Source organism: Borostomias antarcticus (assembly GCF_949987555.1).
Source record: "Borostomias antarcticus genome assembly, chromosome: 9".
Taxonomy (NCBI): domain Eukaryota; kingdom Metazoa; phylum Chordata; class Actinopteri; order Stomiiformes; family Stomiidae; genus Borostomias; species Borostomias antarcticus.
Genome location: NC_140242.1, coordinates 5,378,903 through 5,450,574, shown reverse-complemented (window position 1 = coordinate 5,450,574; position 71,672 = coordinate 5,378,903). Strand labels below are relative to the sequence as shown.

Below are 71,672 nucleotides of genomic sequence, written 5' to 3'. Positions count from 1 at the left end.
TGGGTGACGAGGAGCGGCCTGGTTTCTACACACAGGGACTAGACAGGAGAACAGTGTTCGCGTGTGTGTGCGTGTGTGTGTGTTGTGTGTGTGTGTGTGTGCACGCGTGTGTCCAGCCTGTCCGTTTATTAGTGGTTTGATGAGCTACAGTGTTCTCTAGTTGCCCAGCACACCTGTGAGTACTGAGCCTGGATTAGACTGGGCTCCTCCAGATTAGCCAGTCATAATAACATGCATAATTAATCACACGCGTAATTAAAAGAGTTGAAGGACTTGATTTCCCTCTGGGATGGAAAGGAAGGATCAAAATGTGTGTGTGTGTTTGATCCTGTGTGTGTGTGTGTGTGTGTGTGTGTGTGTGTGTGTGTGTGTGTGTGTGTGTGTGTGCTCGTGCTCGATCAGTAAGGGGAAATCAAGAGTTACTATGTTGTCAGAGAAAGTCTTAAGAAATGCATAGAAATAATAATCTAGTGTAAAGAAGCTCTCAATAAAATCTAGGCTGTTCTAGGCTGTTCTAGTCGGCCAGCTGCTGGAGACATGGAGTCACTGTGGGACTGTTTGAGTCCCTCTTTAGAGAAGCCTGTCCACAATAATGAAGAATGGCCCATGCGTGCACACACACACACACACACACTCACTCACTCACTCACTCACTCACTCACTCACTCACTCACTCACTCACTCACTCACTCACTCACTCACTCACTCACACTCTCACACACACATACACATACACATACACACACAAACACTCACTCTCACACACACACACTCACTCTCTCACACACACACACACACACACTCTCACACACCCCTCACCCTCTCTCTCTGGTGTGTGAGCAGAGCTGGTTCCCAGGTCCTGTAGCCCGGCCCACGCTAACGGGAGTCAGACGTAAACAGACCCAGTTCAGAACCTGCTAACGGGAGTCAGACGTAAACAGACCCAGTTCAGAACCTGCTAACGGGAGTCAGACGTAAACAGACCCAGTTCAGAACCTGCTAACGGGAGTCAAACGTAAACAGACCCAGTTCAGAACCTGCTAACGGGAGTCAGACGTAAACAGACCCAGTTCAGAACCTGCTAACGGGAGTCAGACGTAAACAGACCCAGTTCAGAACCTGCTAACGGGAGTCAGACGTAAACAGACCCAGTTCAGAACCTGCTAACGGGAGTCAGGATGTAAACAGACCCAGTTCAGAACCTGCTAACGGGAGTCAGACGTAAACAGACCCAGTTCAGAACCTGCTAACGGGAGTCAGACGTAAACAGACCCAGTTCAGAACCTGCTAACGGGAGTCAGACGTAAACAGACCCAGTTCAGAACCTGCTAACGGGAGTCAGACGTAAACAGACCCAGTTCAGAACCTGCTAACGGGAGTCAGGATGTAAACAGACCCAGTTCAGAACCTGCTAACGGGAGTCAGACGTAAACAGACCCAGTTCAGAACCTGCTAACGGGAGTCAGACGTAAACAGACCCAGTTCAGAACCTGCTAACGGGAGTCAGACGTAAACAGACCCAGTTCAGAACCTGCTAACGGGAGTCAGACGTAAACAGACCCAGTTCAGAACCTGCTAACGGGAGTCAGGATGTAAACAGACACAGTTCAGAACCTGCTAACGGGAGTCAGACGTAAACAGACCCAGTTCAGAACCTGCTAACGGGAGTCAGGATGTAAACAGACCCAGTTCAGAACCTGCTAACGGGAGTCAGGATGTAAACAGACCCAGTTCAGAACCTGCTAACGGGAGTCAGACGTAAACAGACCCAGTTCAGAACCTGCTAACGGGAGTCAGACGTAAAAAGACCCAGTTCAGAACCTGCTAACGGGAGTCAGACGTAAACAGACCCAGTTCAGAACCTGCTAACGGGAGTCAGGATGTAAACAGACCCAGTTCAGAACCTGCTAACGGGAGTCAGGATGTAAACAGACACAGTTCAGAACCTGCTAACGGGAGTCAGACGTAAACAGACCCAGTTCAGAACCTGCTAAAGGGAGTCAGGATATAAACAGACCCAGTTCAGAACCTGCTAACGGGAGTCAGGATGTAAACAGACCCAGTTCAGAACCTGCTAACGGGAGTCAGGATGTAAACAGACCCAGTTCAGAACCTGCTAACGGGAGTCAGACGTAAACAGACCCAGTTCAGAACCTGCTAACGGGAGTCAGGATGTAAACAGACCCAGTTCAGAACCTGCTAACGGGAGTCAGGATGTAAACAGACCCAGTTCAGAACCTGCTAATGGGAGTCAGGATGTAAAAAGACCCAGCTGAGAACCTTTAAAACGGCTCCTTCAAAAGCTCGGCCTCGTCCAGCCAGTTAGCTGAGAGAACTTGAGCCGCCCACACAGAGCTACAGATCACAGCTGGAGGTTCCCCTCGGTGTCAGATCTGTGTGTGATAAATACACACACACACACACACACACACACAGAGGAAGAGAGGAAGAGGAGTAATCCTGTAATGAGAGCGCAGATACAGGCAGAGAAACGAGAATGAGGAACTCAGCGGGGATTCTGTGGATGTTCGCACACATGCACACACAGACACACGCACACACACACATACACACACACACACACACAGACACACACACACTTCTCCCAGTAATGGCCTGTAAACAGACAAGCAGTTCCCGTGAAGCAGCTCCCTATTTCTAGATGGAATTTCATCTGTTGCTGGAGGAGGATTACTGATTGTGACGCATGTGCGCACACACACACACACACACACACACAATCCAATGACATGTTTGCATATCTATAAGTCATCCCTGTCCCTTCAGAGTGCTGTTTTAATCAAGCCTTGCTGAGGGTGAGACCCAGAGAGAAAGATGGATGAGGAAGAGGGATGAGGAAGAGGGAGGGAGGGAGCAATATTAAGGTGAGGAAAAGAGAGGGATGGAGAGAGAGGGATGGAGAAAGAGCAAAATTAAGGACTATATTAATGTGAGGAAGAGAGAGGGATGGAGTGGGAGGCAGGAAAGAGGGATGATGTGGGAGATAACAGGGTTTTGAAAGATGCAGAAGGGGAGGGAAAGGGGAGGGACGAGAGACAGTGTAGTAGAATCATTTGATCTAAAGTCAAAAAGGATTTGCCAAGGTTCGCTCAAATAGGTCAGGTCTGATTTATTGAGAAAATATACGAGCGCAAGGACTTCCCTTCAGGATAACGCACTTGAGTGGTATCCAGCAGAAGTGCCCCCGAACGGTGTTGCAGGGTCTTATATTCAAGCAATACACAGGTATGATGCTTCCAGGGATTTGATTGGCTAACCCATCTGTACACGTCATATTAAGTGGCAGGCATCATCAACAGTGGTCGAGAATACAGACATGTGACATGAGAAAGGGCGGTAAATCTTGCAGGGACAATGGAACAAAGGATGGTTATTCTAGGGCAGACGTGTCTAGGTGTGTCAACCTCCTGAAGAGAGGTCATCCTGTCATAAATGAGATTAGCACAGCTATGTGAAAGGTTGAGGGAGGGAGGTGGTGAAATGACAATTTCTATGACAACAGCAAGAGAGCAGAGAGAGAGAAGGGGTAAAGGGTAAAAGAGAGAAAGCTGGCAAATGGTTTCATATAAGCCGATATATCTTCAATTATCTACCCACGCGCACACACACAGGAGTGTAATTGAGCTGTATTGAGTCTAGCTGTGTCCGCTCATCCTCCAAAGATGATGGTTGCAGAAAGGTTCTCTATCACTTGTTACAGCTCATCTATAAACCAAACACCCCTCTCTCATCTATAAACCAAGCACCCCTCTCTCATCTATAAACCAAACACCCCTCTCTCATCTATAAACCAAACACCCCTCTCTCATCTATAAACCAAACACCCCTCTCTCATCTATAAACCAAACACCCCTCTCTCATCTATAAACCAAACACCCTTGCTCATCTATAAACCAAATACCCCTCTCTCATCTATAAACCAAGCACCCCTCTCTCATCTATAAACCAAATACCCCTCTCTCATCTATAAACCAAATACCCTTGCTCATCTATAAACCAAATACCCCTCTCTCATCTATAAACCAAACACCCCTCGCTCATCTATAAACCAAGCACCCCTCTCTCATCTATAAACTAAACACCCCTCTCTCATCTATAAACCAAGCACCCCCTCACATCTATAAACCAAACACCCCTCTCTCATCTATAAACCAAACACCCCTCTCTCATCTATAAACCAAGCACCCCCTCACATCTATAAACCAAACACCCCTCTCTCATCTATAAACCAAACACCCCTCGCTCATCTATAAACCAAATACCCCTCTCTCATCTATAAACCAAACACCCCTCTCTCATCTATAAACCAAACACCCCTCTCACATCTATAAACCAAACACCCCTCTCTCATCTATAAACCAAACACCCCTCTCTCATCTATAAACCAAGCACCCCTCTCACATCTATAAACCAAACACCCCTCTCTCATCTATAAACCAAACACCCCTCTCTCATCTATAAACCAATGTATTCCTCCCCACATGACCTCCCATTGATTAGTCACTGGGTAGGGGGGGGCAGGATGTCCCAGGACTGACAGATCTTTATCAGGCATCACCACATTCCAGTCAGTGAGATGGTCTCACAATATGGTCTGTCGAGTATGTATGTTATGTCCATAATCTGCTACACCAGGGTCTGTCACGGTCACGATGTGGCTGGAGGCTGCGGTCAGGTTACATGGTTTGGAGTTCTGTTTGGAGTTACGTCAGACCCTCCGGGATGCGTACCGGCGAGGTCAGAGCTCTGCCAAGGAGCCGTGGTAATACAGGGGTATACGCCAGAACAGAGATTGGTAAAGGTTGTCATCCAGGGTATACGATAGTGCTAACGTTTTATCTGAAGATCTTAATACCACTTTTTTTCCCGGGGGTGTTTTTGCTGAGGCGAGGGGAAATATCTCTGCTGTTCTGAAACTTGGGTCCCTTTTAACTCTAAAGATGAGCGAGGAAGTGATTGTGAGAGAGAGATGGTGGGGAAGGAGGGGGGGGGCAGACAGACAAGCAGGCCTTGGGACAGCCTTCAGACCGGCTCTGCTCCCTGAACAACACACACTTCTTTGCCTTCAAGGTGAGGTTGTTTAACGGTGCAGAGGTGCACACTGGGAAATGTTGACAGTGTAAACAGTCTTGGAGCATTAGGCTCTGTCCCAGACAACACACTCTTTTGGTCGGTCAGCAGTCAAAGGTTTTGCAACCAGCATGAACGCAAACAAAATCACTCTGACTTTGAATGCACATACTTGTGTGTGTGTGTTTGTTTGTGTGTGTATCTGTGCCTGTGGCTGTGCCTCTCTGGCTGTGTGTTTACTTCTCAGGAGTCTATCCCCTCCTGAAAGCAATGGGGGTTCCTGAAAGGAAATGCTGAATGATGTAGTCCTGTGGTTTGACCAGGTGCTACTATAGTACGGTCTCACATTCACTCTACCCACCACTCAAAATGTGTCTTTATTATGTTAATGTGTATGTGTGTGTGCATGTGTGTGTCTGTCTGTATACAGATGGCAGCCCTTGGGGGTAGTAACCTTACCCGCGGGATCTCAACGTACCGTCTGCGGTATTCTGCACCACCGCTCGCATGCCCATAGAGGGAGAAGTAATACTACTCACTGACCCATTGCTGTAGCCTTGTCTGGCACATCAGCTTACCTTGTTCTCAAACTCCTTGTTCTCCGTCTGGTTGTAATTTAATTATTGCGAACAAAGCCTATCTATCTATAGTATCTATCTCTGTAACTGATGTCGGATCGATGTCTGTTAACTCATGGAACAAGGTATCGGGACAAGTAGAGGTTTAACACAGTAGGCTAATGAGCTAGCTAGCATGCCATATGGAACATGGCATCAGGACGAGTAAGCTAGCTAACGGAGCTGACTAGAGATGTGTTCCAAATGGTTCACTCACTCCCTATTCTCTATGTAGTGTTACCCATATAGTGAACTACATAGGGAATGATTAAAAAGTTTTCAGACACTACATGGAACGTCATTGCATCGGATATTCATGGACGTGAGCAAGCAGACGCGCTCAATATCATGTAAACAACCCGATCACTGATGTCAGCAGGTTGAAATATCAGGTAGTAGTCAGTTTCCATGTTCAGTTGAATGATAAATCTCAAATAAATGGTTGGAATTGTAATGATGTGCAAGTGTGATTTTGTCAACGTTAGTGCTGTCTGCTAATAGCAAGCTGTGAAGCTGCGCAATAAGACCGTGATGATGGCCAGTTAGCTCATGACAGCAGCTTCCATAATATTAACGGTAGCTGTCGGTGGCTAAAAAGCAGTTAGCTAACGTTACAACAATGATTCCTGTAGCTATTTTAGATGCTTCAACTTCTGTTTCTCAGGCAGGTCAGGTGGCCTCATTGCCATGTCTTCAAAGCTACTTCCAGGGTTTACGAATAAGGTCTGATGCTGCGTTCCATTTGTATCGGAGTTTGGGATTTGGTGCCCAGGATGGCGTCACATCCCAGTTGAATGCGTTCCAGAAACAATGCAAAAATCTCCACTTCCGCCCAATCTTTGTAGTTCTAGGCAAGTTAGCTATTATTAGCCATTGTTAGCAAAACTGTTATTTTGCGCATATGATTTAACAGACATCACGTCTTGACCCGATGTCAGTTACTGAGATATATAGGCTGCTGTAGATAGATATGTTTGTAATAATTAAATTACATCCACATGGAGAAAAAAGTGTTTGAGAACAAGGTAATAATGACAAAAAAATGTTATTTGTATAGCACCTTTCATACAGATAAATTCAAAGTGCTTTACAACAGAGCATTTAAATTAAAGAATGTGAAAGTTAATGAGGCAATGATCAGGCTTCTCATTATTTGTAGACTATAGGAGAAATACACTGTCAGCCCAGCCTGCTAAATCTACTCAAAGACGCCACCTGGCGGTGATGCATCACTAAAACGAAATAACACCCGTCTGAAACCCCACGAGATTTCCAACGGGATTTCCCTGTGAAATACCGCTTTGGTGAAATATTGCGGGATGGATACTTTCTTACTACTCCTAACTGTACATGTGTGACAAATTTAATTGTCCTCATTCTCTGACTAAACATGCTAGTGTTAGTGCCCATGTTATTCTCTCCACAGTTGCATGTTGTTACCTCTAGTTACATTCGCTAGCTAGACACCACCAGGCTATATGACACCATTCGACTATAAAAAATAAAAGCTAGATTCTGTAGGCCAAGGGGAATCCAATGATCTTAACATTTGATCATTTTAAATGGCCGCTCGATGAACTAGAAGTCTACCAGTTGTATTACGCTGACGTTACTCTAACATATGATGAGACGAGCATCCGGGTTGAGGCAAAAGGGGAGTGTGTTTGCGTTAGCTAGCTAGCGTTAGTACTATATGCAAAAAAACATGCAGCATAACTACTTTCTGTTTCTGCATAATTTTCCACGGACAGTTGGTATTGCTTGATCATTCAGAAAGAGTTTATCTGAAAATCCTGCATTGTACTGACCCAGTTTGGAAAAGCAACAGGGCAAAAAATGGCTAGCACACACTGCCAGTGTTATGCCAATTTCAGCGGGAACGTAGCCATCAAAAATAAAATGTATCCACTTGGCTCTGCTGTCCTTTGAGCTTGAGACTAGCTGTGCTGCTTAGTACATCCAAGAACAGAGCATTTTCCATGCTAAGACATTATGCTAGCTAGCGGGGTCCCCGAACGTGACATAGAGTGACACGGGAGATGCAGGGACTGACTTTTTTTCTAAAGTGTGTTTGTGTTAGTAGGCCCATTGGAGACTCAAATGTACATGCAAAAACAATCAAAGTTAGTTTTGCAAACGTGGACCCCTTTAAGCCAGCTCAATTGTGATTATTTTAAAGGACACTGTTGAATATGCATGTTGAAATGAACCCTCCAGGCCACTGTAATACTCAGGTGTGCTTCTCTTCAGATGGCGAGCTTCTGCAGTTCGGGAAGCTGGTCAGCACCTCTAACACCTACGAGCCCATCGGCCCCAGAGACGCCAGGAAGACCGTCACCGTGACGACGGACCAGCCGCTACTCTGGAGTATGGGCATTCACAGGGACAGGAAATGACAACCAAGTGAAGTCCCACTTGGCCATGAACGGACGAATCAGGGCATCCGAAAAGTCTTCCGTGGCTTCCTGTCCCCTAGACGCCCGTACATTGTTGTTTCCTTGTTGTACTCAGTGTAGGGGGAGTCTAACAGGGAGAGTAGGGCTGCACAATTTATCATGCATTATTTGTAATCGCAATTATGACCTCTCCAATTGACTAATCGCAACAGGCCTCAATTAATAATTCCGTTTTGCATTGAGTGTGCTGGGGGCAGGAATGGACCAATCATGGGCGTTTATGCTGATGAATCAAATGCATTCCTGCTGAGTGAGCTGAGACAGACGGCAGATAGACAGCAGACGGCAGATAATGTAGACAGATGGCAGATAGACAGCAGATACTGTAGACAGACAGGTGGCAGATACTGTAGACAGACAGGTCGCAGATAGACAGCACACAGTGCATTTCTCAGATTTGTGTCGTTTTATATACAGTATATGAAGGTGGCACCACAAAATGTATTTAAAATGTGAAATATTAATCAGACTTAATTGCAATATCAGGAAAATAAGTGATTATTCATTTTTGTCATAATAATGCAGCCCTAATGGATAGGCCTTTTGAGATGCACCCCAGATAGTATTGATAAAAAGGCCTAATTCCAAACCAGAGACTTAATCCCCCTTTCTCCCCTCATGGATCAGATAATACATTTTTTGTAACATTAGCTACACTGTAATTGCGACTGTGTATTCGGTACTGATTGGTAACTAGCACATGTGGGGAAGTATCTGGTTTGGACCATAGTTCCTTATGTGCTTATTAATAATCACAGGTTGACTTTTGTTTTCTTTGATTTATTAACACAGCCAAATACAAACATTGTACACTGAATGTAAAAATCACATCCCTTTCACTCCCACACCCGCCATCCCACACTGCACCGCTGCCTCTAGTCCTCTGGTCCTGTAGTCGGGGGTCCTGTGTAGTCTCTGGTCCTGTAGTCGGGGGTCCTGTGTAGTCTCTGGTCCTGTAGTCGGGGGTCCTGTGTAGTCTCTGGTCCTGTAGTCGGGGGTCCTGTGTAGTCTCTGGTCCTGTAGTCGGGGGTCCTGTAGTCGGGGGTCCTGTGTAGTCTCTGGTCCTGTAGTCGGGGGTCCTGTGTAGTCTCTGGTCCTGTAGTCGGTGGTCCTGTAGTCGGTGGTCCTGTGTAGTCTCTGGTCCTGTAGTCGGGGGTCCTGTAGTCGGGGGTCCTGTGTAGTCTCTGGTCCTGTAGTCGGGGGTCCCATCACCCCTCTGCAGGCTCAGCCACCCCTGGGAGAGAGGAAAGGAATCGTTAGTGTTGTCAGCAGAAACAAAATGAACACGGTTGCCTTATGAGCCCACATGAAATTAAACTTTTTGTTGATGCCTAGCAGTAGCAGTACTGAAACCCCACCAAGCTCCACGCACGCACAACATCTGCTTTCATCTAAAGACCCCCCACCCCCACCTCAACATCCCTGTGTGCATCATGATATCCTGATTACTGTATTGATCATTTTAGCCATAAACTCCAGATTGCATTTTAGAAAAGTGAATCACACACTAATGGCATCTTAACAACCAAAATGTAAAGTACTCCTATAATGTTAGTGTTTTATACAGATTATATAGTCGGTATATTCAATTCTGATTTTAAATAATAAATTGCTGCATTCTGTGTACAGCTGCTTACTGTTGTCTAGTAGAGAGCAGGTATAATACAAGGTATTTGGGTTCCTGGGGCCTGATATAACTCATTAGATTAGGTGTGGTGGGTAAATGGACCACTTATATAGCACTTTTATCCAAAGCGCTTTACAGTGGCCTCTCATTCACACACCAATGGTGGCAGCTGCCATGCAAGGCGCTAGCCTGCTCATTGGGAGCAATATGGGTTCACTCTGCCCTGCCTCTGTCCACCAGGTTATATCACTCTGCCCTGCCTCTATCCACCAGGTTATATCACTCTGCCCTGCCTCTATCCACCAGGTTATATCACTCTGCCCTGCCTCTGTCCACCAGGTTATATCACTCTGCCCTGCCTCTATCCACCAGGTTATATCACTGCCCTGCCTCTTTCCACCAGGTTATATCACTCTGCCCTGCCTCTATCCACCAGGTTATATCACTCTGCCCTGCCTCTGTCCACCAGGTTATATCACTCTACCCTGCCTCTGTCCACCCAGTCTCAAGGCTGGCAGCTCCAGCTCTTGGGTTGCAGTGGCTTGGATTTGCCACCCATAAATAAAACCCTTCATATTTGTTGTGTGTTATATGATACGGGTACAATACAATGAAATGCTTAACTGTGCCCATCAACATGGTGGGGCTGAAAACTACGACCCTGAGATTAAGAGATGCTCTAACGACTGAGCTATTGATACCTGTTCCCCCATTCCAGATCTGCAGATCATGCAGTACTAGTACTCACACAATGATATTGTTGATGGGGATGTGGATGAGTTTCACAAAGAACCCAATGAAGCCCATGATGGCAAACCCAATGGCCGTTGCCATTGCAATCTTCTGGAATTCTATAAAAGGAGAACACTGGATTTCAGAAAAGCATCTTCCAATCGCACACCTAACAAGCACCTGAAGTCTCCAGTAATATGAATAATAAACAATCCAACATACGGGACGGGAGGGCAACATTACCTTTTCGGTCAGGTTTAGTACATCTTTTGACGAGTCGTATCGAGTCCTTTACGAACTGCCGACTGGGCTCAACAAACTGCATGATCTGGTCCATGGTGATGTGGCTGCAGAGGAGATAGCGGTCAGTCAGCTGGTCAGTCAGCTGGTCGCTTCTACGCCGTTCAGAGACGGCAACGTTGCAGTGGTGACGATGCCAAAGAAGCAGTACCTAATAACTAACGTTAGCTGGTGCTGGCTAGGCAGCATGATCTCAATCTTAAAACTCCTCATATTTATCATAGTTCTAGCATAGAACAATTCAGTTAGTTAAAATCAAACAAAATCAAAATGCCACTCAATGTTACACAAGCTGACGTTAATAGCTAGGTATGCTAACGTTTGTTCAGGCTAGCTAGCCAGCGCTAACGTTAACCCTCCAATAGCTGGCTAGTAGCTAGGCTAGGCAGCTAGAATATTGTTGTCTATAAGTAGCTAGCAATATGTGTGACATTTCAGGTGCCTTATGACAGAATTACATGTAACTAAAGGAGATAGTGGTTTCTTACCTGGGTCAATCTAGATCCTAGAAAGTGGGAGCTTGTAGAAAGCCACGTAGCTTCCAACACCTTTTTGATTGTGAAGGGCTGACGTAGCTCTTGAGTGCGCATGCGCAAGTGTCCTTTTTCTTCTCATTCCCTCTGAATGCAAACAGATGTGCTGTCGCCTCCAAACGTTTCGGCGTAGATGTAACATCGAAAAATGCTGGTCAAGTCCCTCTTCCTGGAAATCGATTTAAAGGAGAATTCCACCCTAGAACAACATTAGGCTCAACAACAAGACACCCACAAAACAATAAAGAAAAATGTGGTTTCCTTGACTAGGCTATAGTTCATGCGCTGTAGGCTATAATACATAACTAACTTTCCAGCTGGCTTCGAAATTACATCAATGTCAAATTTTATAAAACAGTTTGTTTCACTCAGCTTCCAATAAAACATGGAGCTTCGCGATGATAATCATTCCAGTGGAATATAAAACGGTCAATGCATGGTCAACGGCAAAACGCTTCTTCTACCAGTGTATAGGACTTTATTTTTATTTTTTTTATCAGTAGATGCATTAAAGACCGTGGTTAAAACAAAGTAGCCTGTCACAGTCCTACCTCTTCTGTTTGGGTTTATTTTTTGATGGTGTAGCCTAGCTAGGCCTATTTAAAGGACAATGCTCGTTTTTGACAACCTGGACCTTATTTACGACATATTATAAGACGTTTGACTCACCGAGATCACTTTGGTGTAGTTCGGAGGCCTGTAGAAGAAATTTTAAATCCAGAGCGAGCCAGTATATCCATGTAATGGCGGTGGTGGGGGCACTGAGAATGCCGTTTCTAAAAATCTATTTTCTGCCGCGAAACGGTTGTTTTCATCAATCTGTCTTGATGAATCGCTAGTTGTGCTTACATAGAGCATAACTGTTGTGGTTTTCACATGCCATGATCTTTAGAAACGTCTTTCGAAACGAAACAGCTTCCTCACTTGCTCCAGCACTAATGCGCACAGCGCACAATCGTTGCTCCAGCACGCTGTGCGCATGCGTGCTGGAGCAAGTGAGGAAGCTATTTCGTGTCTAAAGACGTTTCTAAAGATCATATTACAGAGGCATGTGAAATACCACAACAGGCCTATGCTCTCTATGTAAGCACAACTAGCGATTCATCAAGACAGATTGATGAAAACAACTGTTTCGAAGCAGAAAATAGATTTTTAGAAACTGCATTCTCAGTGCCCCCACCACCGCCATTACATGGATATACTGGCTCGCGCTGGATTTTAAATTTCTTCTACAGGCCTCCGAACTACACCAAAGTGATCTCGGTGAGTCAAACATCTTATAATATGTCGTAAATAAGGTCCAGGTTGTCAAAAACGAGCATTGTCCTTTAATGTCTTTGTTTGCTCAGCATTATTGACAATGAAGGCCCCCCTCAATGGATTTCCGGTTTTAAATAAAGGTTTGAATGAATGAATGAAAGGTGCCTAAAATCGTAAAATATCCCATCCGTCCACTCATATGACAGTCACCGTGGCAGATGTCTGATTCATATCTGATTTATTTCCACATATGATTGAGGCCTGAAATGGATCTGAGAATCCGATTCCATGTGCTTTTTTCCTGCTTACACGTGCATAATACATATCAGATATGAGCCACATCAAATCTGAATTGGGTCACTTTAACCAGGCGGTGTAAATGCGGCCTGCCTAATTTATACTTTGTGAATCGTGAGCCGTGTGCCACATTTTTGGCTCATTGACAGCATTTGGAACGTCTTGCAGGCTGTGAGCCGCTTGGCTGGTACCACCTCAAATTTATACTCACACCTCAGCGTCTGACATCCTCTTTATTTAAGGACCATAAAATACAGTAAAATAATCTCTCTTTTGAATAATTATTAATCAGTAATATGTGTAAGCTAAGTTTCCATCATGGAATCTGGTAGTTTTTGCGTAATCCTGCTAACAAAGAAACAAACATGCCACCGAAAACATTACCTCTCGCCCCGGCGCTGTCGCTGGGGTGGAGGTAATCACATGCCAGGAGTTTATCTTTTTTTGGACCACCCAGAAGGATTCAGATCAGAAACACCTAACGAGATGAAATGGTCCCAGGGAGACTTATTGTAGGGAGGTCAGATTCTTATGGACTATAAGCTTAGTTAAACCACTCTGACCTGCGGTTCAAAGGCAAATTCCAACACACTTAATCCTGATAACCATGACTCAGTCAGGCCCTATGGGACATGTGCAAACTTGCTGACCCCCAGAAAACACCGTCGTCAGTCAGTCATTTCCATGTAGAGTAGAAATAACAGCTTCATGACAAGCCTGAATTCAACCAGCTACAGTATTATAACATGGCAAAGTTGAAAGACCAAAGCATGTCTTTGAACAAAAATGTATGAATTTTAATTAAACTACAGTATAGATAAGGTGTAGCAGTTTACATCCTGAATGCCAACTTTAATGCTGTGTAACAATACTGCAAAATCAAATGTAACAAGTAGTAGACAATATTTAAAGCAATACATCGCGATATTTGGACCTTTACAAACATGTCTGGTGCTAATTCTCCAATTAGATTTACTAAAAGTAAGCTGAATCGTCCAGTCTACTCAGAAAGATAAAAGATATTACCTTTTAAAACTCGCGCCCCCGGGACGAAGCATTCAATTGAAGTGCGCATGTGCAACGCTGTGCTTAAACAACACAGTAGTAGCTAACTATTCCGGCATCTATGGATATCATGCATTTCTTTTAGCTCAATGATATCATTGCGGAGGTGAGAAAACCGAAGCGAAACATCACGGAGGAAGTCAGAAAAAGAAAAAGACAATCTAATAACGTTACGACAGTACAACAGTACAGTTCCGAGAAAACCGGAGAAAACGCTATGTATTGCTTGACCAAATACATGGAATACACACATTTCACACATAATGGGTTTTATCATAATGTCAACTGTACTGGCACAATTCCAAACCAGGAAAACTACACTACAACTTGAGCGATATAAATGGACTCGAATAGGAATTAAGGAATAGACCTAACCATAAAACTACTGAATGATTCACAACGATTAATATGCACCACTTTCAGATGTATAAACAAAGATTTTAAATAATCAAGTCGTTTTTAATTCCCAATAGAATCCCAACATATCACTCAATTTGTATGTATAGCACAGTAGTTATACTGGACATAGTTACACTGTACATTGTTTCACACAAAATATCAGATCAGTTTCCCCGTTCCTTGTTCTACACCTGTGTGAAGTGTTGTGCATGGAGAATGTTCCGGGCTTCTCTACTCCCAGGTGATGTCCAGCATCGTACAGCTGAGCTCCCACAGTTTCTGGGCCAGGTCATCGTCGGACGCAGCTCTGGAGGGCCGAGCAGGAGCACAGTCACTGTTCACACAGGATCAAAAGGAGAAAGGAATGTGAGCTTAGAAGAGTTCTGAGAAGAGTTCTTTCCTGTCATGCGTCACGACTATTCTCAGCACAAGACCATCTACAGTACCTGGCTCAGTTGCTCATGGTCAGTGTCCGGAGAAGACCAGGTGTACAGGTCAGGTACAAGAAGCCTGCTGACCACTGATGGACACGTGATGTACAGGACTGTATACGGTCATAGTTGGAGAACTCAAGTGAGGTACAGGACTGTATACGGCAGCCACCACCAACAGGCGGACCGCGGTCCGGATCCGGACCCAGAAGCCATCCAATCCGGACCGTGTCTATAACCCGATAAATCAATGAGAATTTCTCAGTTTTGAGGAGCGTAGGCAACTAGTTTGAGCCTGCGCAGCCTTTGTAGTATATTACGGCATTTGCTTACTATCTCACGTGTCGCTAGCCAATCGAATCTGCGTGTTCGTTGCCTGACGTCAACCAGTCTACACGCCCAGCTATCGTTAACGTTACTGTAATCAGAGCGATTCCTTGCTAACATTAGTTGGAGTTGGACACTGCATGACCAGAGAAACGTAACGACAAACGAAGAGGGAAGTGAGATACTACAAGACAGATGTAACGTCAGCCTATACATGCCGTGCTCTAAAATAAGAAAAATAGATGTTGAAAATAGGGCGCTCCATCAAGAATGGACCAAGTTGTATATATTCATTCTCACCGCGGGTAGCTCTAAACCTGTTTGTCTCATATATTTCAAAAGCTACCTTGTTTTTAAATGTAGAGCTCATTTTACTCAAGTTTATAGTAGCATACTTTTTTATTTATAATCCCTCCTAAATGTGAAATCCCTCCTAAATGTGAAGTGTCAATAAACAGGTTGAAATATTGTTGAAATGTAGCCTACTTCATTTGATTTTAAAGTAAGTTGGGGACCATACAACTGAAGTGAACAATAATTTAACTTCCATGCATATTTCACAGTAACATACTTGCTGCTATACAACAATTTGATAGGAATATGCAAGGAAACAAATCTGTGTTGAGGGCATAAAAAACGCACGCATCACCACCGGACCCTGGCTTGAGGCCATTTTGTCAAAATGGACCTCTTAGAACTTTACTTGATTACCCCTGGTATACGGTCATAGTTGGAGAACTTAAGTGATGACAGGACTGTATACGGTCATAGTTGGAGAACTCAAGGGATGTACAGGACTATAAGGTCATACAGTAGTTGGAGAACTCAAACCATTGGACTGAAAGTATGTATAGATCCAGGATACCAGTGTAAAGCTGGGCCAAACTGAATAACATGTCTGTTCAGAGAACACTGATGCCAAAGCGTTTCTCTGTCTGACCCAGATCTGTCTGCTAATGGACTAAATACGTGTTGAATCTGATCTACAATTCAGCTTCGGCAAACTACTTTCCTCTCCGGTCATTGATACTGCAATACCACTAAAATCATCGTATATCACACTCTGTGTGTGTGTGTGTGTGTGTGTGTGTGTGTGTGTGTGTGTGTGTGTCTGCGTGCGTGCGTGTGTGTGCGTGCGTGCGTGTGCAGGCATACCTATAGTACCCCCCGCTCTCCTTCTCCAGGCCCGGCTCCACAGCGCAGTAGATGGTGGTCTGCGCTCCCTGGACGGAGGTCTTGGTGAAGACGCTGAACACCCTCACGGCTGCCTGAACGGGGGAGCTGAGATGCCTCCACAGCTCCGACTGCACCACGCCCGGGTGCAGCGAGTACACACTCACCCCGGAGCCTGCAGGAACACAACCACTCACAGTACAAGCATTTGCACACAGCCATGTTAAACTGCACGTTCTTCTTCTCCCAGTTCTACCCATAACCTTTTCCTGAGCAAATCAGGAAACTGTGTGTGGCACATTATCCTGTTAACAGCATCGTACCACACACACACACACACACACACACACACACACACACACACACACACACACACACACACACACACACACACACACACACACACACACACACACACACACACACACACACACACACACACACACACACACACACACACACACACACACACAGCATCCTGACTACAACCAAATATTTGAGAACCTTCCCATAATGCTGTTTGTTATCTCTGTCTAACAGCCAGCCCTTATAGAGGTCATCGGCTGGCCATTCTTGTCCTTCTTAAACATCCTGTTGAGGTTGCGTGGAAGAGGAAATCTCTCGGGTGTACTTTGAGAACACCATACTGCTATAGACCTCTCCAGCTCCCCCCTCATCATCTGACCCTGGGTCTCACCCTGGAGGCGCTTGGCTAGTGAGCGTGTGCTCAGGATGTTGGCCAGCTTGCTCTGTCCGTAGGCCTTCACATCGTCGTAGCTCTTCTCGCTGTTGATGTCGTCCAGTCGCAGGCCACTCCAGGTGTGGGCCATAGATGACACGGTGACGATACGAGCTGGCGCCGAACGCTTGATTAAGTCCAGCAACAGATGGATCAACAGGAAGTGACCTAGAGGAAGTGAATAGATCACGGTGAGGCCAGCAAGGGGACGGTGTCGGACGACACCCAGCTCAATGCATCTCGACCGCTTCCTCTCCTTATTCTATTCACAATGGCCATGGACTAAACATTGGGACAGTTCAGGGAGAGGTCACGAGGGGGAAGATACATATTTGGAATTTGAGAAACACTCAGTACTCTGCCATTGAATTACTGTATATGTTGTTTGTAAGCAGGGCACATCCATCTATCCATCTATCTATTCTCTACAGCACACAACTTTAGACTCTTATTGACTGAAGAGCCCCAGAAGTGCAGAGCAGCCCTGTGATATCCACCGTGGTCCTGCTTCCTTCTCCTGCTGCTGTCAGGGTTGATTGTAAAGGTCTGTTTATCACGAGGCTTAAATGCATAGAATAAGGATGTGTGTGTGGAAGGTAAGTAACAGAGTTATCATAGATGGGTGTCCACGAATGTGTGTTAGCTTTCAGATAAAATAGTTGGTCCTGCTGGGTTTTTTGTGTATGTTAAGCCTAACGTGCATTTGAGGATAAAGAAGGAAACGCAGGCTAATATGTTCATTGACTTAGTCAGCCTTGTTAAGAGCATACCTCCACTGATTCAATACAGCTAATCTGATAATACCTTAGAGTACTACTACTACCCCGCTATGCCATAAAGACATGTTTGTGTTTGAGGGTCTAGACTTCTTAACTCATGTTTTAGTATGCACCATGTTTAGGAATGGCAACGTGTCTGATCAGAGAGGAATGGCCAACGTGTCTGATCAGAGAACGCTGTCTGCTGATGTACTAAATAACACTGGAGCGTGTGCGTGGTCAATGTGGTGGTTTGCAGACTATGTTTATACTATAGACAGGTCCGAAGTCTATCTTTGCAGATGGTCTTCCCAGCAGCTCCTACCCAGGTGATTGACTCCAAACTGCATCTCAAAGCCGTCGGCGGTCTTGGAGTAGGGGCACATCATGACACCAGCATTGTTTATGAGGATATTCAGCAGTTTCTCCTCTGGAAACACAAACACACACATGAGAAAGCTGTAGAACCTTTATGAAATCTTTGAAATACATTTCACATTCTAAACACCTTGGTAGAATATTCATCTTACTGAGAAAGTGTGTTAGACTTTGCTGTTATTTCAGATTTTCCAACTGTACAGTTAGGTCCATAACTATTGACATAATTTGCCCTATACACCGCCACAATGGATTTGAAATGAAACAATCAAGATGTCAAAATCAGGTGAATGGTGTACTGTAGGAAGTACAAACGATTGTATTAGGGATGCCATGGTGTGGATGATTTCCCACTAACCCATGACAACACTGGTATTACCGGTAACACCGTCTACAATAAGAGAGTGCTTGCTTTGATCTTTAACATTAGACCTTTGCCTTACATTGTATTTAAATTTGGTGTTGTATGCCTCCACTGCTTGCCTGCAAATGCGCGATCACAGTGAGATGTCCATTTCCGTGGTGTACAGAGCCAAAATGATGAAAATTGTGTCAATGTCAAAATATTTATGGACCTAGCTTATAAGTAGCTGTAGCTCATAAGTTCATTTAGCTTTTCCTCCAGTCCCCGGTTGTTATATGATGGAAAGCATCACAGTGATGACGGCGGAAGACTCTGTTGCTCCTTGATTGAATCTTCCGTCCCTCTTGTCCACATTGCTCTGCCTAATGCGTCATGAAGCACACCAAACATCCACACAGGGTGAACTTACCCTTATTAATCAGCTCAGCAAACTCTCTGATGGACTTGGTGCTGGAGAGGTCCAGCTTCCGGACCACGACGTTCTGGTTCCCAGTGTCTTCCGTGATCTCCGTCCTGGCGGACTCCGCCTTCTCCAGGTCTCTGCACGCCATGATGATACGAGCGCCTGGGAGAGAGGGGTCAGCAGGGGAGAGGACCAGGGTCAGAGGTCACAGGCTTGGTGAGATCACCGCCGTAGCGGTTTTGTTTAGCCATCGTTCTGCATGGGGTCCGGTTCTACTTGTGAACCTCATTTGCCTATGATGTGAACGACTGTGCATTCCACATAATGAGCCAAGGGAGGGGTCACACACTCACACACACACACACTAGCTGTGGTGCCCCGTAATTACGGGCATTGTGCCCCGTAATTACGGGCATTATTCCATTGAAGCGTTCTGTCTGGAAACTATGAGTGTCTCTGTCCCCCCCTGCTGTTCCAATGTGGGAATGGCAATTGTTTCCCGGATTCTCTGGTAGCAGCACCGATTTAATTAAAAGACAAACAATAAACAAACAATTGGGGGTTGAGGGGATTGGATTTGAGTTAAATCAACAGCAAAGTGATGATCCTTAATGAGTTTTATGCCAGAGAGGTGCGTTTCTTTTATGGAAAGATGCACTTTGGTACATTACACACTGCTGATGTTGTTTACACATGAGAACTACAAGGTAACTTCTTTCAGCATTTAAGATAATGGTTCTGTTTTTCATTATGCTGGCAGCATCAAAGCAACACTCACCGAGGTATACTCAAATACATCAGGCTTTACAACTTTGCAAAAGTTAGTTGAAGGTCAAATAAAGTTCACTTGAAGTTTTGAGATTAAAGTCGCACTGAAATGAAAAAAGCATTCTGTCCCATTTTGGTTCACATAATTAGCCATAGTGTTCACCTATTCAACGATGTATGGCAAAAAATAGAATAGAATCTGTCTAAAGTTCTTAAAACCCATCCACTTGTCAATGTTCCAATCAAATTCCTCTAAACATATGTCCCACCCTCATAGCTTGTTTGCGTTGGAAATACGTCAAACTACGGAAGTTAGATGATCTCAAACGTCCGTTTCAGTGCGACTTTAAAATGTCAGTTAAACCACAAGATGTAAATGAGTAACTGAGTAGATTTTATTGGCCAGGACTAACTTTAAAAAATCCACCCACAGTATGTCTGTCTGGGAAGCTATTAAATGAAAAGTACACACACCCACATACAAACACACACGCGCACACACACACACACACACACAGGTTATTTTGTAAGAGAAAGTGCCATACAGAGCGTTCAGCTTTCAAATCCAGCCAATGGAACAAATTGAACCATGTATGCAGAACCAACCTTTATCTTCCTCAGTGTGTGTATGAGTGTGTGTTTGTGTGCGTGTGCGTGTGTGTGTGCGTGCATGTTTGGGCTGGGTGAGGAGGGGAGCCGGACAAAGCCCCCTCTGTCTGACCCCTCTCCCAGACCATCATGATCAGGACTGGATTCCCAGAAGTGTTGAATAATACAGTACAATGCAAGTAATAACAAAAGCATAAAATAATCTGGCAAAAACAATATCATTCTTTCAACTCATCTTGTCCCTCTGCCCCTACGACAGAGAGACGGACGGAAACGGCCCACAGTTGATCCAACACACTACTCTCAACCCCCAAATCTGTGTGTGTGTGTGTGTGTGTGTGTGTGTGTGTGTGTGTGTGTGTGTGTGTGTGTGTGTGTGTGTGTGTGTGTGTGTGTGCGCGTGTGTGTGTGTACCTCTCTTGGCCAGGTCTCTGGCGGTCTCTTTGCCAATGCCAGTGTTAGCTCCTGTGATGAGGACAGTTTTACCATCCAGCCTCACATCCGACGACCAACGACCACAGAAGAAGTTCCTGACAAACACAAACACACTCAGATACTGAAAGAAAACAACTACAGCTCTGATCATCTTCAAATACAGATAAGGAATACACACATACTGTAAAGTCCTTGGAGAGAGCTAGTTACAGTGACAGGATTTCAGAAGATCTGGTAACATAGTATGTCATAAACAGGAAATATCTATATTACAACACACACACTCCCACAAAAGTACTCATCTCAACATCACTCTATTTCCAAAGCTGTCAATGCGGAAATCACCAAGGCAACAGAAGTGCAGATTTCAGAAAACTGATTAAAACATGAACCCCTCAGGGTACTCTGACTTGGATTAGATCAACATGTGAGAGCAAAAGACTAGATCTAGATCTATGGACAGAAATAACTTCTCGCAATCAACCCTGTCAAAATAGCTTTGAGTTCAAGTTTAGATGTAGTTGTCTTTATCTAGTGTTTATATGTACAAGATACAGGCCACATATCATCCTTAATAAGGTACAGTATTGAAGAAAGTAGACTTATTGAACAATTGACAAAAGTCACTACTATCACTACACTACTACCATCATAGGCGGTTTCAAATTATGTATTTATATATTTTTTTATATATATTTTTAAAGAGGTGGCGTAACTCTAAATGAGTTTCAGTCTATTAAAACAATCTTACATTCACACACTATAGAATGTGAATGTAAGATGGTTTTATTTTACATAACATTTAAAAAGTGCTCCTGCTAAACATCTGAATAAATGAGACGTCCAGAGATCTTTGTCTATGTGAACAGACTTGACTTACCTGATTGAATGCATTGTTCTAATTAACAATTTATCCCCTTCGAGGCTTGAAGTTAAACCGAAGAGCCTCAACTCAAGTTTGCTCACAACATTGGCATTTCGTTTAAATCAATGGTCACGTTTCTTGTTATTCGTCCCCGCCCATATTCCGACCCTTGTCACACAAAATCACCGCAAGATCCTCCAATCACCGTGCTAGATAACTGACGTCTCACTTGCTTGAGTATGGCAAGAATATGGCATTCGACTCTAAAACGTACCTTCAACACTACACTGTCGACCACAGCTGTACTGATTATCCGACCAAACAGGCGCTAGGGACCCTTTAAAAGTTGCTCAACATGAACATGCTGCAACTTGTCAGCATGACGTGACACGCGTGAGTCACGGGCACACCTAAAACATAATTGAAGATGAGTAGATTAGTAGCCCCTTTCGAGACTGCGTTATTACTATACGCAGTCCCTTCGTGGACCCTAGCGAAATGGCATTCTGCGGTCAGTCCGCCTGGTTCTTGGAAAAGAAAACTCCTCGATAAAGTGTCGCAGAGAAATTTCAAAGGTAGGCTACTCACAGATGCAGGAGGGTTGTGTCTTGGGGGTGGGGGGGGTTGAAAGCCATCCGCTGCTAATAAACATGTTAAATCTTTAGCTAAGCCACGGGTCATATTTTACAAAATGCATCGGCGGAAATCGCTTGTCTTCTTCTGCGTTGTTGCGGTGTTGCGCTTTTAATTGTTCTTTGTTGCAGTACAGCTTCCGACCAGCAGTGGCCGATAGCGAGCGCACAACCAGCGTCATATAGGCCCTTTATAGCATAAGGGCTGTAGACTGTTCTCCAGGGTTCTACTGTTCTCTCCTTGGCTGTAAACTGTTCTCTCCAGGGTTCTAGACTGATCTATTTGATTAATACACGTCAGATTTTCTGTTGCAATATGTGTTAGATTCACCCCTTTTCTCTTCACCAAATGCCAATAGCAATAAAAATATATTTCTGTATATGCACTGTGATGCATCCTATATAGTTTCTGGTTGATTGAGGACAGTGTTGAACCTTTTGTGTGGACATCAGACCAGAAAACATGCATAAATCATTTTTGTGTGTTGGCTGTAAGCCAACACACCAAGGAGAGGGAATTATTTCTGTCTGTGCGTCTTGCGGTCTGTTGTTGACCTGCAATTCCATTGCTGCTACCACAAGAGGCAGTAGTCCCAGAACATCAAAACCAAAAGACTCCACTGACCCCTACATGCTTAGTTTCTCTCCCTATCTGCGTGTGTGTACAGGGTGTGCGGGGGGGGGGGGGGGGGGGTTGGGGGGCATTGGGAGTAATAACAATGTCGGAGAAGACCCTGTGCAAGACCCCACGGTACGCTACTGCATTATAGACACAGTCCTCATTACAATAGGAGTAGGACACTTCAAATCCTATAGTAATTAATTTTTGTATAGGATGTGACGCACCAGTCGCTCTACGTGGTTTATTTTCAGTGATTAGACTGACTGTTGACTGGCACAGCTTTAGGTGGTGATGGAGAAATTAGCTTAATGTATTGATGCTTTTTTGTGCGTGACTTACACCTAGTATAGCGTTCGTCCGGTCATCACTCCCTCCCTCCCTCCCCTCCGTTACTGCGGACAATGTTGGCCTGCATTTCTCTGTTGGCACCACAAGAGGCAGTAGTCCCAGCACACCAAAATCAAGAAGAATCAAATCAAGTAGAGTAGTGGTGAGAGCATTGGACTCCCACCCTTGAGACTGGGGTTGAAGACCCGGTGGGGATGACTTTATGGGACTATACCCCAAACCTCCACATGTTCATCCTTTCACTCCAACCTTTACCCCTTGCCTTATAGATCAGATCCTGTCCCAAACCCAACCCTTATTCTAACCCCAACCCACACTAGGGACTAGAAGAAGGACACCAAAACCCACCCGCCGATCTCCACTGCACAAGTAGAGTAGTGGTGAGAGCATTGGACTCCCACCCAGGAGACCGGGGTTCCTGGTGGGGATGACTTTATGTTATCATCAGTGTAACTGCTTTAGCCACTGACCGCTACCATTAATGTTATGGAAGCTGCTGCTAGTTGTTGTGAGCCCATGAGCTAACTGGCTATCCCGCTCTTATTGTGCTGGATTAGCATTGGAAGCATTGGAACTGATGTGTCCAGGTGACAAGACCTATCTTTATTTATCAAACATTACCGTCCTACCAGTCCCGCACAGAAACAAGCCAGCCAACACACCTGGTTAGTCGATTACAGTGAGGTTGACAATCAAAGCAGTGGAGTCGGTCTTTGAAGGTAGGCAAATTTGTCATTCCACCTTATGTCAACCCCTTGGAAATGCTGACACAGTCCGTATAGAGTAATTGGTAGCCGAAACACTTAATTGCATATATCTATCCACAAATATTCTAATGTGTCAATATTTTGAAACTAACCAGGCACACAGGCGGTACTCTGTGATTTTCATCGCAAGAAAGCATGGGTGGAGTGGGTCCGAAAGCAGACCCATGGCATTGAGGACCAGGGTGCCCTACTGAAGTTGCTGAGAGTAATCGCGGCAGCCGACACACCAGAAGCCCTCCAGCAGTCTGTAGGGTATTTACAGAGCAGTGCAGATATGCTGAGGAACTGGTTCTGTACAATGTGGCTCTCAGAAGCCAAGGTATAGTCAATTTGTCAGATTGTAGTTGTTTTACCACCCGTATGCAAATTTACCTGATATTAATTCTTTTCTCATATCACAGTTTGCATGCCTTTATATGATTTTATTTTTACCACGGCACAGCGGGCTAGCCGTGGTCTAGAGCTGACAACTTAAAGTCAGTCAGTCAGACACTCATTTACAGGACGTCTGGGGCCTATAGAGGGTTCCAAAGCACCGTGGTCTCTAATGTGCTTGGTGCTTGTTAATATTGTATTAACATGGTCAAATTACTTATTAAAATAAGGATAACATATTTTTTCTACTTACTTTTCTTTACATCAATAGAGATGGGTCCCGGTATTCAGGGACGAGACTCTCCATGTCGCCATCACAACGAACAATGGCGTCGAACACCAGAACGAGACCTTTAAACATCGTTTCTTGGATGGGTACAAGGAGAGCACCTTAACCGAGATGCTGTCTACAGTCATCTCCAGTTATGTCCCTTACATGCAAAAAAGGTAAGATCTCAGTTATATTATGTAAATACTCTAAAGACTAAATTAAAACAATCCCCATTGTGGTTGTTTACTCATGTAACATTTGTTTTCCAGGTACACTGAACTCAATGTTACATGCTCAGTAGCAGTACAATAAATCAGTGCCTGCTTTTCTTCTGAATCGGCCAAAAGACATGGCAAAACATGTCCTTCAGAGGATGAACACTTCCCTGGGGACAGATGACATTGAACCTCTAGGAGGACGAGTGTTCATTGTTCAAAGCGAAACAAAGAATGGCACCTCCTACCGAGTTGACTTTGGCGTCACCTCCAACAGCAAGATGCCAAGCTGCCAGTGCCAGGACTGGAAACAGCACAAGTTGCGTTGCAAACACTTCTGTGCAGTGTTCCAGTTTGTCCCTGGATGGATCTGGAATGAGTTGTCTGAAACATACAGGGAACAGCCCATGTATGTTATGGATCCGGACTGCTTCTGTTCTGAGAACAGTGAAGTAATCCCAACAGTTCTCCCTGGTATATTGTTTTAGCATTTATTGAGTGTATTCTTTGTATGTTTATGCAACAGCGCAATTAACATGATTCATTTTCAGGGTGATTATGACAATATAGTTTCTCTTCTCTAAAACAGTGTTTTTCAACCGGTGTTCCGCGGCACAGTAGTGTACCGTGAGAGAGTCAGGTGTGCCGTGGAAAATTGTCAAATGTCAGTAATAATATTAAAATTATAATAATTATTATTTTGAGAATGACTGACAATGACTGTTTTAGCCGACATGTAGGCTATGCAATCGTATGCAATCAAGTAGAAATCGCTTGACATGTTACCTCTCACTCAAGAATGTCAAGGACATGCAGCGTTGTACGAGACAATAGGGGAACATTTGGAAAGCCTCGAGGAGATGTCATTTTATTTCCTCTTAGCCTCCACTGACTCATTGGACTGGGTGAGGAACCCATACAGCTCATCTGTTCTTTTCGGAAAGGACATGACTTTGCAGGAGCAAGAAGAACTAATTGAACTGAGACAGGACCTTTAAACTCTGCTTCCCTTTTCCACAACATATCTTTGCAAGCTCAGCTTCTCAAGCCTAACTGCAATTAAAACAAAAAACAGAGAGAGACAGAGCTGTTGAACAAGAGCTGTGCGTGTGCCTGTCAGCTATTATATTAAAAGTGTTAAATGCTCTTTGTTTTGTAGGCCTAAATGGTGACAAGTTTCATATTCATGCGCTCCATTTAATAAAAGTGCCTAAATTTGACCGTGTGCACCAGTTATATACTTCTTTCCATGTTAATTATTAATTTTGGGATGGTGGTGTGCCGTGGGATTTTTTTTATGTAAAAAATGTGCCGTAGCTCAAAAAAGGTTGAAAAACACTGCTCTAAAAGACACCCCAGCAGACATCACAGGCACAGGAGAAGCTGACATAGCAGGTTTTGTTCCAGTCCTCCCCCAGAGAAAGAGGAAGAGCAAGACTGTTCTTAGAAGGGACTGTATCTCCACCCTTAAAAATATAATGGAGAGCATATACCTGGTTGAGAATGAAACCATTTCAGACATAAAAATAATGCCATGGTAGTCTGGGAAATGAGGATATGCAACTCGGTAAATGAGGATATGAAAGTCCAAAGTAGATTTGAAGAAGAAAACAAGGGTTGTGTTGTCAGTGAGGAATGCTGACCAGATGGGTTGTACTGTTCTATTCTGGATGGCTGTCAACATCAACTCAAACCAACTAAGCTCTAGTCAGTGTGGAGTCACTAGCTGAATCCCAATCTGAGTGCGCACACCGCACTTGCGGCCCCTCGCACTTGTGGCCTGAGGCCTGAGCACTTAATTGACGTCAGCTGGAAGGGCCAGAGGGTGCAGGGCCGTGAATTAAATGGGACAGCACTTCCAGTTTCGCTCAATGCCCCTCCCACTTCGTTTTCATTGGCTGCCGCGTTCCTCCGACGCAGAGGCTGCTCTGACGCTCCCTTCAGCTCTGCAAATTGACCGATTGACGTCCGTTTTAATTTAATAATAATTAAAAAATTAGGTTGGGGGGGATATGTTTGCAGCATGTGGATTTCAAGATAAATGTTGTGTTATCTGCAAATGTCATCATTTATGTGTGATGCACTCGGATTATGACTCGGATGCACTCAAGCACTGTGTCACATGAGACGCGATGGGCTGTGGGTATTTTCTGCTCCTAAGTCCGTGAAATTGCGGACTTTCGGTAAGTGCAGTTAAAGTGCGCAAAATGGCGGCGTGGCGCACTTGTGGACCTAGCGATTCCGTTTTGGAACTACCCTGAGCCCTTGTGGACTTAGCGGGAACGCGCATGTAAGGCCACAAGGCCGCGAGTGCTCTGCACTTTCGCCTAAGTGCGCGATTTGGGATTCATGTACTATGTCACAAGTCTTTCAGGCCATAGTTGCAATGAAGATTGATAACTGGAGATGTTTATCTTGTGTTAGGTACATTGAGTTTATCAGTGTTCTGCTCGCAAAGCTAGAGGGTCTGGTGGCTGCAAGGTGTTCCAACTGTCTTCCAACTCTCAACTTCCCCCTCAGAACAAAGTTTTCAACATCCCAGAGAATAAGAAGCAGCTTATACAGATGACAGAAACTCTTGTGACTGAAGCCACAGTTCCTGGAGGATACCAAAGCAAAATACTGGGGACTGCCCAGGACGCTACACCTACAGTCTCCAGTGTGCCAGCAGGTGGCATCAAGATGATCTAGAGAGGAGGCAAAGGGAATTGTACTTGCACAGTAGCATCTATGCAGAAACTGAGGAGGGGAAGCATGTGGGATTTTTTGCAGATGACAGTAACCGGGTTTCCATCCACCTCTTAAAAATGAAGTCAACGACGCAAATTCAGCCGAGGCACGTACGTCACGGCCGGGGGGTCAGCAGAGGTAATCAGTTACGCATGACGCAGCACCAGCTGACTGTAGCTGTCATAGCAATGGTCAGCTCACTAGAGCGCATGTATTTAAGCTGTCAAAACATGTCATTGTTCGCGCTTGCCTTTACTGCTGGTTGTGCATTGCATGCTCGCTGCTTCCGCGTTCTCTGCGCTGGCGTCCGCTGCCATTCCTGCTATTACTGCTATTACTGCTATTGCTCGTGTCTGCGCGCTCGCTGCTCCGCGTCTTGCTCGCGTTCCGTGCTCGTATTGTGATTTGGTGCGTTTGCTGCCTGCTGCCCGCGGTGTCCTCGCTGCTTCCGCGTTCTCTGCTCTTGCGTTCCTCTCTGCCCGCGTCGTCTCTCCGGTCCGTGGTTTGGGGGTCCGTTTAGTGGCGTCGTGGAGCGCCGGCTTCCGAGGCCGAGGTGCCCGTCCCTCTGTAGCACCGTCGTGCCATACTTGCGTATGGTTCGTTGCTCGCATAGCTTGCGATGGAGTCCGTTTAAGCATTGCTACGCGCCGGTCACTGGGTTTCATTCATGAGCCGCTGATGTCGGAGGTTGTCCGTGCCTCGTCTGCCGCATTACTCAACTGTCGATGTGCGCCGGGTGCGTTCACCATTGAAATGTTTGCAGTTTCGGGCGTGGACGTGCTGTGTGGATTCTCTATGTATTTGGTTCATCTAAGTCCTCCCCTCGCGGCTCGTTCGTGGGTTCGCTGGCTGCATGGCAGGCTATACTGCTCGTTGCTAACTAGCTGGCGTTCGTCAAGGTTCCCGTGTTGCACGTCGGGGCGTCATTATGTTGGATTGCTAATACTAGCTCATGATTCATTAAGTTGGATTGCTAATACTAGCTCATGATTCATTATGTTAGATTGCTAATACTAGCTCATGATTCATTATGTTAGATTGCTAATACTAGCTCATGATTCATTATGTTGGATTGCTAATACTAGCTCGTGATTCATTATGTTGGATTGCTAATACTAGCTCATGATTCATTATGTTAGATTGCTTATACTAGCTCATGATTCATTATGTTGGATTGCTAATACTAGCTCATGATTCATTATGTTGGATTGCTAATACTAGCTCATGATTCATTATGTTGGATTGCTAATACTAGCTCATGATTCATTATGTTAGATTGCTAATACTAGCTCATGATTCATTATGTTGGATTGCTAATACTAGCTCTTGATTCATTATGTTAGATTGCTGATACTAGCTCATGATTCATTATGTTAGATTGCTAATACTAGCTCATGATTCATTATGTTAGATTGCTAATACTAGCTCATGATTCTAATACTAGCTCATGTTTCTAATACTAGCTCATGATTCTCGCGTTCAATTCATTGTTGCAGCCCGTGGGTTCCATCTGAACTGCTCTCTACTCGCTAGCACCCATATTGCGAGTGCCGCCACGCAGCTAGCGTTAGCCGTTCGGTGTGGCTAATGCTAGCTGTGTCCCCCTCAATCAATCTAAGCTTGTTATAGCGCATTTCATGCCCTGAGGCGGCACAATGCTTCCGGAGCTACAAACAATATAAGGATAAATGAGAAATAAATTAATGAATGTAAGTAATGAGATAAGGAACGATAAATATTATAATAATATTAAGGCTGTCTCGCCTGTCTGGTAGGCTGGCTTGTATGGCCGATTGCTTCGGCATGTCCAAACCTCGTTCGGGGACAACGACGGCGATGATGCCTTACCAATTATTGCAGTTTATTGGCTTTATAAATAGTTCGGGTCAGTAGCATCGGGCTACTTCATGGTTCCTTAGGGCAACGTACTGTAAATTGTGCATTGTCATCAATTGATGCAAGACATTATGCTCTGCAATCTGCTGCGTGTGCGCGACTATCCTGGCTGTTTGGTTTAACGCGGTGCTTATTCCTTCCACCATTTACGTTCGTCGCCTGCTCCTCCGCAGTGTTTGGGGCAGGGTTTACGGGCTTTTATTTCTAAATGTAAGAGGGATGTATGCTGCGCTGGTCACGCTTCAATGTCGGATGTGTCATTTTACGCTGCGTTGGGATCCTGCATTGCTCTTCGCATTTAGCCCTCTGCGTTATTTCAAAGACTAATCACCTGATTATAATGCTGCGTGCATGACATGATCGGTTTATCGACTGGACGATGGATAGGGTGTTATGCGCGACGTGCAGTTTCTCTATCGTCGCTAATATTTTGCGGGGCCCCTCAGTGGTCTAGGAAACGCTTCTCTTCTGCATAACGGTGCACCGTGTATTTATCAACTATGATCGTTCGTACATTCCGTTCGTCAATAATTCATGCGCTGCTCGCATGGCTGTCCGGGCAGGGGGAAATTCTTTTCCACGCATCCTCGTCCCCGGCTCAACGATCGAATCGCAGACTCGCTTCCCTGTTTGATTTACAGAGTTCTGCAGACTGTGCCCGGCTGCGGGCGGCCCTGTCCGGCCTGGTCTGCCTCTTCAGCGGATGGTTCTGGACCAAGCGATGCCTCGTGCCCTACTGTATCCGCTGCCCGATGCATGAGAGCTGGTCTGGCCCGGACCGCATTGACCAATGCGACTGCATGGTCTCTTTTCGCTGCGTTCTGCTCCACATTTGATGAACCTTCGTGCCCGCTAGCGTTTCGGTTTCTCAGCATTTATTGTCCATCGTGTTGGATCCTGACGGCTGCGGCCTTGATCGGTCGAACGTGTCGTAGCAGGCGTACAAATTCGCTTGCGCTGCCTGGACCCCTTCGTCGGCATACGAACGCTACCTGGGGCCCGGCGTCCACTACGTTCTGCTCCATATTCAATGTAAACGTCATGCCTGTGAATATTCAATACTATCAGCATTCATAGTTCATTGTGTCGTGTCTAGGCGGCTGCGGCCTCAGTCGGTTAAGAGTATTGTTGCAGGTGTTCATTCCACATGCGATGCCTGGACCCCTCCACCGTTTCTCTGCTGGGGAACCGTTCCGTCCAGCTCCTCCTTAATGGCATCATGAAGAGCATCCCCAAGGCATGGATATACGTCTTCCCTTCACTCCTTCGCTCGTTCATCGGTTAATCGCACGGTTGAGGCAGGGGTGTTTTGGTGGTCACTCGTATTTAATGTTAGAAACAGTCATTCTCACAGCTTTCTATGGGTTCCTTAAGGTCGGTGAATATTCTACACGCACATTGTCATTCAACCCCGCGCACGACCTCACTCGGGCAGATGTCACGTTGCACGCGCGCTATTTCGTCCTGCACCTGAAGCATTCAAGGCGGACAGAGCTGGTGCCGGCGTGACCGTTTATTTATCAGGCAATAACACCTTGTTTTGTCCTCTGTCCTCCATGAGCTCCTACCTGACGGGCAGACCCCAGGCCGGTGAGGAGGAGCCCCTCTTCATAAGAGAGGCAAAGCCCATGACCGGAGCCTGGTTTGCCGCCAGACTCCGCGCCCTCTGCCAGGCGTGCGGGCTCCCACCGGTCCGGTGCACTGCACACTCCCTCCGTATAGGAGTGGTAACCACCGCCGCCGCCATCGCCCCGGTGTCTACCCTGAAGTCCATGGGCCGATGGTCCTCGTCTGCTTATGGACGCTACCTACGGCCCGGAGTCCAGGACATTCTGGATGCCCAGAGAGCTATGAGTGGACTGTTGACATTGGGTTGGGGGGGTACTGCGTATTCAGGCGGTCATGTGGCTGGTGCACTATTAAATGTTGTCTGGCTCATCAGTCAGAGCGCTCTCCGTCAACCCTTCTGCGCATGCGGGCCGCGGAGTTGCTGGTGTGTTCTTGGGGGGTAGTTTGCAGGTATTCCACCAGCGTCGGCCGGTGGATGCCAGAGTAGCCGCTAGCTGGTCTCTGTGGCTTTCCATGGCGGGCGCCATGGACGCAGAGACACGAGGCTGTATCTCCCGCGGAACCCACGAAGCGTCGGCCCGTGGGGACCAGGGACTATAATGTACAGCAGTCCTCCTGTGGCACTCTTTGACGGTCTTAGTGGGCTGAGTAACCTCCGAGCGTCTTCCCGATCGTGGCCCACTCTGATCGTCATTGAGGCAGGGGGCTAGATGCCGTTCCCCCTTCCTGGCTCTCTGGGCCAAGGGCTTGGCCCAGAGGGGGGGAACACCTAGATTGCCTCCCCCTGCTAACGCGCTTTCCACGCCGGTGGAAGGCAGGGGGCCCCCTGGACAGAGCACACCGCCAAAAATTCATATGCATGTATTATGCCGCTTGTATAATAAATGTTCAAATTTGACAAAAGTGATCTCGTCTGAATGTGCATTTTCCAAAATTGCGGAAAAAAACTTTAATGGAAGCGCCAGAAATTCGAAAAAAGGCCGAAATAACGCAAAAACGTTTTTACGCTCAGAGGAGGTGGAAAAGTCAGCGTATCGATAGTAGAAAATTGGACTTTTTGCAATGGAAACAGATTTTGCAAATAAACGATGACGTTCCAGCTATTTCGACAATACTCTGTAGGGTGTTCACACATATAATGTTGCTTTCACTCTAGAGTAAATGAAATGTGTCTATCACTTAGAGAATTGCATGAGAAAAACAATGATCCAAACCCCATGGTTCTATCATGTATGGTTCAGAAGTTATCAAGGTTTACATATACATACATTACATATACCTCTTTACATATACAAGCGAATTACTAGAATTTATATCAATAGAATCTTGAACTGAAAGTGATAACTGCTATGCAGAAATGGAACCATAAAATTATTTATTAAAGTTTCTTTTTAACTATACATTTTATTGCATGAACCTATATATCATTATTTTCAGAATTAAGACCAATATTAATAACAAATAGAAATATGCATGACACAATTCATATTCAAGATGGCGGCTGAAATCCAATATGGCTGCCATGCAAAGGTGGAATACAACTATGTTTATCTTTCAAACTATTCATTTTTATTGCATGAACCTATACATCATTATTTTCAGAATGTTAAAATCAATATTAATAACAAATAGAAATATGCATGACACAATTCATATCCAAGATGGCGTCTGAAATCCAATATGGCCGCCATGCAAAGGTGGAATACAACTATGTTTATCTTTTAAACTATTCATTTTTATTGCATGAACCTATACATTATTTTCAGAATGTTAAAATCAATATTAATAACAAATCAAAACATGCATGACAATTCATATCCAAGATGACAGATTAAATCCAATATGGCCACCATGTAACAACAACCAACTTTGGTTCGGACCTACATAAACGTTTTTAGTAGTACAATGGCACTGATAAAAACATTTCACAATAGAATAGCAAATAAGTATAAATAATACATAAGAAAACAGTCCCAAACACAGTAATAATAAATAGATCATATAGATAAATAGAGGAGTAGAGGAGTAGATAAATAGAGGAGTGCCAGGTGTTACAGGCTGATGAGGAGGAGTGCCAGGTGTTCCACGCCATTCTGCTTCTTGGCATCATTGAGACAGTGTTGTATTTCCTATGCTGTTGAATCTGTGAGCAATAGGAGGCTACTCAAGCTTAGAAAAACAGTGCCTTGCATTAAAGTTTAACTAAGCACATCGTGACAGAGTGGGGGTGGGGCATTTGAGAGTTTCAATAAGCTAGACTTCTAAATACATTCAGCTTTCCTAGGAAAACCGATTAGACTTAACCAAGCTAACTGTTGGTGGCTAGGGTACTACTTACTGCTCCACTTCTGTAGCTATAGTAACAACCCCAGTACTCCTGACTGTTCCAGCTGATATTTAGCAGGTGGCAGACAGACAGGCAGACAGACAGAGAGACAGACAAACTGACAGAGTTAGCAGGTCACACACACACACTCTCACTCTCTCTCTCTCACACACACACACACAAACACAAACAGCCAGCCGGGTGATAGACGGACAGGTTTGTGCTGCCTGTAAGATCAGGAGGGAGATCAGGACGGAGACCTCCAGGACCGAGAGAGCACCATGACCTACCGGCTGTTCGAGGAGAGACACCATGCCTCGGTCTACCAGAGATACCGCTTCACCCCCCCACAGGAGGTTAAAGACATCGTCCTGCGTTATCTGGACCAGAAGGTGGGTGGGACACGTGCTTTGTGAGGGTCTGTGTGTGTGTGTGTGTGTGTATGTGAATTGTGAAGGTCTGTGTGTGTGTGTGTGTGTGTGTGTGTGGGGGGGAGGGGGTTGAATTGTGAAGGTATGTGTGTGTGTATGTGTGCATTGTGAAGGTCTGTGTGTTGTAAAATGTCCTCTTCTTGAGAGCAGATGCCTTCAGAAAGGTTTCAGGAAGTCTACAGAGTATCAAAAATAAGACTCAGAAGATGTAAAGTCGATGTCACACGGAGCAGTTTGATGGAAACACTGTTGCACAGATTACTGTGTATCTGGCCGGCAAGTTGTATGAAAACCACCTGCAGCTGAGCAGGGACGAGCACTGGATGCTAGAGGGGCGAAAGTTTAAAATGGGGCACTCAGGTTGTGTGGCGCACGCAGAACATTTTTACCTAAATTAGCAAAATATGTTGTGTAAATTAATACAGTACATTACAGTCATTTAGCAGACGCTTTTATCCAAAGTGACTTTAATGTAGGTCAGTAGCCTACTACACTATAGCAAAAGGCAACGAATGTGCCTTCTATCTAACTATCCAATCACAGCTGTGCGACGAAAGTGACGGCGTCTGCGACATTAGAAATGTTGGTAGGTGCAAGACACCCCTGTCCGACATGAAGTATAAATTGGCCTTCACTGTTTAATGGTGATATTAGAGAACTTTTAGCCTATTTTCTTTAATTGGACAGAGAGAGAGAGATGGAGAGAAAGAGAGATATGACGTTACCTAGCTGATATTAGGCTACATTAGCTAACTGGCTACCAACACAATAAAACATTAACTCATGAGGGAAAGAGAAAGAGAGAGACTCTGGCGTTCGGGCTAGTACTGGTAAAGCACTTCAATATATAACTATAAAACCAAAATGAACATGTTTACTAATGTTAGCCAGTGGCCACATACAGTACCTGTAATATGCCTGCCTGCCTCAAAAAGACATTTACTCCACTGACTGACTCACGACTATAGGGTGCATATCGCGAGCGTGCAGGTTCACTTGTTTCGAGTGCGGATGCATTTGTTTTGCTCACAGTGCGCGCGCTGCAGTAGCTAGGAAAACAAGAGAGAGGGTAGGTAGGTGGTCCATGGTAGGGCATCGCCCAGGAGTACCAAATTATTTTCCAAACTGATATTTTGACTCAATCAAAATCTGTTAGGCAGGGCAGGCTCTGCGCAACAGGAATTTATTTATAAAAGAAGTTTAGCTTGCAGAAAAAGGCACTTCTCTATGAGAGGCGAAAAAGGCAGGGTCCCCAATTGCCCCCCTTGAGGTCTATGAGTTGAATGCTCATAGCTGCCATGGGGTTGAATGCTGCAGAACTGGTTTATCTGTAGTCTGCTGCCCCCAGTCCCCAGCCCACATGGGCATACAATTAGTATTCACCTATCATATGATTCATTTGTTCCTATTTTGACACACTGTTCTTCACGTGATTCTGAATCTTCAGAAAGGGCAGCCTCATGATTCTGAATCTGAATCCTCAGAAAGGGCAGTCTCATATGATTCTGAATCTGAATCCTCAGAAAGGACAGCCTCATATGCTGGCGGTGGACCTGGGCTGTGGGACGGGCCAGAACTCCCGCCTGCTGGCATCTCACTTCCAGGAAGTGGTGGGCATCGATGTAAGCGAATGCCAGCTGGAGGAAGCAAGGGCAGTGCCAGGGTACCCCAACATCACTTACAGGTTTGTGTGTGTGTGTGTGCGTGCGTGTGTGTTTGAAAGACAATGTGGCTTTAAATGTTACACAATGAGAGAGGACTCAGCAGAGACAAATTCCTAGCGCAGTGCAAAGGGCAATGTCTCTCTAACCAGGTAGTTAATAAGTTAGATGTCTCTGCCTCTGTTACTACACAATGCAGGTCAAACGTCCACCTTGAGACCTGATGATGATGATGATTATGATGATGATGACATGCTCAGGGTGCAATAGCGACTTTAAGGCTGGCAAGTCTCTTATAGAGTATCCTCACATAGCCAGAACTTTCTCCACACTTCGCCTTCCAGCGCTGGAGAAGCATCTGGCTGCACACAGATAGTGAAAAGTGAAGTGAAGAGTGAAAAAACGCTGTATTTCTTTAAACCAATGTAGTCTATTTCGTTTCTGGTTGTAAGGAAGAAGACTCAGACTCAGATACTTTTATTGAATCTCTGGCATCAGAATCACACCGCAGTTGTGATGAGCTCACTCGCCAATGGTCTAGAACAGGGGTGGCCAACCAGTCAGAGACTAAGAGACACAAAAATTACTGTGGTACCACCCAGAGCCACACTGTAAAAAGTGGGATTAGCATTAATTAATATTTAATAAATAACTACTAGTAATATTTATGTAATAAAAAAGACTATGTATTGTTTGACATGGAATTGAGCTGAATTCAAGAAATGTAAATAATTTACTAATTGCATTTTACTAAATTTTGGTTGAATAAAATTTGCTTCGATACATTTATTAGAATTACATGAATTTTACCAGAAATGGGGAAGATGCAGAAATTTGATAGATTTTACTCATTAGAAAGTCTTTGGCTTTCACGATATTTGCGAATCTTTCACGAATCTTCAGTGCCATGCATTTTGGGCGCCTCATGCAGTGGACCGTTGGACATGCTTGGACATGCATGCAGTCATTTGTTGAGCAGGTGAGTTCAGTGGTAAGAAGCCAGCAATGAAACTAATAATTAATAACGTTAGTTAATATGAAAGTTCAACAGTCTTATTCATATAACATGCTTTTAGAAGTAGCTAAAATACTACCGGTATTCAGTGTTAGGATAAAAAGATGGGTGGTCATTATCTCTTAACTAGTCACTTTTCTCATTTAAGAACGTCCATCGTCGTCGTGTGCAGTGTGCCGTGTGCACCAAGCTAGGTTGGTTGAGAGCTATTCCTTCCCAGGACGCAGGAGCCAGCCCGAATAGGTAACGTTAGCCAATATGAAATTGTCGTTATAGCAGTAGCTAAGACATTTATTTAACCAAGTTAACTGCTTTTACCATTAACGTCAAGTCAAGGCGAATTATTTGCGCAAGCTTGAGTGGCCTAGCTAGGCTAGCTAACTTGACTAGCGAGCTAGCTAGCTAGCCTGAATTCCGATTTGTTGAGCTAGCAACCCATCCGCTAGCTAACGTTAGCACTAATCTTCGCTAGCTAAGACAAAATGTTTTTTTTTCTCCAGTAATGTAGCTAAATATTTGGCTATGTTACTGGCTAGCACGTTAACTGCATCTTATCTTGACGTTGTGCAGTAGTTAGCTAACGTTAGCTAGGTTACTAGCTAGCTAGCTAGCCTGCAGGCGGGCTAGTTAGTCAGTGATATTCATTGTGGAACTGGCCTAACGTTAGCTAACGTTAGTTGGTATCTTAGCTACAGTAACCGTGCACTCACACAGGGAGCGACTTGGGAGACACAGGTCGCTGAGACCGCGTGCATTGAGTCGCCAGCTCCCCGGCAGGCAAACGCGGCAGCCGCCGGGGGAGTGGATCATGGGGCGGATACTCGTGTTAGGTCCGGCTGAATTCCTGTCCCGGCCGCCATTGCTGGGATTTTAAAACGTGTTTTAAACCACTTTGAGGCTCATATTATTACGTTTTAATAATTTTTCACGCCTGAAACTGCCACCATAGAATCCCAATATGTGGAAGCTTTCTCCAAATTACGCCTGTATCCACGAGTTTAGATTGACGATTGAGATAGGCATTTTCTATGGCGTTTCCATGACAACGATAATTTGAGAAGGTAGAAAATGATCTGATAGCCTACCCTACTAGCCTACTCTGATTCACCTAGCTCAAACTGGCGTTGGTATTTATCTTATTAACAAAACTGCAGGCCTTCCTACTATTTCTGCTACTCTTTTTCATGAGTATTTTTTTCTTGTCTCGGTAACGTTACCGGTAATCCGACAGCCTGATCTGCTATTGGTTGCCGCTTCGGCGATGTCGCTGCTTATTTGCATAGAGTTGACTTCTGCTCAACTTCTAATCTGCGCTCGTTCACTGGCATCGCGCCGCTCGCTGCCGCCGAAGCCTCCGACGCCCTATATCGCCAGCTTCCATTGAGAATGAATGACAGAGCGCGGCCAGCTGTCATTCATTCTCAATGGAAGCTGGCGATATAGGGCGTCGGAGGCTTCGGCGGCAGCGAGCGGCGCGATGCCAGTGGACGAGCGCAGATTAGAAGTTGAGCAGAAGTCAACTCTATGCAAATAAGCAGCGACATCGCCGAAGCGGCAACCAATAGCAGATCAGGCTGTCGGATTACCGGTAACGTTACCGAGACAAGAAAAAAATACTCATGAAAAAGAGTAGCAGAAATAGTAGGAAGGCCTGCCGTGTTGTTAATAAGCTATACCAACGCCAGTTTGAGCTAGATGAATCAGAGTAGGGGAGACTATCATATCATTTTCTACCTTCTCCAATTTTCATTGTCATGGAAACACCATAGAAAATGCCTATCTAAATCGTCAATCTAAACTCGTAGATACAGGTGTAATTTGGAGAAAGCTTCCACAGATTGGGATTCTATGGTGGCAATTTCAGGCATGAAAAATTATTAAAACGTAATAATATGAACATCAAAGTGGTTTAAAACATGTTCTAAAATCCCAGCAATGGCGGCTGGTACAGGAATTCAGCAGGACTGAATACGAGTATCCGCCCCCCCGGCGGCTGCCGTGTTTGTCTGCCGGGGAGCTGGCGACGCGATGCACGCGGTCTCAGCGACCTGAGTCGCCCAAGTCGTTCCCTGTGTGAGTGCACGGTAACACGGCTGACATTCGGTTTCTGAAGCCCACTAACCGATTAACGTTATAGTAGTGAATATTGTTTTAGGCAAATACTATGCTTAGCTAGTAGGCAAGATAATTTTCGAATTTACAGGTCAATAGTATAAAATTATGCAACGTGTTTGTATCATTTTTTTTTATTTCACTCAGGTGGTAACGTTAATCTGTGAGCTGAACAGTGTAATGTGAGCTGAACTGTTTCAAAGGGGAGAGAGAATCTTTCATCAGCGAAGACATACTGACAGGTATGTGTCACAGATCGTACTGATGCCACATTTCACATACACTAACGTTACATTACTGGACATGTTGTTTAAAAGAAATACAGTCCCCTCTCCGGTGTGTAACGTTAGTGTTCTAATGCGTTGGCTGTAGGGGTCTGGTGGTGTAGTGGTCTAATGCGTTGGCTGTAGGGGTCTGGTGGTGTAGTGGTCTAATGCGTTGGCTGTAGGGGTCTGGTGGTGTAGTGGTCTAATGCGTTGGCTGTAGGGGTTCAGTGGCGCAGTGGTCTAATGCGTTGGCTGTAGGGGTCTGGTGGTGTAGTGGTCTAATGCGTTGGCTGTAGGGGTCTGGTGGTGTAGTGGTCTAATGCATTGGCTGTAGGGGTCTGGTGGCACAGTGGTCTAACATGTTGCCTTGCCAATTTGATGCTTACCGGGGCCGGGGTTCAAACCCCGGTCTTGCCAGATAGGAGAATATGGCCGAATCCCATAGGGAGGAAGCAAATTGAGTTTTCTCCGTGGTTAGTAGGGGGATATGGCTGGTAAGCATATATCCAAAACCCGGTTCAAATTTCACAATAGTATACCTAGTTACATAGTAGGTGACAACACTGGCTAACTGTGTACCAGAGAGAAGTGGTGATATTAAAATCAATAATGCCCAATTTCTTACGGCATGGAAATTATTACTACCATTGGATGTATAGGCTTCTAGTTATACATCTAATTAATATAAATTCAACTTGTTTCCTTTATCTTAGGGTTGACCTATGAGATGGCAGTGTAAGATCTGCCAATCATTTTTTGAAACAAGGGGTAATCTACTGAAGCATTACAGACTACAACACGCAACATTCCGACGTGCACAACTCCAGCCATGTCTACATGACGACTGCCCTTGCACATTCAAAACACAAAGTGCCCTTCGCACACATTTATCCCGATACCATGCAGCTGAAGAAAGTCCAAGGTCAGAAATCATCGCCACTATAAGTGTTTAATTTGCAGTGCCCATTGTTCTACGGAGAAGGACTACTTTCAGCATATTGGAAACCATTTGAAGACCCATGAAACTGCCGTTTGTGTATTTAAAGGATGTGACTTTCAGACAAATATACACAATACATTTTTGAAACACAAACGCAGAAAACATACATCCTATTCTTCAAGTGATTTTAAGCAAGACGTGTTTGAGAGTCACCACAGTCAGACTGTTGTCGACTCTGATGTAGACCAACCAGAGGCCAGTGCTGGTGATGAGGGCACTAGTTTTGAGGGTGATCTGGAAAGTACATTATACACAGTTACACAAAGAATTGGCTTACTTCTACTGAAGCTAGAAAGTATTTATAATGCCCCAGTGAAGTGCATTGACGCTTTGGTTGAAGACCTTCAGTTCATTTCATCTTCAGCATCTGTTGCGGTTGTTAGAAACATACTTGATTCAACATTGAAGTCTAACAAATGCACTGTTGATCAGGCCATTGTAACTGAGTTGGCAGAACAATTGTGCAGCTCCCATCCTATTAGCACTGCACTTGGAGCAGGTGGTCCACTTGGTTCAGCTTTTAAAAGAAGAAGCTATTTTAAGGAGCATTTCCAGTCTGTTGATCCAGTTGAATATATCCTTGATCCTCAAACGAACAAGACCTTTCAATATGTGCCTATTCTCCAGACTTTGCAGATAGTCTTGAAGAACAAAGATATTGCAGAGGGAACCTTGTCGAAATATTCGAACCATACTGGACATCTTAAGTCAATTTGTGACGGGACCTTTTTCAAGCAAAGTGACTTTTATGCTGGAGAAGAAGCAAGATTATCTCTAATTCTTTATGTTGACGATTTTGAGGTGTGCAACCCACTAGGAACTTCAAAAAAAAAAACACAAAATAACAGCTGTTTATTGGATTCTGGCAAATGTTCCATCCAAGTTACAATCTACATTGACTTCAATACACCTAGCTCTGCTTTGTAAAGCTGTTGATGTAAAACAATTTGGATACAAAAGAGTTTTGGAGCCACTCTTGAAGGATCTCGCCACTCTAGAACAGAACGGAGTTTTTGTATCCAATGTGGGAAAATCTATTAAAGGGACAGTACACTGTGTCGTGGCGGACAATCTTGGTGCCCATTCGATTTCCGGACTTGTTGAAAGTTTCACTGGGCCATACGTCTGTAGATTTTGTCTTGGGCATTCTTCAGAATACCAGACACAGGAAGTGCGGACCGGAGTGTTTCCACCTCGGACAAAGGAAGACCATGATCTGCATGTGAAAACGGTGAAAGAAGATCCAAGTTTAACACATTGCTTTGGTGTGAAGCGCTCATGCCCACTGACTGATAAATTGCATCACTTTCATTTTGTCTCTGGATACCCACCGGATATACTTCACGATCTCTTTGAAGGCATAGTCCCAAGGGAGCTGGCATTGTGTTTTCAGATTTTCATCAAGAAGAAGTACTTTAATTTGACAATACTCAACAACTTGATCAAAGATTTTCCCTATAAGGGCTCGGACAAAGCCAATAGTCCTCAAGCAATCCCACAAAGCTACAGTGTTCGCAAAACTATTGGTGGAAATGCGCATGAAAATTGGGCATTAATACGGTTGTTGCCACTGATTGTTGGTTCACGGGTGCCGGAGGGTGATTCTGCCTGGCAGATTCTGTTAACTTTAAAAGACATTGTCGAATTGGTGGTGGCCCCTGTTCACACTGTTGAGAGTATTGCATATCTTGATTTCAAAATATCTGAACACCGGGTCAGGTTCTTAGAAGTTTTTCCTGAAGAGAAACTGATACCGAAGCACCATTTTCTGGAGCACTATCCTGCATTGATAGAAAAACATGGACCTCTCGTTGCTGTGTGGACAATGCGTTTCGAAGCTAAGCATAGCTTTTTTAAGCAAGTTGTAAGGCATACAAATAACTTCCGGAATGTATTGATGACCCTTGCTATAAGACATCAGATGATGATGGCATACCACATGTATGGAACATCGGATGTGGGAAAAACGGCCTTGAGTGTCACAAAAATATCGGTGATGCCTTTAGTTCTGCTGCATTCAGACATACAGAAAGCTTTAAGAGAAATATCACCATTTCTGTCCAGTGTGCAGTTGACCAGTGCCGTCACCTACTATGGAACCAAGTATACTGAAGGGATGATCGTGTCGTATGACTCTACTGGCGGACTCCCTGACTTTGCTGAGATTATTCAGATAGTCATTTTGGACAAACGTGTTTATTTCGTTGTGAAGTTACTTGCTGCATGGTATGAAGAGCATCTAAGATCTTTTCAACTGGTGGACACAGTCAAAATAATCCTGTTGCAGCAGCAGAAACTTAATGACACGTATCCCTTGGCTGCGTACAGTGTGGGAGGAAAACGCCTGGTGACACTGAAACGTCACATTTGCTGTGCATTTTAGGTAATAGGGATACATTGTATTAATATGGCATACGTTTCACAATATTTATATGATTACATGTGTCTGCTCATCTAAAATATGTGTGATGTTATTGAAATTTTTTCTGTTTACATTCTTGACAGGTTGGCAAAAATGGAGGCAAAGCTCAGAGTAATAATCGACGATAGGATTGAGAAGTTGGACCTTCCACTGGGAATCCCGTCCACTGTGGAAGAGCTGAAAAACATTATAAAGGAGACCTTTTCTGTTCCTCTTGACTTCAGTATTCGGTATCTGGACTCAGAATTCCATGAGTACTTTAGTCTTAACAAAAGTGACCAAATCAAAGACAAAGATACGATAATGCTAGTTCACAGTGTCCCGATTGTACTCAACTTATCTGAGGTTGGTTCATGTATGGATAGTTCTTTTGGTCAACAGTCAACTGACTGTGACTCTGAGTCCGCATCTTGTTCAGAGTCGACTGCACCAAGTACAGCAATGTCCGATAGCTCGGCCAACTCCCAGGACACCATCATTCTAGCTAAGCCAAGCACTACAGGTCGTAGTCAACCATGGCCAAAGCAGTTCCCCATTCCACAGTTCGCATACGAAACGGAGATGTGCATTGAAAGAGCCAGTGAAGACTACAAAAACAATGGAACGCTTCTAACTACCTCAAAGGTCAAGGCAAACATACTTGAGAAGCTAGCAGAAACTATATACACATATACAGCCTATCCATCCAGTTTACAAATTAGTGATGTTGCTGAAGCGCTCGTCACTAAATATCCTTGTCTCAAGGAACCTGGCTCCTTCTCCGGTTACTACGGCTGGCAACAGAGCATCAAATACAAGATGGCTAATTACCGCACCAAGCTCAGAGGCTTTGGTGTTCCTGAGGTGATGTGCAACGCAGTGAGACACAAGAGGCCTGCTGACCAGAAGTCTGCAAAAAATGTCAAAAAGCCCCGGAAAGCAGAGGTAAACTACCTTCCCCCTTACCCGGCAGGAGCGAACGAAGAAAGCCAGGAACAAGAGAGGATCCAGCTTCTTACTGAAGTAACAAAAAGGGACAACGGCAAAGTGATAAAAGAAAAAATGGACAAAACCTTTGCACACAGGAGGAATGAAATCATCAACCAGTCACCGAGCATAGAAGACATAAAAGCCAGATGGCCCGCTCTGTTTGAGGCATCTCATGTAAGTTACATGTTGATTAGATTCATTATGAATTCATAGTGAAGGACTGAAATGTGTACTATCACTTTCTACATCATAACCAGATCAAGTTGAGTGTTTTTTTTAATGGTAAGCTTCTTACATTACATTACAGTCATTTAGCTGACACTATCCAAAGCGACTTACAATATTTGCATTCAACCTAGGGAACAAGAGAATTATCATCAATTAAAACTCAAGTCTCCTTTCGAATCAGATAGCCAAGCACAGTTCAGTGCTGAGGGCAGTGTATTAGTAGGCCTGCAACGAAAGCTGGGTAGGGACTCTTTCCTGTTCTGACGTCGGTGGGCAGATCATTCCTCCATTGAGGGGCCAGGACAGAGAAGAGTTGTGACTGGGACAAGCGTCCACAGGGGCCCGGAGTGATGGGGCAACCAATCGCCCTGAGCTTCTATTCTATAATCTTCCTTGTTTGTCTTTTAGCTCCAAGATGAGTTCGAGAGAATAACCCTGGTGCACCTGGAATCACAGTTCATGTCCCAGTTGGATCATTATACGCCCAGACTTCTGGCCCTCTTCCAGTCCAGGGGTGGAGCCGTGGGGTTGAGATTGCAGGCTATCCTACTCCAGGTATTTTTCAGCCTTTTTCTATTTGCTAATATTTTCAAGGATGATGTGGTGGGCAATTTATAATTCTAGGATTTCATTTCAATTATGTACACTGAAAATATGTCCCTAAGTTTACGAACAAGTATGGTGTTGAAAGCTAAACTAACCAATGATCAGTAAGAATGTGGGCAAGGGCATCCTTAGGTGCACAGAGGACACCATTGCCCACATCCTCTACCCTACAGTATACTGATCAATGATGATGATTTTTGTCATTTCAGACTCCAAGCAATCCCAGCATCAACGTCACGAGAGAGGTTGTCATTCGCTGCTTGATGGTGTACCTTGGGGAATCTATCAATCAACTCTTAAAAGAGTATGATGTAAGTTGAAGTACTGTTATAAGTTAAAAGGCAAAGGGCTTAGGGCCAACTTTAACGGACATCGCTGGTGTGCAAATGACTTAACTTCATTCAACAACTTACCTTATGTGTATCACAGCAATGATTCCTTTCGCTGAAAAGTCGCTGTATTTAGCTGAAATGTAGCCACATCTTACTGATGAACTATTTCCGGGTTTCAAAAGTCATTTTTGATAGCTGTAATTAATATATAGAAAGTGTTTCTATGTTTCACATACAAACTAGTCGCTATACGATTCAAATAATTTTGACTTGTTTTCTTTTTTGGATAGCTATCTTGTGGCCTGGTGGAATTCAAATAAAAAAAAAGTCAAAATTATTTCAATCGTATAATGACTATACTTCTCAGCGAAATGCATCTTTGCATCTTTTACTTGTCGTTTCAGGATGCTGATGAAGACGACGTGTCGCAGGACCTTGCTGTGCAAACCACGAAAATCTATACAGTCAAGAAGGAGACATCAGAGGGTCCCTGTGAAGTTGGTATCGTGGTTGATGGTGTGAAGGTTCTGACTGCTGTGGGCAATTTCCCAAGGGCTTGCTCCATGCTAATGGGGTTGGCCTATGCGGTGAATCTCGCCTACCCCAAGGAACTGAGGTACGCAAAATTAAATAATAAAATGTATTATTTATATAGCGCTTTAAAGGGATAGTTCAGGATTTTTGACATGAATCTCTATAGCATCCCCTTCATCATTATCATGTATAAATGCTGGCTTACCTCAGACAGCGTCCTGTGAGCCGAGTTTCAGCCCTGCTTTGGTGCTGGCGACAATGGATCCGGCATGTTTGTTCACATGGCCGGGGTCACGGAAATAAAACATTTTTCTTCTCAAAACAACATGTGTTCAAAAGAGTGATATATTTGCATCTTAAAACCGTTGTCGATGAAAAAGTCAAAAGTCAAAATGTTGTTTTGAGAAGAAAAATGTTTTATTTTCGTGACCCTGGCCATGTGAACCAACTTGCCGGATCTATTGTCAGCAGCACCAAAGCAGGGCTGAAACTCGGCTCACAGGACGCTGTCTGAGGTAAGCCAGCATTTATACACGATAATGATGAAGGGGATGCTATAGATTCATGTAAAAAAATCCTGAACTATCCCTTTAAAAACAAAGTACTGTACATAGCAAAAACACAGCAGTACAATAATAAGCAACAACAACAACACTAGACCTAATAGGCCTCAAAGGCCTTTTACATTGTTCTAACGTACCTTGAGTGCCTGGACATTAGGGGTGTAACAATATATTGTCCCACAATATATTGTGATACAAAAATGTGACAATACGTATCGTTGAGGTGAAAAACTGTATCGCAATATTTTCGCGATAGCAAAACAGTCCGTTATAGAAGCAGTGTGTGTTCATATTTTTCAGTGTAGTGATTTTTTTTAACAAGTGTGCTCTGAGTTAATGGGTGGCTGGGTCCTAGTCTATACAGCAACCCCACATGGTAACGTTATGCTCACAGGTCTGCCATTCTCCTGTTTCTTTCCACTAGCTCGGTAGCTAACGTAAAAAAAGAAGTGACAATATAATATTGTATCGTTATTGTCAACATAGTATCGTGTATCGTACCGTATCGTGAGATTAGTGTATTGTTACACCCCTACTGGACATGGATTATTTAGACCATTTCTTTGGTCTCTTCCTCTCTGATTTCAGATACACGTTCGAAGTCTTTCAGAAACTCCTTCTCCAGCTGGATTGCAAGAAGCTGTCCCCAAAAGTGAACAACCTCAAGAATAAACTGCTGGAAAGGTACTGTTATGATTTTTTTTAGCCATTAGTTGGCAGCAGAGAGTCACTCCTGAAAACGGGTCCCCGTGATTGACTGGTCCGACGGACGGGCTCTTTCTGGTTATCAAATGTCTTAGAATCTCACATGCTTGAAAACTGAAGTTAGGCCACGCCCACTAGAGGATGTCAACAATGTTGTTTATAAAACATGAAAAAACTCAGACTTTTTGAAGAAATAACAAGGTAATGATGACAATCGAGTGGTTCAATATGTTCATTAGTGTTAAAGGTGCACTATGTAGTTTTTTCAATCAAAAAAGTAAAAAGGTCATAACTTTTGATCCAAAAGGGCTATCTCAAAAATTCCAACTGTTCTGGAAAGCTAACAACTTGTAGATTATGAAAATATACAGAATGAATAAACAATGAAGAAATAAAAGGGGTGCGGTCCGCACCCCTATACAATACCTATGTGATCCATCATAAGTTGACTCCATTTTCTATGACCATATAGCTGTTCAGCCAACGAATGTCCGGTGGATAAATTAGGAGGAACTTGACCAATTCAGTAGTGTGGCAGAGTGTTTTGGATCTCTTAGGTGAAATTCCACCTAGGGCCCCTTTAAGGGACTATATAATCGCTGATATTCAAATGTAAACAAAATTATCATTGTTTTGATTGAGAATCAAGTAGCATACCTTTAAGAAGGGTGACTCTTGCAGAGTGAAAGCCCTTACCAAACCTGTCAGAGTGATTATTTGTAAATTGTGAATTTCAGAACTCCAGTTCCTGTAATTGTTTTCTCCCAGATTTGTTTAAATACCCACACTCATTTAATGCTTCATATTTTTGAATTGGCACCGAATAGTTGTTTAGCTTATGCCCCCCTCAATCTCACTGTACGCGTACTTGTACCTGTACAATGACAATAAAGATCATTCATTCATGCATGCAAGGAATGCAGTAACCGGACATGGATTATTTATACCATTTCTTTGGTCTCTTCCTCTCTGATTTCAGGTCGACGTCTTCTAGAGGAGAAACTCCTCCTTGAGTTGAATCGGACAATGCTTTCCCCAAATTGAACAACCTCAAGAATAAGCGTCTGGCTTAAAAAGGTGACTCTTGTAGAGTGAAAGGGAAAAGCCCCTATCGAGACTGTTATATTGATTCACTGCAGTATTTGAAAACTGAATTTCAGAGTTCCATAAGTTTTGTCTCAGCTTTGTTCAAATAGCTTAACAAGGTGACCCTTCCAGAGTGAAAGGGAAAAGCCCCTATCGAGACTGTTAGATTAATTCACTGCCATATTTGTAAACAGAATTTCAGAGTTCCATCTAAGTTTTGTCTCGGCTTTAAAAAGGTGACCCGTACAGAGTGAAAGGGAAAAGCCCGATCGAGACTGTTTAATCGATTCACTGCAGTACCTGTATTTGTAAACTGAAATTCAGAGTTCCATATCAGTTTTGTCTCAGCTTTGTTCAAATAACTTAAAAAGGTGACCCTTGCAGAGTGAAAGGGAAAAGCCCTGAGACTGTTAGATTAATTCACTGCAGTATTTGTAAACTGAATTTCAGAATTCCATGTAAGTTATGTCTCATCTTTAAAAAGGTGACCCGTGCAGAGCGAAAGGAAAATGCATATCTTAAGCTGTTTTCAGGAGAGTTTACACTGCTATTATGTCCAGTTCCTTCTCCATATGTGTGCTATTCAGAGGCATTCAGGCTCTAGAGCTCTCAGGCCACTGGCAGCACAATGAGGAACAGCTCTATAGAGGCTCAGACTGGGGGGGGGGGGGGGCACTAGGGGAGTCAGATGGAGCAGTAAAGGGGAGGGAGCACAGTTGCTGGAGGGAGCAGGGCAGCACAAGGGATGGATGAATCAGGCCTAATTAATGAAGGCCGACTTGGGCGAATCTGTGAACAGACTAAGCTCAGCCTCTCCCACCTAAAGGTAGAATGGTTAACTGTACTTTATAGTAAATCACCCAATGCCATCTAGTGTCCAAATAGGGAACTACGTCAGGCAGTGCCTCCCAGTATACCCAAGGCTATATTAGGGTTAGGGTGGCCAACCCTACTCCTGGAGAGCAGACCCCCCCCTGCAGGTTCACGCCATCCTTGACCCCCTGGTTAGTGTTGGAGTGAAAACCTGTAGGACCGTAGGAGGTTTAGGCACCACCATGTTGAGATGTGAGATACGCCCAGCCCCGTTGATCCCAATAAAAATGACAGGTTAGATTAATACATTTTAATGAAACGTCCATCATTGTACAATGTATATATATTTGTATAAAAACCTTAAATCATCAACATAACTGCCTGCTTCTTCAGAAGTGCAGGGACAAACGAGGCATGTTCAGGCAGGGTTAAAAGTCTAACACCCACAAAAAAACCTGTTGTGATAACAAAAAAAAATTCTGTTTATGGAACACGTTCATATCATTTATTGGGCTGGATGGTGCTTCCCCCAGACAGCAGAGGCCTGAGGCCGGGTAATTTGGCATTGCCTCAACAACTACATCTAAATCTTAATACAAAAACAACCTTTATGAAACGAAGCAAAATTAAGCAAAAAAAACATACAGTACAAACCAAGCAATGAATGTAGCACTGGGTCAAGTCAAGTACAGCGTGGGGTTGTCTCGAGGAGAGCTCAGCTGGACAGGGTCATCCAGCTGGTTAAATAAAAAAAAGAACATCCAGCTCTCCATGAGGGTAAAGGAACCATGCCTTATTCCATTTCTCCATCCCTCCCTCCAGATCTCTCCCTCCCCAGGCCCGTCTGAAGATCAGGCATTTCCCACATACAGCAGCAATAAAAGCCTGTGTCGAGACTGTTAAATTGATTCACTGCAGTATTTGAAAACTTTCAGAATTCAAAGTCAGTTTTGTCTGATTTGTTCAAATAAAATGTGACCCTTGCAGAGTGAAAGGGAAAAGCCCAAGACTGTCAGACTGATTCCTTGCAGTATTTGTATTTGTAAATTCTAAATATCAGTTCCAGTTCAGTTTTGTTTCAGATTTGTTCAAATAGCAACTCATTTGATGCTTCATGTTTGATTATTGGTACAAAATAGTTGTTTACACTGTAAATAATATGACTTAAGGTTACATAAAAAAAATTATGGCAACAAAGGGACACGTAATATATTTCAATAAAGGTTATTTAAAAAAATTATGGCAACAAAGGGACAAGTAATATATTTGAATAGATTTTAATGATCAAATATTTGATTAGAATGCATTGAACAAGTTAATTAAATTTAAATGAGAAAAATAAATACATGTTAATAAAAACAGTAGTAATGAGTTGGATTTAGTAATATCATGACAATTTTTAGTTAATATAACTAAAAATGCTCAATTAGTTAATTAAATTTAAATGAAAAAAATAGATACATTTTAATAAAAACAGTAGTAAAAATGAGTTGGATTTAGTAATAGCATCACAATTTGTAGTTACATTCACTGATAATTTTTAGTTATATTAACTACAAATTGTGATGCTATTACTAAATCCAACTCATTTTTACTACTGTTTTTATTAAAATGTATCTATTTTTTTCATTTAAATTTAATTAACTAATTGAGCATTTTTAGTTATATTAACTACAAATTGTGATGCTATTACTAAATCCAACTCATTTTTACTACTGTTTTTATTAACATGTATTTCTTTTTCTCATTTAAATTTAATTAAATTGTTCAATGCATTCTAATCAAATATTTGATCATTAAAATCTATTCAAATATATTACTTGTCCCTTTGTTGCCATAATTTTAAGTAACCTTTAGTCACATTTTTTACAGTATATACCAGCGTTTCTCAACCTTTTTTTCAGTCACCGCACCCTTCATAAGTACTTAAAATCCCAAGGCACCCCAGTCTAAAATAAGAAGAAAAACATTATTGTCCATTAAATATACATTTAAAGTTAATTTATTTAAAATGAATACATACAACAAAGATATTTTCTGACATAATATATTTTGGACTGGGCTGGGTTGGACTGGGCTGGGTTAGGTTGGACTGGGCTGGGTTGGGCTGGACTGGACTGGGCTCGAGATTTGAGGCTTTGAAATGTCCCAATGATGTCTGGCATATCAGACAGAATGGCTTACCATTACGTTCTATGAAGAAAAAATTACTCACCCCACTCAGGTAAAAAATGTCCTGTGTTCGTCTTCATATTTTCTTTTAGCTGCGCATTTCTTTCCAGCCATTCTTTGGTTGTGTACAGTAGCCTAGGCTACGTTAGCTTTTGTCGTAAAAGAGAATGACCCACGCAAAGCAAATTATTTTGTTTATAATAGGTGCGTTTACATGACAAATTTTTCTATCTGGTTGATTTCAAGCTGATTCCAGCTTGAGCGTATACATGGGATACAAAGTAAACTGGTTGGATGTTTACATGCGACAACGAAACAACTGTTTCGAACGCGCACGCAGCCGTGAGTGATTGCGTTACGATGGTTATAAACAGCCAGTCTAATAGTCTAGACACACACACTCATTTTCTCTTTTAGACCTATTCCCCCAATTGTCCACTAGATGTCCCCAACACATCAAAAATGAACAACAACTTTTAGACTTGCTTATTCGGATAAACTACAGTAGTATCTAGGCCCTATCTTTCTGTCCCTATCTAGACTAATTTGCAACAAAACCCTTATTCTATTTCAACAGAACATCTCAACTCTTCTCAGGAGTCAAATTCAACAAAATTCTCACTGTCATATCTACGCAACTATATCCTCTCAGATTCCAAAATGACAACTCAAAATTCAACAGACATTAAAACCGGACAGCGCATCCTGCGCTGTCATCAATAATGGACCATCCATTATTCTTAATTTAAACGCACCATGCGTTGTCTTCTGACACACACAAATTAACCTAATAATTCTCTCATCATTAGGTGACGCACAAACAGATATAACCCAGCAATACGCTCAAAGTCGGGGACACAATTATAACCCAGCAACAGGCCTACGCTCAAAGCTGGGGACATACAAACAATTATAACCCAGCAATACGCTCAAAGCCGGGGACATACAAACACATAACCCCAACGATTCGCTCAAGGTTAGGGCGAGATACTTCAATGTATCTCCAACTAACAAAACACATAACCCTTCAATTCTCTCAAAGAAGGGTGGGATACTTCAATGTATCTCCAACTAACAAAACACATAACCCTTCAATTCTCTCAAAGAAGGGTGGGATACCTCAATGTATCTCCAACACATTAATAATTTAATTTAGCAGATGTGAAACGACTCCCTTGCCTCCCAGAAGTATCACTTTAGTTCTTAGATCTAGTTGATTGAAACCGGTCCCACGGCGAGCCGGCGCCCACGGGGCAAATGATGAGAGGAAATAAAGCTTACCTCTCTTTTGGCTGGCCAGACCAAACTTTTGCCCACGTGTTCGCTGACGCACCGAAGTGACAATTAATCAATCAATTCACCAGACCCTGCTCGCAGCGCCAAAAATGCAGTCTATTTCGTTTCTGGTTGTAAGGACTTTTATTGAATCTCTGGCATCAGAATCACACCGCAGTTGTGATGAGTTCACTCGCCAATGGTCTAGAATGAACTAACTTGACAGCGCATCGCTCTTGGCTATACAAAAATAGGTTTTACCTAAAATTGTCCTGTTCTTCGTTACCTTGTCTAAAGTTAGACAGTTTAATGGCTCAGTTAAACAGATCCTATGTGCCCTGTTTGTGTGACGGTGTGTGCGTTTGTGGGTTGACTTTGAAAACCAGCGCTCTGCTGTGAGACACCTAATCCTATAGTCAGAAACTTGACGCCTACTAGTGAATATATAGATTTTACTAAAAGCCACTAAATGTCATATAGGTGGCAATAGTGAATATATGGATTTTTCTAAAAGGCACTTAATGTCATATAGTTTAGATAAGAAGCACTTAGTAAAATATAGGTGGTGCCAGTCTGCCATAGCAACACACTAGGATGTCTTTAAGACAAGACACTGGGGAGAGTTCTGGAGCAGCTCTGCTCCTCTTCCAGGAAGGGCAGTGCTGAGGACCTGCCGTTCCCCGCCGGCTCCGTGGACCTCCTGACCGCCGCCTCGGCCGCTCACTGGTTCGACCAGAGCCGCTTCCTGGCGGAGGCGCATCGCGTGCTGAAGCCCGGTGGGTGCATCGCTCTGCTGGGATTCACGGACAACTTCACCCTCCGTCACGGATCCTGTGAGGACGACAGGCTCAGCCTCATCTACGAGCAGGTGCATGGCGGGCGGATGAGCACAAGTATAACTCTGTCATTTAAAATGCCTCGATTTTCCAGGCAAACAACTTCCCAAACAATTATTCCGATTTTTTTTTGTTATAGAAGTTGGATTCTATTTCTGTAGGTCGCATACTCTCCTTGGTTAACCGGTGATAGTGGTTCACAGTGGTTCACATCAGTTGTTCACATAGTGGTTCACACAGTGGTTCACACAGTGGTTCACATCAGTTGTTCACATAGTGGATCACATTAGTTGTTCACATAGTGGTTCCCATTGTAGTGGTTCATACAATGGTTCACATAGTCATTCACATAGTGGTGGTTCACATAGTAGTTCATATAATAGTGATTCACATAGTGGTTCGCATAGTGATGGTTCACATAGTGGTTCACACAGTGATTCACATAGTCATCCCAGCCCGGTATCACAGCTAAACGTGTAATAGACGAGTAGAGGCACTTGTGTGAAACGGCTCAGTATCACATTTTAGCCATGCTTTACCATAGAATACACACATTTATATATGTGAAATAGACCTGTTGCTTAAATGTGTGCCGGTGGTCCACGCATGCATGGAGGCGTTCGGGCAGCGAGCATTGATCAATTCCCCTGCATGCCCATGCAGGGGTATTGTGATATGCGGAACACGGACACTAAGCGCCATCCGAGTAGTTCCACTCCGGGGTCCAGTTTCGGAAATTTGCCTGATCCCTGTGTCCACGTCTAGTCCCTTTGTTGACGTGAATGGTGCTTGTGTACACTGTGAATAGTTATCTAGCCGTATCCTAACGCTAGCTAACGCTATTACGCTAGCTAGCTGGCGCTAACTAACATTAAATGCTAGGACGCTAGCTAGCTAATGTGAACAGTTGCTATAAGAACAGTAGCTAACGCTAGCTAATAATAGTAAGAATGTGAGCTAGTTCGCTAGCTAGTAGTGTTGTTGTTTAGTGTTGTTTGCTAGTTTGCTAGTAAAACGGCGCTGTTGTTTGCTAGCTAGTTTTGCACTCGTTGTCTCATCAAAGTTGTTTGACTCACCCAACCCACCCCCAAAAGTGCTCGCAAATTTAGACCCCTCTTGTATCAGGTATTCCAAGGTAAACAACCAACCACAAACTCGGCGTTCCAAGGTGAACAACCAACCACAAACTCTAATTGTATCACATGTTCCAAGGTGAACAACCAACCACAAACTGATTTCGTTTGCTATTTCACATTTTCAAAAACGCGTGTGTTCTATGTTTAAGCATGGCTAAAACATGTGCCTCTACTCGTCTATTACACGTTTAGCCGTGATAATGGGTTGGTTGTTCACGTAGTGGTGGTTCACATAGTGGTTCACACAGCTGTTCACATTTTGGGGAGGACTAAACCAGAAGTGAGAGGCTTTGGTTTACATTATTGCCTGTCCTTAGTCTGTGGTGGAGTATCTGCATACCTGATGCTGTGTGTGTGTGGTGTGTGTGTGTGTGTGTGTGTGTTTATTGTGTGTGGTGTGTTTTTGTTGTGTGGTGTGATTTTGTTGTGTATGGTGTGTTTCTTGTTGTGTGGTGTGTGTTTTTGTTGTGTGTGGTGTGTTTTTGTTGTATGGTGTGTGTTTTTGTGGTGTGTAATGTGTTTTTGTTGTGTGTGGTGTATTTTTTTGTTGTGTGGTGTGTTTTTGTGGTGTGTGATGTGTTTTTGTTGTGTGTGATGTGTTTTTGTTGTGTGGTGTGTTTTTGTTGTGGTGTGTTTTTGTTGTGTGGTGTGTGTTTTTGTTGTATGGTGTGTGTTTTTGTTGTGTGTGGTGTGTGTTTTTGTGTTGTGTGGTGTTTTTTGTTGTGTGTGGTGTTTTTGTGGTGTGTGGTATGTGTCTTTGTTGTGTGTGGTGTGTTTTTTGTTGTGTGTGGTTTGTGGGTGTGTCTGCAGGTCAAGGCGGCCCTGTTGCCTCACACCAGTACCCAGGTAGCTGTGTCCTACACTAAACTACAAGACCTCTACACTGCCATCCCCTTCCCTGACAAAGAGAGGTGACTACTTCCCGCCATCCCCTTCCCTAACCTCTGACCTCTACACCGCCGTCCATTCCAAGATAGAGAGGTGACTACGATGCCTCAATCCCACTGACTCTGTTTGTGTGGCGTTCCGACTGTGGTCAGGTATTGTGTCCTCCACACAGCTTCAACCCTCAGTGGTTGCGTTTCAGGAGCAAGCATTTTGATTTGAGAATTTGATTCTGCCAGGTCGTCAAGGGGTGGGACCTAACTACCCATTTATTCTACTACTACTTGATGCGTCCCATCTGTCAAAAATAGACCTGCTGTCTATTTCTACCAGACTTCTACAGAGAGACTGTCCTGGCCCCTTCACACTCGTAGGGTAAAACTGTCACAAAGAGAAAATTATGTATTACGTATCTATCAAAACATAGAAATATGCACAAATGACAATAAACTCTTATAAAGATAGGCTACAATAACAATGCTGGCCTACATACATAAGTATGCCTATTATCTCGCAGTAGCTAGCCAGAACCATGTTCACCCTACGCATGCACATACCTTAAGCATGCACGTACGTGATCGCAGATAGTATATACTAACGTATATACTATTTGCACTCTCATCTACACATAAACAGTTCAAATAACGTTATGGTAAGAAAATATGTCTACAACAATGAATGACGAACTAACCAACCAACCAACCAACCACTAACTAAATGAGCATTAACCAAAACCACCAGCAGAGGGCGCTAATCACAAAATAAAAATAACTGACTAATAATAAGACAATACAGAGACGGTTCTGGGGCTCTTCTGAAACGTGCCGCAGCGGATCTGGTGGAAACACAATCATTGTCTAGAACGGCAACTCAGGCTGCCGTACGGTCACTGGAACGCACCGTAACCGGAGTCAGTGGGATTGAGCTGTGACCGTCCACACTCACTATACTGCCTCTAGTGGTGCAACAGCACAGCAACATATGAGTGTGTATTCATGTGTATGAATGAGTGGTTGTCCTAAAAGGTTTTGATCTTTTTAGCGGCGACCAGCAGCTATAAACTCACTCTGTCAATCGGCTGGTGGGTTGGTCTATAAAAATGTCCCCACCCTACGCATACACATACCCTAAGCATGCACGTACGTGATTGCAGCTATTGTGAATTCACGCTTGTTAACTACTGGCTATGTAACAAATTTCACTTATGGGACAATAAAGAAATGGATTGATTGATTGATTGATTGATTGATTGATTGATTGATTGATTGATTGATTGATTGATTGATTGATTGAATGAATGAATGAATGAATGAATGATTGGTTGGTTGGCTTGTTGAATGATTGGTTGATTGGTTGATTGGTTGATTGGTTGATTGGTTAATTGGTTGATTGGTTAATTGGTTGATTGGTTGAATGCCTGATTAATTGGTTTGTTGAGTGGTTCATTGATTGATTGAAGGAGAACATTAGCTTGCACATCTGGTCATGAAAACGTTACACTTCTTTTCTCATTTCTCTTCTCCTGGTGTCTCCTCTCCTCCTTGTCTCGTAGAATTTCAGTCTTAGTATTATTGGATCTCAGCGCTGCATTCGACGCGATTGACCACAACATATTTCTAGGCCGACTGGAAAACTGTCTGGGAATTTCTGGCACAGTGCTAAACTGGTTTGAATCCTACTTGAAGGACAGGGACTACTTTGTGTCTATAGGCAATTACAAATCCGAGCGGACAAAAATGACCTGTGGAGTTCCCCAAGGCTCCATTCTGGGGACTCTTCTGTTCAACATTTACATTCTCCCACTAGCTCAAATTATGGAAAACAACAAAATATGCTACCACAGCTATGCAGACGACACACAAATTTATATCACCATATCACCAAGGGACTACAATCCCATACAAGCGCTGATTAAGTGCATTGAACAAATCAACGATTGGATGTGCCAGAACTTTCTTCAACTAAACAAGAATAAAACTGTAATTGTCTTTGGAGCCAAAGAAGAACGATTAAAAGTCAGCGCTCAGCTCCAATCAGTAATGCTAAAAACCCCAAAAGAAGCCAGAAATCTTGGTGTAGTCATGGACTCAGACCTGAATTTCAACAGTCACATTAAGACAATTACAAAGTCAGCCTACTATCACCTGAAGAATATATCAAGGATTAAAGGATTTATGTCTCAGCAGGATCTGGAAAAACTTGTCCATGCGTTTATCTTCAGTAGACTCGACTACTGTAACGGTGTGTTTACAGGTCTCTCTAAAAAATCGATCAGACAGCTGCAGCTGATTCAGAACGCTGCTGCTCGAGTCCTCACTAAGACTAAGAAAGTGGATCACATCACTCTAGTTCTGAGGTCCTTACACTGGCTTCCTATCTGTCAAAGAATTGACTTTGAAATACTGCTGTTGGTTTATAAAGCACTGAATGGTCTAGGGCCAAAATATATTTCTGATCTGCTGCTACGTTATGAACCATCCAGACCTCTCAGGTCGTCTGGCACAGGCCTGCTTTCTGTCCCCAGAGTTAAAACAAAACATGGAGAAACAGCATTCAGTTTTTATGCTCCACATATCTGGAACAAACGTCCAGAAAACTGCAGGTCTGCTGCAACTCTTAGTTCTTTTAAATCAAGACTGAAGACTTTTCTTTTTGCTGCTGCTTTTTATTAAATCAAATAATTATTTATTCATACACTGCACTGTAACCTTTATTCCTGTAATTTGTTTTAAAGGTCCTTTTTTGCATTTTGTTTTATATGACCTTTTATGTGTTGCACTTTGTCTTGATGCTTTTAATGTCTCATGTAAAGCACTTTGAATTGCCTTGTTGCTGAAATGTGCTATACAAATAAACTTGCCTTGCCTTGTCTCCTCCTCTCCTCCCTGTGTCTCCTCTCTTCCCTTGTCGTCTCCTCTCCTCCCTTCTCCCTGTGTCTCCTCTCCGCTCCTCCCCTGTGAGGGTGGAGGGTGTGCGAGTGAGCCTGCCCATCTCGGTGAGGTGTCTGGTGGGTTTCATGGAGTCCCTCTCCATGTACCAGGCCTACAGGAGGACAGACCCCCAGGCTGCCAGCGCTCTGCTGCTCAGCACCCAGAACAGGTGACGTCTCTGAGGCTAGAAGATGCTAAGGGAGAGCCCTAACAATTACCCTAACTCCTGGTACAGTACCTGGTACCTACCGAAGAACATGGTGGTTTTCTTTAGAAAATGTGATTTTGTCCCCCTGCGGAGTGTTTTTCCCTGCTGTGAGTGTCTGGGTTTGATCAATGACTGGCTGTTTGTTTCAGGTTCCTGGGGGAGATGGGAGTCACGTCACCTGACGCGGAGATGGTGGTCGACATGGAGTATTTCTGTGTCCTGGCATCCAAACCCAAGTGAACTGACTGAGGGGCTTCTCCTCTGTGGCCTTGTGGAGACTACAGGGATAGGACAGGAAAGAGCAATGGACTGTATATTTAGTGAGCATCTATGACAAGTGTCTGGATTTCTATCTGTTGTTCAGTAAACCTGGTGTCTTAACGTCAGTGTAGATTAGAACAGAGTTTAAACGCAATAAACCTGGCAAACCTCTTTAGACGCTGTATTGTGTTCTCGATATGGTCTGGAGTGATGAACCTGACCATATTCATCACATGTCAATTCCACCTCACTAACAACACAACAGTCCCTCTTCATGTCCACCGGGGAAGCTGATTGGTTGTGACAGGCACTGTTCTCCCCACAAGGCCCGTTGTGACCCCGTTACTCTGCTTCAGGGTCTTAAAGGGACAGACCCCTCTAGTCCACAATCACACGCTGGCAGTTTCCTTGGAGGTAGTCTGAACTTCAGGTGAGTCAAGGTTTGATAGCATTGTAGATACACTGTACAGTCAGAACCATTTAGTACGGTCTCACTTGTGCTGTATTAGTGTTGTGCATTGTATTTGGGCTGTTAACTTCCATGGGGTAGGGTGTTCTAGCTGATGGGGCGCTCAGGCAATTTCCAGGAGTGAACAGTCAAGTGAGATATTTTACCTCAGAACTATCCCTAACCATGTATTGTACATACCTAAACTTTTCACCACAAATGAATGAATCAACAAAACAAGAATGGAATGTGGATTCACTAATGTAATAACTTCATGTTACAGTGAACTGCCCCTTTAATCCTCCTCATCAGCAAACATAACACAGAGACTGAAGCCTTAAAACCCCCTCTGTCTGCCTGGCTCTCTGTGCTGAGAGACAGAGGGGACAGAAGAAGAGAGAGAGAGAAGCAGAGAGAGGAGAGAGAGAGAGAGAAAAGAAGAGGATAACTAGATAGGAAGGAGAGAGAGAACAAGGCAGAGGGAAGGAGAGAGAAGTGGGAGAGAGAGAAGACAGAGTATAAAGAGATAGGAAGGACAGAGGGAGAGTTAGAGAGAACAAGACAGAAGGAGAGAGAGTGAAAGGAGAGGGGGAGAGTGACGGAGAAAGAGAGGAAGGAGAGAAAGAAAGATCAAAGTTATTCAGAATTATATACATAGAATTATATAAGGTACTACTGGTTGTAGTCAGTAGTCGAAAATCCAGCAGTTCTCTGTCTCTGTGCTAGGAACTCATAACAGTTCTCTGTGTTAAAGCTGTTTCAGACGGGGAGCGATATTCCGCCTGCGTTCTCGCTCGGATCAGCGGGGGACGCACGCGTCCTGCGCGCCGCGGGGAAAGCCGACTGCAATTCAGCTCTTGTCGCGGGCGGGCGTGTGCACGAAACGAAATGCGCGGATATCGCTCCTCGTCTGAAACGGCCTTTAGGAGGCCATAACAGTCCTCTGTCACCATGGCCTATCGTCTGTTTGAAGGGAAGGAGCATGTCACCTCCTACTGGAAACACAGGGTTTCTCCCTCAGCTCAACTCATAGAACAGGTCCTGGCCTTCCTGGAGAAGCAGGTAGGAACACCTTGACAGGACCAAAACCGGATGGCACTTGTTTTCCGTCACTGAAATAGAAAACAATACAGTTGTTTGTCCCGGAAAAAAGTAAAGTAGTTGATACTTATGATGAGTCTGTACTGCTATAGCCTACTGCCTTTTTGAAATCAGACTTTCATGTGTTGTGTGTTCATCTAGAAGGGGCTTCCCTTCGACCTGGCGGTAGACGTGGGCTGTGGGTCCGGACAAGGAACGGTTATGCTGGCCAGTCACTTCTCCACTGTGGTGGGGACTGACATAAGCCCCGCCCAGCTAGAGGTGGCCATGGAGCACGCCACTGCTCAGAATATCACCTATAGGTCAGCAGGAAGGCGGCGGGGCTTGTCATTGACTGATATCGAACCCTTGTTTGTTACTTAGCGAAAGTCACTCTCTTGAGTGAATGTGTGTGTGTGTAAGTAAGTAAAACTTTATTTGTATAGCACCCCTCCCAGCACGCTCCTCCAAGAGTGCTTCACATAAGAACAAGTGCACAGTGAACATGTTGTCCCCCATTATGCATATTCCTTTGTGGCAATGATGGAGTGGAAAGATGGAATTTCTTTTTGAATAAATATGATACACTACTAATCTATGAGACCCCTAACATGTAAAACAATGAGTAAACAAGTAAATCTTTTCTTTTATCTAAACTCTGGATTTGAAAAGTAGAAGTGTCCCTCAGTAGAAGAGACTATACTTTTACTGAAATACATAGCATACTAGTGTCAGTCTTCAAATCTTGATGTACTGGCAATGAGAAAAACAACTTATAACGAGTACTACTATGTGAGCTATAACCAGCTCATGTGGTTGATGACGCTGGTCAAGCTAAAAAGGCCGCTGGATAGAATGGTCTGTGCCTACACAGACACATTTTTTGTGTAGAAAGCAACGATGGATTAGCAGCGTTTTAATAGCCAACAAGTCCATGCACCTGTATGGTCAAAAGTCCCATAATGGATGTTGAAATACAGACATATCTGGCGCTACTAATGTCACATCATCAGGCGCCCCTTGAAAATGTTCACAGAACCTGCAGATCTCAAGTCCAGGGGGAGCGAGTTCCAGAGCCTTGGAGCAACTGCCCTAAAGGTGTTACGGCTCGCATGCCCTCGCCTCCACAACCGCCTCCCTCTCTCCCCTCTGGGCCCGCTGCGCGCTCGGGGCGTCCTACTCGCTCTTCCGCACGTCGCATCGGCCCAGGCATGCAACGCTCTGACTCTCCGGAGTTTCCCCCCACTACCGGGCGTTCCCCGTCTCCGGCCAGCTCCGCGGACTCGGCAGTCTCCTCCCACTCCGGTGACGAAGAGTCGGATCCCGACATGCCCAGCACATCGGCCCGTGCGCAACGACAAGAACGGCGCGCTCGTCTCCGACGATGACGCGGGCGCGGCTCTACTCACCGGTTTCCATTCATCATCACCACACCTGTCCCTCGTTCTGCAATCACCTTCAACCCCTACAAGAACCTGGTCTACACTCCACTCATCGCCAGATCTTACCATAACCTTTATGTGGTAAAGTATAGCCTAGCCTACGATTTACTTACCTGTATTTTATAGTGCTTTTTCTCGTTCCCTGTTTGTGATTACTATCACTCACCCTGCCTCTCCTCCTCGTCTCTCCAGTTTCCCGGACCCCCTCTGCTGAGTGTACCAGCTAGCAGAGCCCTTACCCTGCTCCACCTCCCGATCCCTCCGGCTCCCTTGAGCCAAGGACATTTATTATTATTTAGTGGCAGTTTAGTGGCTCCTATTATTTCATCCTATTATATTTTTTGGCATCCTCTTTTGTGGCTCCCCCTTTGTGTTATCTTATTAAATCGCCCCTCCGGGCTTTACCGTCCCTTGCCTCCTCCTTTCCTGTTGCGCCTGGGTCCCTAACCAAACCATCACAAAAGGCCCGGTCACCTTTGGTTTTTAAACGGGTCCGAGGCACTGCCAAGAGACCTTGGTCAGAGGATTGGGTGGTTGGATATGGAGGAATAAGATCACAGATGTAAGCAGGGGCTAGGCCTTTGAGAGCTTTGAAAGTAACCAGGATCTTGTACTGGATCCTGAAATGTACCGGTAACCAATACAGGGGGGCTAGGATGGGCATGACTTTTTGGACCTAGTGAGTAGCCGGGCAGCTGCATTTCGAACCAGTTGTAGTCGGTCTACAGAAGATTTGCTAAGACAGGTGAAAGGGGAATTACAATAATCAAGTCGGGATGATATGAATGCATGAACAGACATTTTGAATGAATGTGTGTGTGTATGTTTTGGGTTGTGCGTGTGAATGCAGACAGTGTCCAGCTGAAGAGCTTCCATTCGGGGAGAGTTCTGTGGACCTGCTGACGGCCATGTCTGCCTTCCACTGGTTCGACCAACCTCGCTTCCTACTGGAGGCCCACAGGGTCCTAAAGCCCCGAGGTTGTCTGGCCCTGCTCAACTACACCCTGGACATGGAGCTCCGCTATGCTGACTGCTGCCCCAGCGCTCTCAACAATGTCTGCAAAGAGGTCTGAATCAACACGAAACATTAAATCATAATAGCCTACCACAGCCATGTTAATAAACAACAAAAACGCCAACAACATTTTTTGTACAACAGGGGTGTATTGCAGAAAGTGGGTTTGGTGATCCTGAGATTCAATTCAATTAAATGTCAGGGTTAGCAATACACCCCAGATGATGTCTTCTGACGCAGTGTGTCCTGTCATCACGCTATCTAATAATAATAATATTAATAAAATACATTTATATAGTGCCTTTCGAAAAACCTGCTTTACAGTGATAAAGAAGTCAGACAGACAACAGAGACAGACCAGAACAGAAAAGGGCACATAAACCAATTAACTAACAACTAACTAACTGCACTAACCAACTACACTAACTAACTAACTAACTAACTAACTAAATACAGCAACTAACTAACTAACTAACTACAGTAACTAACTAATTAACTAACTAACTAACTAACTACAGCAACTAACTTACTAACTACAGTAACTAACTTACTAACTAACTACAGTAACTAACTAATTAATTAACTAACTAACTACAGTAACTCACTCACTAACTGACTACACTGTAACTACAGGCCAAAAACCTTGGTGAACAGGTTTTGAGGGCTGGTTTGAAGATGTCCAGGGTTGGGGCATTATGAATCTCTGTGGGGAGGGAGTTCCAGAAGGTGGGGGTTACCTCACTGAAGGCTCTGTCCCCAAAGGTTCGCTAACTGACAACATCATCACTGTGGACATGTGTTTTCTCTGCCCAGTTCTATGCAGCTCTGTGGCCCTATCGTAGCCCCCACCTGGGAGCTAGCTCTGTGGAGCTGTACAGGCAGACCTATGAGGACCTCCCCTACACACAGAAGGAATGGTGAGGCCCCAGTACCATCACCTTTACTGGAGCAGCCATCAGGACCTCCATCACAGCCCCTTGAGAAGCCCAAGAGGCATAGTCTATAAAGATGTGCCTGTACACTATTTACTTGTGTGTGTGTGTGTGTTTTTGTGTGTGTGTGTGTTTTTGTGTGTATGTGTGTTTTTGTGTGTATGTGTATGTGTTTGTGTGCGTGTATGGATGTGTGTGTGTGTGTGTGTGTGTGTGTGTGTTTGTGTGTGTATGTGTGCATGTGTGTTTGTGTGTGTGTACGTGTGTTTGTGTGTGTGTTTGTGTGTGTGTGTGTGTGTTTGTGTACATGTGTTTGTGTGTGTGTGTACATGTGTGTTTGTGTGTGTGTGTGTGTACGTGTGTTTGTGTGTGCGCTTGTGTTTGTGTGTGTAGGGGGGAGTGTGTGTGGGTGAGGAGGTCTATGCCTGTGTCCAGTTACATAGGGATGGTGGAGTCTTTCTCCACGTACCAGGCTCTGCTGCAGAAGGACCCGCAGGAGGCCGGACGGCTGTCCAGACACATCACACACAGGTGAGAGGCACCAAGACAGTCAGTCTTTACCTGACACACAGTCATCACCTGACACAGTCTTTACCTGATGGTCATCACCTGATAGTCTTTACCTGATGGTCATCACCTGATAGTCTTTACCTGATACAGTCATCACCTGATACAGTCTTTACCTGATACAGTCATCAACGGATACAGTCATCAACTGATACAGTCATTACCTGATACAGTCTTTACCTGATACAGTCTTTACCTGATAGTCTTTACCTGATACAGTCTTTACCTGATACAGCCATTACTTGATAGTCTTTACCTGATACAGTCTTTACCTGATACAGTCTTTACCTGATACAGCCATTACTTGATAGTCTTTACCTGATACAGTCTTTACCTGATACAGTCTTTACCTGATAGTCTTTACCTGATACAGTCTTTACCTGATAGTCTTTACCTGATACAGTCTTTATCTGATACAGCCATTACTTGATAGTCTTTACCTGATACAGTCTTTACCTGATACAGTCATCAACTGATACAGTCATTACCTGATAGTTATCTCATTCATAATCTCTCTCTCTCTCTCTCTCTCTCCTCCCAGTCTGTTAGCAGTGATGGGCGTGTCCTCTTCAGACACAGTGGTGGAGGTTGGGGTCAGATATTTCTACCTGCTGGCCTCTAAACCTGCAGAAGTCTGACCGTCGGCTGGGACCTCCAGAACCTTGCATGGGCCGGGACCAGGATCTCCTATGTATCTGCAGAAACTAACATGTGTCATAAACTGTAGCTAAGATAATAGTGAATGAAAAACAAAATCACTGTAACCGAAATTATTCATCATAAAAAATAGTAGTTAGTTAGTTACTGTAGCTAGTTAGTTAGTTAGTTATTTAGTTAGCAAATAATTTCACTATAACTGCATGTTGCAATTAGTGCCAATCTTTGTGAATTGGACTGTGTATTTGCAATGAGGCTCATTTGCATAGAAATGAAAGGAATTATGGATTATGAATTATGAAAGGAACATAATAACTTAACTTAATATGTTCACCTCCACCATGGATGTATTAATAGAACTGGATACAGCCACTCCATCCACTGACCGATATCAACAATGAAGCCCTATTGAACCGCGCCATCTTGGCAAATTTGTAGTCATTTGACTATTTCCGGTGACTTTTGTACTTGCGCAGTTGTGCTTTTCTGGCCTTCCGGTGACTTTTGTACTTGCGCAGTTGAGCTTTTCTGTCCGACGCGCGTCCACGAAAAAGTTCACCTTTATATGAAATGTAGACGCACGTTCCCGGCTCTCCCCGCTTTGATTTAGCAATGAAAACCGGCTTGCATATTAACCTGTTTTTGTCAAATATATCCATTGGAGAAATTATTTTTTCATCCAGGCATCTTAGTTTTAACAGGTTAAATATAACTGAACATGTTTTGTTTGCTAGTAGATGGTATTCATTCCGTTCGCGATAACGTTATTGCAGCCAGGCTAAATTCCTCCAGGGAGCCAGTGGCCGGCGAGTTGAAAAGCTTCACTCCCCGCCAGCAGGAGCTTTGGCCGCGGCTACCGCATCTCGGATAACCCGCTGAGTTCGTGGCTGCTATTTCACACTCGCCCTTGATCAATCGAATCTTATCTCCGTATAAATACACATTAAGCCTATATCGCCTTATTCACCACAAAATATGTTTCAATCTGAGGTTATTTTCATAGATAGATTTTGCCTCATTTTTGATAATTTACTGCCATGCAGGCCGTCTGCGCTGTCCCCAGCACCACCTTAACAGAGGAAGTTTGAAATGTCTAAATATTCCCAAGCATGCATTTCCATTCGTAAATCACATTAGCTGACCTGCCCGGACAACTGCATCTCATCCGATAAACATAGCCTATGAACAATACATCCATGATGGCAAGCCAGAAACGCAGACACAAGTTCAAGTACCACAAATAAAGGTAGCCTATTCATTCTAACATCAACGGGGTCCCGGCTAAAGTCTTTTAATACCATCCATCGTCATCCGCTTATCCGGGGTCGGGTCGCGGAGGCAGCAGTTCCAGCAGGGAGCCCCAGACATCCCTTTCCCTAGCATCAACCAGCTCTGCCTGGGGAATCTTTAGCCGTTCATAGGCCAGTGCGGATGTTTAATCAAATGTGTTAATGAAAATGACCACAAAAAAGGAGAGTAGTCAAAGCACACCGCTCAAAAAGGGCTTAATACATACAACAAACTGATCAGGCTAATCATTTTTTAATGAAAATGACCACAAGACAACCTCCTGTGCATAGTTGAAATGGTAGTGGGATACGGTGATAAACTGGAGTGATCATTTGACAGCAATTATTAGCCTTTTCCAGGAATGGACAGAAATGGGATATTTTTAGAATAACAGTAATTTATTCACATACAATGGAAAGGAGTTGATGTGTAGCATGAAGATGAAACGATACACTGAGTTTGGGTGTTTTCAGTCAACGTTGGCGTTGACCGCTTCTAGCTATCGAATGGCCGACTGGTGTAAGATGGATAGCCTAACGTTAGAGAGATAAATGTAGGCTATGGTTATGTTAATAAAGCTAACAATGATGTTGTAACATGCATGCAGCACTGCTGATCTGAACGATTGATTCATTATTACCATGGATCGGTATTGGGATTGATCTAGGGTGAATGTGAAATAGCAGCCACGAACTCAGCGGGTTATCCGAGATGCGGTAGCAGCGGCCAAAGCTCCTGCTGGCGGGGAGGGAAGCTCTTCAACTCGCCGGTTACTGGCTCCCTGGAGGAATTTAGCCTGGCTGCAATAACGTTATCGCGAACGGAATGAATACCATCTACTAGCAAACAAAACATGTTCAGTTATATTTAACCTGTTAAAACTAAGATGCCTGGATGAAAAAATAATTTCTCCAATGGATATATTTGACAAAAACAGGTTAATATGCAAGCCGGTTTTCATTGCTAAATCAAAGCGGGGAGAGCCGAGAGAGCCGGGAACGTGCGTCTACATTTCACATAAAGGTGAACTTTTTCGTGGACGCGCATCGGACAGAAAAGCTCAACTGCGCAAGTACAAAAGTCACCGGAAATAGCCAAATGACTACAAATCTAGCCAAGATGGCGCGGTTCAATAGGCCTTCACTTTAGATTTCGAATCCTGGGGGCTTGACCTCCACCCACACCGAAATGTAGTTTTAATTTGAGCACAATAGCCTCTATATGCGCAGCACAACGCTGCAATAAGACCTTAGGATTCAGTACACAGGTGTGTTTGATCATGTTAAGATCTCATTGTGAGAATAGGCTGTGTTTTCTATAATAAATACATGACAAAAAGTCATCCCTGGACTGTTATTATAAACTGTAATTGATCTAGTTGAGGATGCATCAAACTCACACTTGTCTTGGCATAAGCCTACGGTAGCATCCCCCTACCACCACCCGGCTGCGCAGAAGTTTTGCTTGGTTGGACTTTGCTAGATTTACCGCAAGGTCGGGAATTGTAGGCATTTCCCGGTTAATGTGCACAATCCCCGACCTTGCAGGAGATGTGAGAAATACAAACCAATTTCTCACATCTCCCGCAAGGTCGGGGAATGTGCACATTACCCGGGAGATGTGAGAAACGCACGTTTCTCCTACATTCCCCACGATGTCGGAGAATGTGCACATTAACCGGGAAAAGCTCACATTCCCCGTTTTCTCACATTCACCATAACATATATATATATCACACAATAAAACACAGTAACTATTGAGTAACAAGCTCTTAGAAAATATTTAGTTAGCTATGAACATTGCTGTGGGTGTGTACTGTAGACATTACTCATACTGTACACATGATTGACAGGTGTGCCCTGAGGACATGCAGTGACAGGTCACATTGCTGAGTTAATTATTCCTTAAAGCGATGGCGAGAGGGAAACATCCCGTGAGAAATGCAGCAAAGAAAGAGAGGTTGAGGTAGTAGGACGTGAGGCAGTGAAATTCGGGAATGGCAGTCATGAGCTGATGCTTTCAGGACTGTGTGTGCGTGAAGTGTATGTGTGTGTGTGTGTGTGCGCGTGTGTGTGTGTGTGGGGGAGGGTGGGGGGGGGGGGGGGGGGGAGACTGAAGGCATGGGAGGTGAGTGATTGATGGCTGCTTCCTGATCCTTGCCCCGCCCCCTTCCCCGAACTTTCTTTTTATCATCTCCTTCCCATCAAGCAGAACAGGACAGCCTTTAGAAATTGTAAATGAGGTGACTACTGAAATAGAATCGCCCATCATAAAGAGGGTGTGTCCTGGTGTACAAATGTCTCTAGGTGTTCATAAGTCACACATCAATGCATGTGATTGATTATCTTCCCATACAGTATAGTTAGTAATTAAATGTGTCAAAGACAGGACAGAGTATACATAACATGTTTGTGATAGAATTTTATTCTGACAATGGTACTATGCTTGTCATGTTGCAATGGAAATCACCAGAATATTTAGTTGACAAACAACCAGTCTGATGCACAGCCATAATCAACAGAAAGAAAACCACAACATGAAAGGCTTAATTACTTATAGTTATGCACAACAGAACTTTGAATGGAGTTATTCAATATGAAAGTCTTAATTATTACTTAAAGTTATGCACAACAGAACTTTGAATGGAGTTATTCAATATGAAAGTCTTAATTACTTAGTTATGCACAACAGAACTTTGAATGGAGTTATTCAATATGAAAGTCTTAATTACTTATAGTTATGCACAACAGAACTTTGAATGGAGTTATTCAATATCATTGCACTTGATATATGGACTCAACACCACAGTTCCCCACCTCCCGTTAAAAGTACCAAGCGTTGTTGTCTTTTCTCTAGCGTGACCCCTGAGGTTGTCGAGGTCAGAAGGAAAGATGGGCATAGCCCAGCTCTTTGTAGATCATGTTCATGTCTGCGAGGATCACATCCATCATCTTCTTGAGGGCTTCCTGCCCTGAGGCGTCCAGCCCGGCCAAATCACCCATAACCTTGCGGATGGTCTCAGGCATATCCTGGGGTGAGGATTATTATATTTGGTGAGATGTTTTTTTCTCAAGACACTCAAGATGAGCAGTTCAACCAATTGGTCAACTCAAGATACTGTCATGCATGCACAGAAGACAAAGAAAAAGACATGAATTGGGTAAGACAGAAGATAAGAGACTTGAAGAAGAAGAAGAAGAAGAAGAAGCAGAGGAGGGGTCAGTCCTTACCTTCATGTAGCTCATGGGGATCCCGTAGGTGACGGAGTGAACGTGAGCCACTTGTTTTAGGATACTGATGTGGTTGCCCTTGGCCCTGACCATCTCGGCCCATTTCTGCACCACTTCGGAGCCGATCTTAGTTATGTGTGCATCATTAGCCACGTCGATTAGGGGGACGGCCGCCATTTTGGGCCACATCTTCTGGATGTATGGGTAGTGGGTAAATAGACTGTGAGGAGAGAGGACGAGAAAGCAAAGTGTTCAGTTTCCAGTGGTTCATCAATAAACCCTTGACCAGTACCGGCCCTAGCCACTTCTACTGCCTCATTGCCCACTGACCGGGTCATGACCACACTTCCGTATTTGGCCCAGTCAGTCTCCAACACGGCCCAGCTCTTCAGAATCTTCTCCCAGTCTGACATGATCTGAGGAAGAGGAGAGGGAGGAAGAGCAGTTAGGCCTGCACTTAATGGAATTAGTCAGTATTGAGGCGTTAGTGCTATCCGCACTCGCTGGTGCTACAGGGTCAAATGAATGAGAAGTCAGTCAAGTCAACATTTATTCTTAACATACTGTACCACAAAATACAGGCAGCAGTGAAATATTTTCTTCTGTCAGCCACCACATTGTGCACACACCAAGTAAAGGAAAGAAGAAATACAATCCAACCACAATAATTATGAATACAGAATACGAATACGGTATAGTATATTTTTCCCGAATAGTAAATTTGTACGAATATTGTCAAACATATTCGGGAGGGGGGAGAACAGTCAAATACTGTATGAGCGAGCGATACGCGCACGTTCTGTCTGCATTTGACATGACATGACGAGGGAGAGAGAGAGACAGAGGCGCACGTCTAGACATCGCGGAGAGGGAGAGAAAGTTTGGAGCGCGCTGGGAAGCCAGATATTAGGCAGGCAACTAATGTAAGCAGTACCGAGGGCTTTTGTCACTAGTTAACTAGTTATTGGATTTATTTTTATTATGGTAGCCTACCTGCTGCAATAGCCTATTTGAACTGTAGCGTTTGTTTGAGCAGAGGAGGACCAGTAGCTAGCTTGTTAGCTCAGTGTAGTATATCTGTCAACTACGCATGCTCACCCTCTCACTAGCCTATATAATATCCGGCGATTTTGAAATATGAAATAATTATGAAAGTATATTTTAACAACTGAAACACAACTGATCAAATGTTTGATCCATAGCGTTCAGTTATCAGCACAACAGAGTAGTCTAGTGTAGGCCTAGGATAGGCTATAATCAAAGTCCTTACAGGATCTCTGATATAACAATAATAAACTATTTAAAGGAAAATGCTCGTTTTTGACAACCTGGACCTTATTTACGACATATTATAAGAAGTTTGACTCACCGAGATCACTTTTGTGTTGTTCGGAGGCCTGTAGAAGAAATTTAAAATCCAGCGCGAGCCAGTATATCCATGTAATCGCGTCGGACGGGGCAACGGGAATGCAGTTTCTCAAAATCCATTTTCGGCCGCTAAACGGTTGTTTTCATCAATCAGATTGGAAGAATCTACAGTTGAGATTCCTCAACGCTAGGCATTGTAGTGGTTTTCAAATACGAGGTCTTTAGCCTCTGTAATATGATCTTTACACGCCTCTCCCCCACTTGCTCCAGCATTCTCTGCGCTACGATCGGATTGTTGCTGACGAATGACGACGACAATATTCTCGGCACCAACAACGATCGTAGCGCAGAGAATGTGAGCCGGAGAATAGCCAGTCTGCGCGCTGGCCTGTGCGCATGCGTGCTGGAGCAAGTGGGGGAGAGGCGTGTAAAGATCATATTACAGAGGCTAAAGACCTCGTATTTGAAAACCACTACAATGCCTAGCGTTGAGGAATCTCAACTGTAGATTCTTCCAATCTGATTGATGAAAACAACCGTTTAGCGGCCGAAAATGGATTTTGAGAAACTGCATTCCCGTTGCCCCGTCCGACGCGATTACATGGATATACTGGCTCGCGCTGGATTTTAAATTTCTTCTACAGGCCTCCGAACAACACAAAAGTGATCTCGGTGAGTCAAACTTCTTATAATATGTCGTAAATAAGGTCCAGGTTGTCAAAAACGAGCATTTTCCTTTAAACAGATTTTTTTTTTTTAAAGAAGAAGAAGAATTTCACTACAATACCCTACTTACCCATGGTTTAAGAACAGATACTCTACAGTCCGGTCCTACCCCCCTCTATTTCTCAATAAATCACCCTTTTTTCGGTTTCACCTTTTTCCGCCTCCCTGAGTCCAGTCATTTGGGTACAAACTAACACAAACCCTACAACATAGGCATGTATTCGTTTAGAGTCTAGTTAATTGGTTTGAGTGTAAAATGTTTATCTTTTCAATTATATTTATAGTAATACATGTTTATTGCTGGGTTTGTGAAAACCATTACTAGTAGGCTACACCACGCTGCCTGTGTCACATGGTTGCAGATAATATATTAGATATTAATAATAATATTGATATTAATTAATAATATTAGATATTAGACACAGGAGAAATAGAGCTACTATAGCTGTTCTAGCAAAGTTGCTATGAGGACTTATATTTTGATTTAGAAAAATGTTTTTCAGTTTCTAACTAAATGTAGAATGTCCCCCAGTTAAGGGTGGTGGTGGGGTTCTGACACTTCATAGTTTGTTAAAATAAAAACATACAGGATGATGATGAGGAATTATACTTCATAATTAATAATAATAATAATAATAATATATATAAACAGCAATTCGGATGCATTGAAAGCACAGCAATTGCAATGCCAACCAATATTAGGCTAAATAAATTACATTTCTCCTCAGTTTAAACCGGTTTGAACCGACTTCCTGTATAAGCCCCACCCACTTCCGGTTTCATCCAAATCCGAATCCGAATAATTAGCTGTCAAATACAAATACAAATAGTGGGCTCCTGGCACACCCCTAATCTATTGATATCATATCTATTGTTGATATCCACAGCACCGGACACCCGAGACTAACACTAACACAGCCTTGGTTGACAGCTTTGACTGGGCGGTCACAGTATGACGGACTTCAGCATCAGCGCTCACTCACCCCACTTACAGCTGCAATACAGTCAAGTAGAAAGCGTCTACCTGGCAATATAGTCAAGTAGAAAGTGTCTACCTGGTAATATAGTCAAGTAGAAAGTGTCTACCTGGTAA

General features: G+C 43.9%; 6 protein-coding genes across 7 annotated transcripts in view; 3 read left to right on the top strand and 3 right to left on the bottom strand.

Moving 5' to 3' along the window:
* The window catches only part of tpk1 (thiamin pyrophosphokinase 1), a gene marked incomplete at its 5' end in the record, with an annotated part of 57,545 nt that extends 49,365 nt beyond the window's left edge, over window positions 1-8,180 (top strand). Inside the window, one exon of the mRNA XM_084443564.1 lies at window positions 7,959-8,180. Within this exon, the coding sequence (XP_084299690.1) occupies window positions 7,959-8,104 (146 nt within the window). The 3' untranslated portion in view covers window positions 8,105-8,180. The remainder of the gene's footprint in view (window positions 1-7,958) is intronic.
* Window positions 8,181-8,390: 210 nt separating this feature from the next.
* Window positions 8,391-11,402, bottom strand: LOC311313215 (protein transport protein Sec61 subunit gamma; the record flags this gene model as incomplete). 2 transcript variants are annotated; one of them, XM_084443307.1, is made up of 3 exons in its annotated part: window positions 10,767-10,803; window positions 10,540-10,642; window positions 8,391-9,398 (listed from the first exon to the last, which is right to left on the bottom strand). In XM_084443307.1, exon 3 carries the CDS (start codon window positions 9,371-9,373, stop codon window positions 8,990-8,992), a length of 384 nt encoding a protein of 127 aa, XP_084299433.1. In that variant the 5' UTR covers window positions 9,374-9,398; window positions 10,540-10,642; window positions 10,767-10,803. The 2 variants fall into 2 exon arrangements, with proteins under 2 accessions (XP_084299433.1, XP_084299434.1); XM_084443308.1 differs by lacking the exon at window positions 8,391-9,398 and adding an exon at window positions 11,312-11,402 and having other exon boundaries at window positions 10,536-10,642; window positions 10,767-10,870.
* Window positions 11,403-13,867: 2,465 nt separating this feature from the next.
* On the bottom strand, window positions 13,868-22,276 carry LOC311313131 (retinol dehydrogenase 12-like). Its single transcript, XM_084443186.1, has 7 exons — window positions 22,216-22,276; window positions 20,742-20,857; window positions 18,957-19,112; window positions 18,131-18,235; window positions 17,006-17,215; window positions 16,291-16,483; window positions 13,868-14,711 (listed from the first exon to the last, which is right to left on the bottom strand). The coding sequence occupies exons 1-7, from the start codon at window positions 22,260-22,262 to the stop codon at window positions 14,609-14,611; spliced, it is 930 nt and encodes a 309-aa protein (XP_084299312.1). The 5' UTR covers window positions 22,263-22,276; the 3' UTR covers window positions 13,868-14,608.
* Window positions 22,277-33,527: 11,251 nt separating this feature from the next.
* On the top strand, window positions 33,528-58,096 carry LOC311313520 (putative methyltransferase). Its single transcript, XM_084443659.1, has 6 exons — window positions 33,528-33,770; window positions 35,333-35,493; window positions 52,220-52,436; window positions 54,351-54,451; window positions 57,387-57,524; window positions 57,713-58,096. Exons 1-6 carry the CDS (start codon window positions 33,660-33,662, stop codon window positions 57,801-57,803), a joined length of 819 nt encoding a protein of 272 aa, XP_084299785.1. The 5' UTR covers window positions 33,528-33,659; the 3' UTR covers window positions 57,804-58,096.
* Window positions 58,097-59,223: 1,127 nt separating this feature from the next.
* Window positions 59,224-63,946, top strand: LOC311313438 (putative methyltransferase; the record flags this gene model as incomplete). Its single annotated transcript, XM_084443563.1, has 6 exons — window positions 59,224-59,334; window positions 59,515-59,675; window positions 61,645-61,861; window positions 62,623-62,726; window positions 63,135-63,272; window positions 63,850-63,946. 6 exons carry the CDS (start codon window positions 59,224-59,226, stop codon window positions 63,944-63,946), a joined length of 828 nt encoding a protein of 275 aa, XP_084299689.1.
* A 4,188-nt stretch (window positions 63,947-68,134) lies between these two features.
* On the bottom strand, window positions 68,135-68,898 carry LOC311313437 (myoglobin-like; the record flags this gene model as incomplete). The annotated part of the gene is made up of 3 exons (XM_084443562.1): window positions 68,135-68,284; window positions 68,486-68,705; window positions 68,816-68,898. 3 exons carry the CDS (start codon window positions 68,896-68,898, stop codon window positions 68,135-68,137), a joined length of 453 nt encoding a protein of 150 aa, XP_084299688.1.
* Between the last annotated feature and the right edge of the window lie 2,774 nt (window positions 68,899-71,672).

Bases quoted from the DNA above. Each gene is read 5' to 3' on its own strand.
- LOC311313131 (XM_084443186.1), bottom strand. From the start codon at position 22,262: ATGGCTTTCAACCCCCCCCACCCCCAAGACACAACCCTCCTGCATCT. The intron at 17,216-18,130 runs GTAGGAGCTGCT...CACTTCCTCTAG, and splicing joins GTTTGGAGTCAATCACCTGG to GTCACTTCCTGTTGATCCAT. The intron at 16,484-17,005 runs GTGAGACCCAGG...GTGTTCCTGCAG, and splicing joins ACTAGCCAAGCGCCTCCAGG to GCTCCGGGGTGAGTGTGTAC.
- LOC311313520 (XM_084443659.1), top strand. From the start codon at position 33,660: ATGACCTACCGGCTGTTCGAGGAGAGACACCATGCCTCGGTCTACCAG. The intron at 33,771-35,332 runs GTGGGTGGGACA...CTGAATCCTCAG, and splicing joins TGCGTTATCTGGACCAGAAG to AAAGGACAGCCTCATATGCT. The intron at 57,525-57,712 runs GTGACGTCTCTG...TGTTTGTTTCAG, and splicing joins CTGCTCAGCACCCAGAACAG to GTTCCTGGGGGAGATGGGAG.